The sequence below is a fragment of the Marmota flaviventris genome, chromosome 9 (genome assembly GCF_047511675.1).
Source record: "Marmota flaviventris isolate mMarFla1 chromosome 9, mMarFla1.hap1, whole genome shotgun sequence".
Taxonomy (NCBI): domain Eukaryota; kingdom Metazoa; phylum Chordata; class Mammalia; order Rodentia; family Sciuridae; genus Marmota; species Marmota flaviventris.
The window spans coordinates 98,369,713-98,431,023 of NC_092506.1; the positions used below are offsets into that span (position 1 = coordinate 98,369,713).

The following is a 61,311-nucleotide window of genomic DNA, read 5'->3' on the forward strand; positions in this document are numbered from 1 at the left end:
AACATTTTTACATTATCTCATTTAATCCTCCCAACAACCCCATGGAATAAGCACCATTATTGTCTCCCTTTCAGGTGTGAAAACCATAGCTTGGCGAGGTTGGGTACTTGTTTAAAGTGGCATAGTTGGTAAGTAGGGAGTGGAGAGTAAGGATTCACATTCAAGTGTGCCTGACTGCAGGTCTCAGCCACTTGCCACCTCACAACACACCTCTAACTGCAGGCCAGCAAACTCAAACAGCTATCCATAGACAGTGTGTGCCAGACATTGCACTAGATTTACCTGAAGTCACATGTAAAGTAATACAGGTAGCAAACTGATATATGAGTAAAGGGCATAATAGAGATCTTCCTCTGGAAAATTTGGTAATGTTTGACCCAGCAGGTAACAGAGTTCCATGCTACAAGATGAGCCAGAGTAGCAGACAAAAAGAAAAAGGATATTAAAAGTGGAGGGATCAATGTTAGCAAAGGCATTTTTAAAAAAAAGGTAATTTTAGGGGACTCCAAGAGTTGCTCTACCAGAAAATGCAATTTGCATGAGCATCATAAGGTAGTGGAGGCTGGCCTGGCCATGAGGACCTTGTGGATTAGCCTAGAGATGTCAGCAATCATTGATGGGTTTTAAGTAGAGGGAAGACATATTTTCAGATAGATTGCCATTTGTGTTATATAGAGAATGGATGAGATGGGAGAGAAACTGAAGGCAGGGGAACTCTGTGGGACAATATTGCAAATAGTCCAAGCAAGAGATGATGAAGACTTGAACTGCAACTGCCAGAAGATGGAGACAAAAGTAGGGATACCTGTGCTGTTAAGGAGGCAGCCTCTATGAACTGGGGCACCAGGATGATGTGGAAGATGAAGGAAGCAGAGTATGTGGCATGACCAAGGGGATGGTGCTACCAAAGAGGGGAAACCTGGTATAACAGGGTCCACTTCGTGCTTTGAATCTAACCTTTGCTATTCTGCCATTGTGGCTTATTTTAAAACCAACTTTTTCCCCCTTTCTTTTCTCCCTCTGTAGTGGCACCCCCTTTCTCCACAGAAAATCTTAACTGGGCTTCTCCAGAAATCTTCACCATGGCTAATTTTAGGACTGTCAGCAAAAGAGTCTCTGCAAAAGGGTTCAATGTAGATAAACTTCCTATTTTCGTGTTGCTCTGTCTTACTTGGCCACTAGCCTGGAAGAAATCGCACTCCAGGTGCTGGGCACCCCCTTACTAGCTTTTCACAAACATGTATCCAGTATAGTAGTTTGTAGAAATGTGTTTGCAAATATAAAGTGTGATTAAAAAAAAAAAAAAAGGACAAATCCTTTAAACAAGACCTCTGGCCTTGAGCTGGGGCTTCACAGAGATGTCTACATTTCTAAGATAAGTTACCAATTGGGCTCCATGGTAACAGCTGGCAGGGGGAGGAAAGAAAGGGGAGAAGAAGCTCTCTCCTTCTCAGGTATTGTCCTTGAAGCGTTAACTTGCCCAAAACAGTGAAAGAAAAAGCTGCTTTTATGTGAACTTCTATAAACTGTGAACTTTTGACCCCCTCCCCTTACATGCTGGGTATAAAATTCTGAAACTACCTGAAATTGGGGTTCAGAGGATTGATTGATTACAGCAAAAGCTGTGCCCTCTGAGCCTGGCCGCAGCCAAATGAAACTGTTTCCTGCTGTCTTCGGTGCCTTACCTCGTCTGTCCCTACAATACTTCTTTTCGTCCCTAACCATGAGGGAAGCAAGATTAACCTTCTTCCCTCCCTAGGCTGAGTTATCTGTCCTTTGGCTTACAGACCTCAAAGCTGACACCTCGAGATCCAAGAAATGACTTTATCTCAAAACTACCAAGAAATAATGACTCCTGACAGGACACAGCAGGAGTGTAGCCTTTGTCCATACTTTAAAAGCCCACTGTTCCCACTGACAGTTAAAATCATCGCTTCTGGGACTGGATTCCACTGTGTACTCTCCTTTGCAAAAAAAACAATAAAACTTCTTTTTCCTTTTTCTCAAAATCTTCTCCTAGTTATTGGATCAGCATCAGGGACAAGGACCAAGCTTTCTGTATCACTGGGAGGAATAGGTTTGGGGTGGGGAGAGAGAAAGCTTTCAGTTTTATACACACTGATTAACGTATCTGTGGGACATTCAGGTAAGGATAAAATAGGGAGTTGGAGATAAAGCTTGGACTCAGGAGGGAGATCCATACAAGAGGTAAAAATTTAGCAGCCATTGATAAAAATGGTAATCAATGCAAATTAAAATGAATATGATCACGAAGCAGAAAACTTGGAGGAAGGTCAAGACAGGGGCTTGGGGAACTGCAGTATTTTAAGAGAGGACGTCATAAACCCATCTGCAAAGAAGCCTGAAGAAGAACAGGCAGGAGAGTAGAAATAAGGGAAGCTTATTGGAAGCTGAGGAGACAGGCCTTTTGGGATGTCTAGCTATGCATGGAGGAAGATAATCAAAGTGTTACCAAAGTCCTGGCTACAAAGAAGACAAGATGGAATGGAATTAAATATGTAGGTGCAGAACTGCATCTAATGAGAGTCTTGGAGGGCAAGAGGAGATGAGTGCGGAATATAGGTATGGGGAAGAAAGTTAAGGGGCAAGAGCCAGGTTTAAGCGCTTTACTAAGATTGAAAGCCATCTGTCTACAGGAGACCCAACCTAGGTGGCTCTGTGATTGTCTACATTTGACTGTAGGAACAATGAAGGCAAATGGCTAGTGATCTGTCAAACAAGTGGAGAGGGAGAGATAAAACAAGTCAAGAAATCTTCAAAGATTCTGGCAAGATGGCTGGAAATTGTTCCAGTTACAGAGAACTCCTAGTTGGGTACAGAGGGCAATAAAACCATGAGTGCAGTGATGGATTGGGTTTAAAGAAAGAGGCAGAAAGATGGGAGAGTCTGAGAGGGCAAGGAAACCACAAAAAAACCCTGGAGGGATGGGGCCATGGATAATCAGAACATGATGTCCTGGAGTTTCAAAGCCATTTTAGCTGATGACCAGGTACGTGGTTTGAGTGAGGGCATGAGTAAGATTACTGAACTCAGGAAATCAAGGATTTCAAAAGCCGTGCACAGGTTGGTAGGACACTTGCCTAGCATACATAAGGCCCTGGGTTCCATTCCCCATACTGGAGGGGTAGGGATCAACACAGCAGCATAGAAGTCATACACTAGCCAGTATATAATACTGCCTACTTTAAAAGGCTTAGAAACAACTAAAAAGAGAAGACATGCATATACAAAGCAGGTGTGGCCTCAGGATATAAGATTATGGTTACCTGGGGAATCACAGAGGGCTGTGCTGAGCAGATACTAATTAAAATGGGCATTAGAGAATAATGGGCAATATTTGGCAATGCAAAAATTAGAGGAAGCAAGCTCAAGAAAATAGCATGTTGACTCACTTGTTACAAAAATATTCTGATTAGTCTTCTTGACACCTGGTTCCCCCAAGAAGCTGAAACAGAATAAACAATGTGGCTTTTAATCCTAGCTATTCTGCTTCAAAGTTAGTAATGTTGGTCACATCACAACACTTTTGAGCCTTAGTTTTCTCAACTGGATAACATGGATAAGGATATTGTTTTCAGTTATAGGACTAAATGAGAAAGTGATTTGTAAACAGTATAGATCAAGGATTCCCAGACCTGCCTAAATATTAAAATTTCCTGTAATTATTGCTAAGGGGAAAAAAGCAGAAGAAAAAAAACCCTAGGTTTCTGGAGGGACACAGCCATAACCACAGGAGGAAGCAGGAAAGATGATTCTAGATCTCTCTCCTCCTATCTACTATCAGTGTCCCCACTGAGAGAACCTAACACAAAGCTGGCCAGCAAGTGAGCTAAGTCATTCTTCTGGATCATACTGGAAAGGGAACAAACAGAATAATTACCACTCTCCTCAGAATCTTCCAGTGAGGATTTTGGCCTACCAAAAAAAGCCTAATCTCCCTAGGCAAAGAAGTTCAAGCACCTTCATAATCTACACCATCTTCAGGATTCTTCTTTTGAGACCAGAGGCTGAAATGGGAGTCAATTGGTGTCACTTGTTTTTGTTCCACTGCATCTCCTTGTGACTTTCCACCTACTGGAATCCTCTCCCTAGCCTCATGTCTCCTGGAAGGTCCTACTTGGCCTTGATTCAAGGTCTATCTCAGGTCAGTGTCCTCCAAGATGGCGTCTCTGGCAGCTCCTACTGGGAGAAGCTTTCCTTTCCCTCTACTATGCAGATGGCATTTGTACCACCTATATGCTTCCCCACATACACCCACTCCTGCCATCTATCCCCACCTTTCCCTGGGGCAAAGTCATATGTGACCATGTGTTACCTCCCCTATTGGACTGAAAGCCCTTTGAGGGTATAAACTACCCAATATGCCTTACATTCCTCAGCTCTCAACATGGAATGGGCTCAAGATAACTCCCCTTCTTTTAACTAGCTCATAGACTCCCATGCCTTCTTTGAGATCCAGTTCAAATGCCAACTCCTCTGTCTCCTCCGAGAAGAGCCAATTTGCCTTCCCCTTTCCCTGCCATAGTGCTGTGTACAGTCTACTTGCCCCACAACGAGATAGCATCCTGGTTAGGAGCATTTACTCTCTAAACTGTCTGTGTGGGTACAAACCCTGGTGATCTATAAAGCAAAAGCTATTTGATATTGACAAATTTCAGTGCCAGTTTCTTCACAGTACCTATCATAGGAAATGAATTCATCTATGTAAAGCACTTAGACCACTGCGGAGCATATATATTAAATGTGGAATAAATGTTGGCTATTAATATTATCACGTAACTCTAAGCTCCTTGAAGGCAGGACCCATGTCTTGATCTTTGATTCCCTAGTGTCTAGATAATACTCCTGGTATAAACTGGGTGCTCAATATATGCTTGTTGATTGCATGAATGGCCATTTCATGTTCAGTAAATATTGGGAGGGTGGGTAAGAGGGTGGGTATATGGATGGATAGATGGATAGATGGTCAAATGGTAGCTACTTTGCATGAATAAGTGAATCAGCAGGTATTTAATACATATAGTTCCCTTAGTTTATTGCTTAAAACAAATGAGGGAATGAGGGAATGAATGAATACTAGGTATTTAATAAGAAGGTTGGTTAGTTGCATGGTTGAATTAACAAACAGATTTTCCACAAATAGCAGATGTTCCATAAATGTTGACTGGTTGCATGAGTGAACAAATAGCCCTAAAATGTGAAAGCAGCCTGCAGTCAAAGCTGAGAGGATGCAGCTAGAGCACTGGTCAGAGGGAGAGGAGTGATAGAACCTGTCCCTCAATAACTGCCATAGGAACTGTACCCTTATCCCTACCATTTCTGAAGCCCCCTGTTTTTGAACCTGACACCTGTTTTTGCACACTGCATAGTGCTGCATGGTGATACAGGAACCTGGGGGTGGAGAGAAGGGCTGGAAATTATCTGACCTCACCTTCTTGCCTCCAGAAGAGGACCAGCCTCCAGCATCCTGCACCACCAAGGACTGGCCTCCATGACCTGCCTCAGGTGAGGAGGGAGACCCTCACCTCACAGCACATTAAGAGCAACTCCTGTATTAATCGTGGGAGCAGGAATATAAGCTGAATGCCTCATATCCTTGGCCCCATTCCCTGGCCCTGCAGTTCCCCTGAGTCAGCCCCAGAAACTCACATCTCTAGTTAATGAATTATTTTGCAACATGCCTGGAGATGCATGAACTAGAAATCTTACACATGTTGGAGGATTTGCCATTTCCATTAAATATGCCATTCATTTGGTGGGTAATTAAATGTGCAATAATGGGCTTTAATTTCCATCTTAAATGATTTCCTAGGAGCAGCAGAAAGGGAGATGCAGGGTGTAATTTTCTGGAAGAGTCCCCCCACCCCCCGAAAGCTTTTCAGCACACAGAGGAAGAGGGAAATGAGTAAAATAAAGTTGTTTTTGATACTGCACCACATGTGAGTCATCTGTAATTGCCCCCCCTCCGTGGAGAAAGAGATTGACGCCTGCAACATGAGAGCACCCCACCCCCAAAGCCCTGGAGCAGCCTAGGGAAGGGCATCCCAGGAGTCTGAACTTAAGGAAGAGGAGAGAGGTTGGGCAGGAGCAGGAGGCTGTGGTGTGGTGTGGAGGATCCTGCCACAGATCTGGGGGTCATGAGCCTCCTTCCATGCTTCCTGTCTCTCCATGCTTCCCACACTGTGCTGGGTGTTAGCATACACATGCACGCACACGTGCGCAGACATACAATCATGGGCTTTGCCTTCCAATTCTAGAAGCACCATTCAGAGCCAGCCAGAGCCTGGTGGACAGGAAGCAGGGGAAAAGGAGTGGGGGAGGGATCCATGCCTTCTGGAATGAAAAGGGTCAGGGTGTACTGCCCACCCAGTGAAAGAAGCATGGCTTCAAATTCAAGTTTTATCACTACCCGTGAGAATATGGTTAAGTTACTGAGCTTCTCTGGGTTTCAGTTTCCTCCTCTGTAAAATGAAAACAGTCAAACCCGATTTATAAAATAACAATCAAAGGGCAAACCACATGTACAGCCCTGGTACAGAGTAGTGAGCTCTCAGCATACCTGATTCCCTCTGACCCTTCTCTCCCTTCTCTGGGGTGGAGGGTCAGCCTAGTCCAGGCCAATGTGTAGCTCACTGATCCCTGGAGGAGCTCCTCACCCCTGAGAGATGCCTCCATTCCTGCCCACCTCTGCAGCATCACCTCTCCTACTGGCTTGCCTCCATTTCACCCCACCCCTCATCCCTTCTCTAGATGCTCATGCAATTGCATGAGTCTTCTGGACTTTCTTGAGGCAGAGCTGAGATTTACAGAGAGACTGAAGAGGTTCTGAAGGAACTGGGCTCCCAATGTGCATACACAAGTAGCACCACAAGTTGGGGGGGTGGAAAAAGCAAGGCTGGGGCCACCTCACTTTTGTTGCCTGGTCTGGAGTGAGTTCATAACCTTCCTCTTCAGCACTTGGAGGCATCCAAGCATTAACAGGGCTTCTCCACTTCCATGGCCACTCCCATGGCCATGACTATGGATGCCTCGTTGGAAAGGCTATCACTGATTGGTGCTTCTCAGCCCCCAGGTCTCTTCAAAGGAGCTCTCTGGTTCTGTTCAGCTTGTCAGAACCTCTGTGTGTAGACGAGGGAGCAGAGAGGAGGCTGAGGGAAGCAATAAATCCAGCTCTCTCCCTGCTTCTCTGGCTAGTCTGCATTCTGGGCATCTGGAAAGGAGATAAGTAAATAACTTTGAGAATACATCCTGGGGTATCTTAGGATCTCGGGCTGGGAAATGGACTGTGTAATAGCTAAGCTGGAAGCAGGCCTCGGGTTTAGCTGGGGTGAAGGCAAAATGAAAAGAAATTATCTGACTGACTAACTGCAGAGGCTCCACTCAAATTAAAAGGTATATGGATTAAGGTATGCTGAGAGTAGAACTGGGGTCCTACATGAGGCAAGATCAGACCCAGAGTAAAAGGAACCCAAGGAACATAATGAGTTATAGAGCCTGGGCCCCGTTTGATGGAGAAAAGGGACAGCATATAATTCCCTCAAGCCACTCGGGGTCTCTCCAAAGTTCTTCCATGTGTTTATTCTTTCAAGCAATTATTCTTCACTGACTCAATTAACTCATGCAATATTTTTGGATTGTCAACTCTATATGGAGCACATGATTCATATGATAAACATCTTACAAGTTTTAAAGGCAAGCAGACCTGGCTCATGTCTCTGCTGTCTATATTTTGGCTATAGGATTCTAACAAGTTACTTAAGTCTAGAATAAGACTGTTGAGAAGACCAAATGACAAAATTCCTACAAAGTGCTTAGTGTGATGGCTGGCATTTGGTTTTTCCATTACCTAAAAATTTATCATTGCTGATACTATGACAGCAATGTACTAAGACCTTAAAAATGCTCCAAACATGTGATTATCCCCTTGAACAATCAGTGCATAAAATCTACTTTATATACAATTATGTCCCCCAGGAAGAAAGTATTCTGTCCCTTTTGTTGTCTATGGGCATCCACCATAGGGTTTTGCACATGGTAGAAGCTGTAGGTCTTTGACAAATGGGACTAAATTCTCTAACGTCCAAAGATAAATCATTTCTGCAAGGATTAATATTGGACACTATTGCATTATACAGGGATGCTGGATTAACAAAATGGCTATATAAGCTTAGGCATTGACACGGACCCAAATTTAGCCTACCCATAAAATCTAGGTTTGAACAGTTCCCAGAGGTTGCCTTTGCAGTTCTTTGTTTGGGAAAAAAATTAAATAATAGAGCAAAAAACATTACATGTGGGCTATCAGGTATTGGTGCTATGGTGTTCCTCTCTCATCCTTTATGCAATCCCCTCTGGAAGAATGCTGACCTGCAAAGAAATTCCACAAGGAAAGAGAGAAGTACTGAAGAGTAGGTGGGCAGGTTGGGAGGCTCCTCCTACAGTCCCACGCCACAAAGCAGGAAAGGACTTAGAGATCACCCACATTCTTCCCACCTGTCTCACAAATAACACAAGAGCCAAAGAGACTCTGTGATTTGGTGAAGGCCACCAGCTCATTAGTGACAGGGTTAGGATAAAATATGGTCTCCTGACTCCACTTTACTGATCTTCCCCCTGCACACAGCTGTCACCCTCTCTGAACATGAATTCATCTGCAGCAAGAAGTGACTGCCTTTCTTCCCAACCAGGCCAAAGGGAATTGAATAACATCACCTAGCAAAAGACATTCATATACAACTCCTTGTCAGATAGTGACCACAGGGGCATGGCAGCCCTCAAAACAGATCCTACTAAGCAGTTCTGCTTTCCAGCCTGCTCCACAGCCATCCCTCTCTTCCCTGGCTTTTTTGGTTCAAAGGCAGTGAGGTTGTTAAGCATGTTTACATCCACAATTAAGCCAGTTGTACAGGAGAATTAGTCCTGGAGACTATTAGAACTAACACTTGCTTTTAATCATGAAAACAGAAACATTTCAGTGAGGCACTTTCAGCAGTTATTAAAAAAAAAAAAAAAAAGGAGGAGATTGAGGGAGGGGCAGGAGAGACCTCAGGGACAAAGAACCTCCTCAGATGAAAATGAAAGAGGAATTCATAGACACTCAGCTCCCTTCTCTTCTAGCCTCGCCACCTGCATTCCTGGGAAGACACAGGTCAGCAATGCAGAGCAGCCAAACTGGCTGTGGTCCTTGGGGAGTGAAGTAAAAAAGTTAAGGGATTGGGGAGCTACCTGTAGATGAATAACATTTGAATCTAGTTCCTTCCATCCACCCGCTTAGTGTCTTAGTCCCCCTTTTGGGGCCTCCACTATCTCTGCTTCCCACAGCCCGACATCTCAGCCTCCACTCCCTTCTTCAGAAGCATTTGTCTAAGTCCCCACTGTTCTTTCTGATAACTGTTAGAAACTCTCAAGTGCTAATTAAATTTTCTGTCTAAGGCCTGATACAAGTCCTAATGTGTAACAAGCATTTAAATAAGTTAAGCAACTGGTAACTTGTAAGCATTAGTATTTATGTCCAGGGCAATTTTATAGTTTCATTCTATAATTCTGTCATATCTTTACAAAAAATGTGTAGCACCAGCTGTGGGTAGCAATGGGCATCATTTTTCAGATGAGAAAACTGAAGTTTGAATCAGTGAAAACAAATTGCCCAGAATTACCCCGTCAGTGGTTGGAAAAGCTAAGAATCCAGGTTTTGTGCCCTAGAGTCTCACACTCTTTTGGTGATAAGAGGTGCCTGCCCTGAGATGTGAAGGTCTGTAGAACTCTCCCAGGAGTCAAGACTTACCTTGAGGCTGCGCACATTGTTGAAGTTCATTGTCTAAGTAAGACAAACCAACTTGATGTATTAAACGTTGGAAGCTGTCTTCTCACAGGGCAGGGTGGTGATGTAAGCCCATGGGTGGAAGTGGGGACTATAGCATTAAAGATGGAGGTAGAAAAGGACAAGAAAACAGAACAATAAACAAGGCATAGTGTTTATGTTTAAAACTGCAAAGTGTTTAAATAAAAGTGTTTAAAACTGCAAAGGTTGTCCCAAATAGAGGATCTAGGGGGGAAAATACAAGGCAAAATGCACCAATGGAACTGAGGCCTGGGTTATAGGAAGCAGAGTCTAAGTGCCCAAATTCAGGGAAGAGAAAGAACAGGCTTGATGAAGAAGTCTGAGATGCCTCAAGGAACTAGCCCCTGCATGAGGCCTTGAAGAAAGGTTAGAATTTGGTTAGGTGACGGGACTGGGATTTCTAAATATGAAGCACAAAGCAAGAGAAAAGGAGGTAAAGAAGTTTGGTGTTTTTTTTTTGTGTGTGTTTTGTTTTGGTTTTTTGTTTTGTTTTTGTTTTTTTGAGCAACCATTACATGTCAGGGCCATGCCAGATACTATTATATCCTACTAACGGAGCTCACTCTGCAAAGAGAGAATGAGCACAATGTGGACTACTGTGACAGGAGAAAGGTCAGACTACAGCAGACAGCTCAGGTAGGAGGCTCACATTAGAGCAGACCTTAAATGTCTGACTCAGAAAACTTCCCTGACTTGCTACAGCACTCTTTGGTGACTGCTTTGTAATTTATGGTAGGCCATGAGCTACCTGAAATTGGGAATTGTTTCACACAACATTGCAGTGGTCCTCAAAACTTTAGTACACATCAGAATCACCTGGAGGGTTTGTGAAAACATCAATTATAGGCCCCTACCCCAGAGTTTCTGATTCCATAGGACTTGTGTTAGCCTGAGAATTCACATGTCTAACACATTCTTGATCTCACCAGTGGCCCTAGTGATTTTTGCTTCCTGATACTCACATCTTTGTGAGATTTCCTCCCATTTGAATAGCGTAGACTTGTGTGAACAATGGGATATTTGGAAGTGAAGCTATGTGACTCCTAAGACTTCTAAGAAATTGCAACTTATTCTCTGGGCTTGTTCCTGCTAGGGGAAGCCAGCTGCCATGCTGTGAGTACACTCAAGCAGCCTTGTGGAGAAATCACATGGGAAGAAACTGAAGCCTCCCCCAACAAGCCACACCAACTTGCCGGCCATGTGAACAAACTACCTTGGAAGCAAACCCTCCAGTCCCAGCCAAACATTCATATGACTGCAGCTCCAGCCAATATGTTCATTGCTACTTCATGATACAGCCTAAGCTAAAACCTATAGAAACTACAAGATAATAAACATTATTGTTATTTTAGGCCTCTAAGTTTTGGAGTGACTTGTTATACAACCATAAATAACTAATATACCAAATGATGCTGATGTGACTGGCCCAGGGACCACAATTTGAGAATAACTTCATCTTTTTAACTCTTGTACCTAGCTTGTACCCAGTTTATAGGTGCACTCAACCAACTTTTTGAAATTCATCAATGAGTAAATGAATAGGTACAGAATGAATGAAGGTTAGACTTAAAGCTACAGTATTAGGGAGCCATTGAGTTGTGGAACAACATGACATCAGAAGCCTTTGGAGATACTAGTTGAAAAAGGTTCATAGAATTGAAAATTGCTGAGTGGCCATGCTGGCACAATTGCCAGCTGAGGGGAAATCTCCACTCTAGTTTCTGATGTCTCCCTACAAGGATATTGCAGTCAGAAGAGCCTAGGCCTATGAACTGCCATCTCTACTTCTCCTGATCTACAGAAGGCCTGCCAAGACATCCATCTGCCCCCTGCACCTTGATCCCCCTCGGGGACCTTCCATCTATCTCTTTGCTATTCTTTGATAGCCTTTGTTCTGCCATTCTGTCCAGAATCCCTCCCCTCTCCTCCTTTTCTTTCCTCTAATGGCCTTGCCTTCTTTGACAAGCCTTCTGGGGCTCTTCTCAGGCTCCACTGCTGTTGGCTTCCTATACACCTTCCTCCCCCCGCCCCCCCAGGCCTGGGTTGTTTTATCCCCTCTACATTATTTCCATAAATTACTTCAGAGTACAGTGCTACAAATATTTACCAAGTACCAGCTGCCTACACCAGCCAGCAGTAAGCTGAATATATAAAGAAAAATAAAACTCATTTACATGCAAAAGATCTCTGTTAAAGATTTCGAAGTGACCCTGGGCCAGCATCTCTGTTTCAGCTAAAATCCCTCCATACCACACACCAACCTCCCTTCTTCCTCGTTGCCTTCTCTTTTAAAGCTGATGTGGGCACAGGGTTTGTGACCATAGGCCTAATCTCCATACCACCTCATCCAGTGGCAGAAACTTGTACAAGAAGATTCAACGAGAACATCTGCATTGAAGGGGATCTTTTATCAAAACCACAGCCCAGGAGAAACCCTCTACTCCTCCATATATTTCACTAGTGCATTTGGAACTAGCCCAGAGTCTTGGAGGAAAACTAGCTTCATTTTAATGTTTTGCCAGCTCTCTCTCCCTTGCTCTATTGTGGAACTCAGCTTCTCTGCCAGAGCTTTAAACTTATTTGTCTTCCCTTGCATTTGTGCTTGGAGTGTTTGTGAAGCAAAATCCAGGATTCAGTTGGGATTTCTGAAAAATACAGTGTCTTGTGTGCTACAGGAGGCTGGGTGTATCTGCCCCACACTTCTAAGTGTGACTTGACATGCCGAGCTAGGCACAGTATGGATATTCTTAGCATTGTAATGTTTGATTAGGCATATCTCTCCAGGTTCCTTTCTCCCCTTTGGGTTTCAGTGTCACCTCCAAGATGCCCAAAGTGTCCAAGAGGAGGCCGGTCAGCCTAGAGGAGGTACTGACCCAGCCTCAATGGTCAGCCTCTCCTATGCCTTTCTCATCATAGCTCTGGACTTTCTAGATGGCACAAATAAACTTCTGGAGAAACTCAACCCACACAGGGAAACAGCCTGTGTACTTTCACAAAGGATGTAGACCACACTGCACTCAGGCAGTGCCTACCCCACATCAGGAACATTTCAACCTCATCTACTCAGAGACGGAGTTCCAGCCCCTTCACAGAGGCTCCTTCTTGCCATGAAAGCACCTCACACCTATCAAGCTGAATATGGAACACTTGATCTTTCCTGCAGATCTGCCCTTCCCACAGTCTACCTGTGTTGAGAACAGTGCTTCAATTCCCCGGGTGCTCTAGCTGGAAACTTAGCATCTATTCTTGACACCTTCCTCTCCCTGCTTTATTCTTTCACTAAGCCCAGATATTCTATCTCCAAAATATCTTTCAGCCCACCCACTTCAGTCCTTTACTGTCACAACCCTACCCCAGGCCACTAGCATCTCTCATCTGGATCCTAACATACCTTTGAGCTCTCACACTTGTCTTCTTTCAGCCTATTCTTCATAATAGTCAGAATGAGCCATCAAAAGCCAGATCTGATAGGATCATTCCCTTGCTTAAAACTTTCCAATTATACTCAGGGGGAAAAAATATATATATATATTCCTTTTGTGGCTTATCACCTGTAAGATCCTTCATTATCTGTCCCCCAGTCATCTCTTGGACCTCCTCCCAGACCAAACTGCACTTTCATCCCTCCCTGCCAATCACAGTCCTCAATCATCCCAAGTCCCTTGGCACACTCTGTCCTTTGTGCCTAGAAGAGAACACTGACACAGTGTTCATTCTATGTCTAACTCCAGCTATTCAAGTCTTCACTTAAAATTCACATCTTCAGCACCTTTCCTTAACCACCCTAATCTAAATTCAGTTCCTTTGTTCTATTTATTCTGTCATGCAACTATACTTGTCCCTCACAGTTTGTGATTATATAATTATTTGTGCAATACCATGTTCAATATTTTTTCACAACACTATAAGCTCTAGGAGGGCAGAGTCCACATGTGTTTCTTCACTAATGTGCTCCTACCCTGGATGTTATAAAGAATTAGCCCCTCCCTTCAAGGACTCACAATTTCGTTAGAAAGACACATGCATGAATGGAATTCTAATTAAACATCAAAGGTACCAAGATTTTGAAGTTTGACAAGGTGCTAGGAGTCTGTCAAGTTGACTCAAGTAAGCTCAGCTTAACAGAAATAGGGGGCATCTACAAAATGAACACAAATAATCCAGTATACTGGTCATTTGGTCATGGTACCTGCAACTCCTATAGTTCCTTCTAAGGCTACTGAATATCTACCACCCATCCTTAGGTTTAAACTATGTATTATACTGAGCATCAGCTCTTGCCTAACTATGGTGCCACCTTCAATGCCATCCCTGGCATTCCATCCCCTTTGGGGTGGCCAGATCATGTCCTCTGAGGGCTTTAGAGATGATTCTCCACAACACATGTAGGCCCTTCTACCAACGTCTTCACTTGATTCCAATTGAAGTGGTGACATCCTATTCTTCCTTTCAGTCTTAAGCCATCCCAAATAAGGAACTGTCCTTCTCCCCCCACCTGTGGGTCCCTCATTTATCTTCCCAGCATGTGGTAATGTGTGGAAGACTGGAGTGTAGTCAACATTAAGGAAATCAAGTTCTCAAGTGCCTAAAGAAATCAAAAGAAGATGTGGTTGTAAAATTATTGTTCAATGTTTATGCTATAAAACTCCAAAGAATTTAATATACCAAAATACTAAGGATCATTGACAATTTTTGTGAACTTGAATTTGAGATCATCATCAGCAAAGAAGCTTAGTAACCACCTTGAAGTCATGAGAAGCCAGTACTTGTAGGTAGTATGACACATGACACAGGGTCATGAGTAAAGATGGACCAGTCTTAGCTGCATGGTATTAGAGAACCACAGAGGCAAGAAGAGTATACACATTCCTAAGAGCCATGGCATTGTATGTAATAAGAGCATGTTGCCTTTTCTTCAGTAGGAGATATAAAATTAGCCAGGAACTGTAAATTTGACATTAAAGAACTTAAAGACAGGGCTCCTGGGCCTGAACAGGAAAGTCAATGCCAAGACACTATGAGAAATGTGCACATACCAGATTAGACAATAAATAAATACATAAGTGCCTTTTTTCCACCCATCATTTTAAATCTTCATTGAAAAATCACTATACCTCACCAGGCATGTTGGTACAGGCTTGTAGATAGACAAGTAGGCTGAGGCAGGAGAATTGCAAGTTGGAAGCCAACCTGGACACTTAGTGAGACCCTATCTCAAAATTAAAAATAAGAAGATCTAAGGATGTATCTAAGTGGTAAAGTACACCTTGGTTCAATCCCTAGTACAAAAAAAAATGAAAGAAAGAAAGGGAGGGAAGGAGAAAATAAAGAAAGGGGGAAAAAGATAAGTAAGTAGGCAGGTTACTATACCTCACACAGACCCATGATTTTTTAATGCACTTTTATAACAGCTTTATTGAGACATAATTTATATGTGATGAAATTCATACTTATTTTTAAGTATACAATTCAGTGATTTTTATATATTCAAGGAGATGTGCAACCATAACTATTTATTTATAAAATATTTTCCCCACTCCAAAATGCCATGCGCCCATTAGTGGTCACTCTCAGCCCCTCTCTACTAGACCCCAACAACCACTGATTTACTTTATAACTATGATTTGTCTATTCTGGATATTTCATATAAATGAAATCATATAACAGGTAATCTTTTGTTTCTTTTACTTAGCATAATTTTTCAAGTTTTATTCATCTTATAGCATGCTCTCAGCACATCATTCACTTTTATTGTTAAGTAATATTCAATTATATGGCTATGTATCACATTATATTTATCCATTCATCAGTTGTTGAATGCTGCTATTAATGCTTGGATGATAGTACTTTTCTTTCAGGACTTTGAATACAATTATTCTACTGCCTTATGGACTCCATTGGGTTATAGTAAAAAGCAAGCTGTAAATCTCACTGAGGTACTTTCAGAAATGACAATTTATTTTTCTCTTGTTGCTTTCAAGATTTTCTCTGTCTTTGGTTTTAGACAGTTTTACTATAATGGGCCTAGATGTAGATCTCTTTAAGTTTATCTTACTTAGAGTTTTTTAAGCTTCTTGAATGTGTAAATTAATATTTTTCATCAACTTTTGGGAGTCTTTAGCCATTATGACTTCAAAATGTTCTTTCTACAACTTTCTCTTATTCCTTTCCTTCTGAGGGGGACTCCCATTTTGCATATGCTGGTAACCTGATGATGTCTCACAGGTCTGAGCTCTGAGCTGACTGAAATAAAGAAAAGCTTTGAGAGTTCATCTTTTCCAGGAAGCAGACAGGTCGAATGGTGGATGTCCTCTAGCTTTTTGGAGAGCTCCAAATCCCTTTTGCCCTCTCTAGTGGTCACTAAGCTACTGGTTTTCACCACTAAGTTGTGAACTGCTAATTTCTGAAGTTACTGAATATCTAGGAAGAAAGTAATGGGAATTAAGCAAGTTCAAATGCAATAAAAAAATATGCTTCTCTTGCCAACATGAAGCTATTTCTTGAAGAAATAATTTTTAAATTGTTCTAAGCCTTTGGTTAATTTACAGAATTATGATAAAGTTTATCTTCACAGTTTTTCCATTGTTTTCATTGCTTTTCTGGAGAAGAAGTTTTTCACTCTACTGTTTCAAAAGGGCTTTAAATTTTGTATTTAAACCAGGGCTATGAATATCCCAGTGGTGGCTCTATCTGGAAAAAAAAATTTCAATTATGTACAACTTGAGCCATAGTAAGCCAAAGTTGTAAGAAATCAGAAATATGAATAAGGTGAGTATGAATAAGCAAAGGCTATAGAGTAGAAAAAAAGTAGAGTTGCTGGGCTGGGGATACAAACTCAGTGGTAGCTGCAGTGTGTGCTTAGTATATATCAGGCCTTGATTCAATCCCCAGCATGAAAAAAATAGAGTATTGTAGAGACATAGGTTAATGGTAAAGAGTGGTATAAGCGCAGGTACACAGAGTTTCTGAATCACTTACTATACAAACAGTAGAGGAAAGACACAAATTTCGGTTGTTGATGTCCATTCTGCCACCTTGAAATCAGAACCATGAGCCTCTTTCTACTCTTGTTGAGATCCTTTTGGCTTCTCTGGAGAACCTTAAAATGACCTGAAGTAATTTAAGTGAGTGCTTCTTCCTTCTAACCAAAAGAGGCAAATAAATATCTAGAGAGAAAAGAGATGGGCATTCTAGGTTCAGAAGTCAGCATGTCATAGGCACATGATAAAACAGCCTGGACCATTTCAAATGATGAAAATGAGAGCCAAAATAAGGGAGAATTGGAGAGGAGAAAAGAAACACTCAGTAGTACAGGTATTATGTAGTGACAAAGGAGATTCTGGAAGAGGCTAAAAAGAGTTGCTTAAGTGTTTTCTGTGAAGAGGAGACAGAAGTGCTAGTTTCATATAATGGGCTACCAGGAAGTGCCAATGTTCAATTCTCCCTAAATTGGGCTAGCACTAAGAGAATCCAGATTGACAGGACCTTGTTTCTTTAGAGCAGAAATTGTCAAAGTGTGGTCTCCAGACCAGCAGCATCAGCATCACATGAGAACTTGTGAGAAATATAAATTCTCAGATCCTACAGAATTCAGAAGCTCTTGTGAAGAGACCCAGAAGTCTGTGGTTCTATGTCCCTCTAGCTGAACTTGATGCATGCTAAAGAACCACAGCTCTGTATGTTGAGTGAGTAGACCTCTGCTTGGACCTAGTGGGGAGGCACCCGGGTAGAATTAGGGAGACACCCAGAGCTGGGCAAGGTGAAACATTCTCCCTCTAATGGAGCCCACTTGGATGTGGCTAGTACTAAAGAAGTCTCAGTCCAAGTCACAGGAGTCTCTTGCACATCCACCAGTGGCTAAGTGTGGAGAATAGAGGCAGAAGGAGGGGAGCCTTGAATGAAGTAATGGCAGTGACCTGTGGCCACCTCAGTGGATTGAGGGATACAGAATACTCTAGATCCAGACTCATATTCCTGTCTTTGAAGGCAGGAAACATTAGTTTCCCAGCTGATTGGAACTAAACAAAGTATGCTGATTTCAACCTAAACCCAAGATTATAAATGCAGAAGAAACAGTCTTCCTCTCCAGGATATAAGTCTCTCAGTTATTAATCAGGGCTGGAATATCCAATCCTCCTTATAGTTAAAGGATGAGAATACCTTGATCAATTCCAAGACTGTTCCATTTCTCCTCTAACCAAAATGGTCAGCCTTTGTACAAGATCTGCTCACTCTCCAGCCTTCAGCACCTTTGACCCTGTAGTTCCTTGATCTTTAACAATAGAATCAATAGGAGAGCTTACAAAGAAAGTTTAAGTCCAATCCCTATCCTAGAGCAATTAAATCAGAATTTCTAGAAGTGGGCCCATCATTGGCATTTTTAAAAAGCTACCAGGATTATTCTAATATGTAGCCAAGGAGAAAAATCATGGATAATTAAAGATCATGAATAAATTCCAAATTCCTTCCCTGGTCTCTTATGTTTAAGGGAAGAAAAGTCCCTTTAACTTTAGGCTTGGACCTTTGGTAAGGAGGGCCATGAAGACTCAATTTTTCCCTAGGCTAGCTATTACATAGTAAAAGTCTCTGTATTCATCTGTTTTCTTAACTATTACTATAAAACAAAATACCTGAGGCAGGCTATTTTATAAAGAATTGAGGCCCCAGAGCTCTTTCCCTATAAGGAGCCAATAGAATCCAAAATATCTATGCCTCTTTCTTCCCACTAGAGGGTGGGAACACCAGAGGACAGGCACAGTGCTATTTTAAAATGTACTTGGAATTTGTCTTAGTCAAGTATGGTGAGACACACAGACATTCACAGTTCTGGAGATGCAAAGTTGAGGGGCTGTATCTGGTGATAGTCCTCTTGCTGGCTAAGTCCCCATATGGCAAGAAACAGGAATACACATGTGTTGTGTGTGTATCTACCTGGTCTCTTTCTCTAATCTTATAAGGTCACCAAGATTCAATCATGAGAGCTACACCCTAATGACCTATCCAAACCTGATCACCCCTCTAAAACCCCACCTCTAAACACCATAGTTAAATTGCATTTTTACCCTCGCAATAGTTCACAATGAGGATCAAATTTTAGCACGGAGTTTTGGGAGACACTCAAACTATATCCAAACCATAGCAGTATCCTATAATTAATATAATTACAATTTAATTATATACCTTGTATGAGCCAATCATTCAACAAAGATCCATGGCATGATTATTAGGTGCTAGACATTGGAAATAAAACATACACAAATTCCCACTTTCCAGGGCTTATTCTGTGGTGGGCAAACATACAAAACAAGTGGAATACATACAATGTCAGATGGTGATAAGCATTATGGATAAAAATAAGGCAAAGAAGTGACCATGAATCTCCCGGGATGGGGAGGGTTTGCTCTTTATAGGATGACTGAAGTTGGAGAGGGAGGGAGTAGAACCTGGGAATGTTTAGGGAAAGAACAATCCAGCAGTGGGGGAGAGCCTGACATGGGAAAGTGCCCACCACATGGTAAGCTCTTTGCACACATCATCTTGTTTTATTCTTATATCATAACTCTTCAAGGAAGATATTATCCCCAGCTTATCAGTGGAGTTCAGAAAGAATCAGCAGTTTGTCCAATTGCACAGTAAATGTTTGAGCTGAGATTCCAGGTCCTTCTCTTCACCACCACTCTACTACCCCTGCCAGCACCATATCTTACCCTGACCAGTGAGTCATCACAGAAGAGCAATGTCTAAGGAGAGGCAGGTCTCCCGAGGACCAAGTGCTCATGTTTGCCCCCAAACCCTCACTCCCCTCCCCACTACCAAGCATGGATGCCATCATCCCTGCTTCTCTCCTCCTACTTCCCTCAGACATACAAACATACCACTTATCAAATAGGCCCAGTCCTTCTTCCTGTCCTTTCTGCCTACTCCACTGACCTGCTTTCCACAGGGGATTTTGGACCAGGTAATCCAAAGTTTCATGACCATCAGGCTGACGTAGCGTGGCCCCAGCATGAGTTTCTATTGATGTTTAAGCCCACCCCTCAGGGACTTCCTCAGCACTTAAATATCCCTCAGGGCCCTAAAAGTGGTGTCCTAGGGGCAAAAACTTACATTAGTCTTTGATCTTGCCTGAAGCAATTCCAGGGCAGTCTCTTCCCCATGGGTACCTGGGGGAAGCGGGTGTTATAAGAGGAAGGTCATCTCCAGCTTGAGAGTCTACAATAAATCAGTCAGGGCTGGACCCTAGAGATGGAAACCTTCTTTCACTTCTCTCTTGGGCTTTCCTTTTTCTCTTTCTTTTCACAATTTGAGAGTGGCTTCACAGTAGAGCATTAGATGAACTCTTAGGCATGAAGGAATATTTCTCTCAAGTACTTAACTGATGAAAACCCACAGCACCATCTGTTTGAGCCACAGCCAAGGGTCCCCATTCCTAAGGAGCTGATAAGATCCCACTCCATTGAAAGTGGAAAAAAAAAAATGGAGATTCCTGGGGCAATGCACAGCCCTGTCCCCTCCCGTCATGTCCTCCAGAACACCTGTACTTGTTCAACAAATCCTTACCAAGGGCCAGCTTGCTAGGCTTCAGGAGACAATATCCAATAAAGCAAAGTTTATGCTCTCAGGGGACAGTCAGAATGGAAAGGGAGACAGACAAACAATCTTACCTCAGAGATGACAAATCAGTGTGATGCCCATGTTGTGCCAGAGGGGTGTGTGTCATTCAACTTTCTCTCACTGTGACAAAATATCTGAGATAAACATCTTAAAAGGAGGAAATATTTATTTTGGCTTACTGTTTTGGAGGCTTCAGGCCATGGTGGCTTGGGCTGGTGGCTTTGGGGCCTACTATGAGACAGACCATCATAACAGAAATAATGGAGACATGTGGCCTAAGAAAGCTGCTCACTCACCTCATGGCAGAGAGAGAGAAAGAGCGATCCAGGGGAGGGAGACTAAATATACCTTTTAAAGGCACAGCCCTGGGACTTATTTCCTCCAACCACAATATCCACCACCTCCCCACACTGTCATCAGCTAGAGACCAAACTTTCAACACTTGAGAGTTGGGGGGGACATTTGAGATCCAAACAATAACTGGCCTGTTACAGTGATCCAGTGCTTCTCTCTAGCCTTATCTCTCACAAACTACTGAGTCTTTCTTGTTCTCTTCCCTCTGCCTAGAATGCCCTTGTTACCTGCCTGTTGCAGTCTCTCTTTGCCTGGGAAAATCTTTTTAAGTTCCCCGTAAATACCACCTTCTTGGGGCCAAATTCCCCAGACTCTGCCCCATCCCTTGCAGAATGAATCATTTCTTTCCCTGGTCCCAGAGCTCTTTGCCTGTAAGAAGCCAATAGAACCCAAGTCATTTATGCATCTGTCTTCCTGGCAGAGGGTGGAAACCCCAGAGGGCAGGCACAGTGCTGTTTCAAATGTACTTGGGATTTGTTTTCATCAGGTATGGAAAGACACTCAGACACTCATGAAGAAATATGTTTTTTACTCGTAGTTCCAAAGAAGCAGGAGGCTTGTCCTGGGGATGGGGCAGGGATGGGGAAGCATCAGAGAAAATCAGGGGACAGAAGGAATGAAGGGAAAACATGGCAAGAGACTTTATTGTGGTTTCTGTGGTAAGGGAATCAGTAAGGCCGGGTAAGCAGGCTAAGGATTGACTAGAATGAATTGTTTCACTGGGCTCTGGGGTATTGGGCTGCCCTAGTTGTCTGATCCCTGGCCCTGGGGTGAAAGGGGTGTGGATTATAAAGAATGATTCTAAGGGCCCTGTAAGAGCCCCCCCCCCAAAAAAGGAGGCAATTAGGGGTATGAGCTGTGGACCGACTTGTTTGCCTATGAAAGTCATACTTACAGGCAAGTCCTATCTCTAGGAATTAGTTAAGCCTGGTAAGGGCAGTCGCACCAGGATCAGCAAGGCCTCAAATATCAAAACAATTGTGAACACAATTGAGGTGCCTTCGCGAATTCTAATAGGGAACTAGTTCCAGGACTTCTAAGGATACCAAAACCCACAGGTGCCTGATTTCCTTCTGGATCTAGGTACATCCTCCTACATACTTTAAATCAGCTCCAGATTACTTCTAATACCAAATACTATGCGAATATCCTTTTTACTATATTGCTTAAAGAATAATTGTGAGAAAAAAAGTTTTCACATACTGAGCACATGGAAATTTTTTTTCAAATTTTTTTCATTCACAGTCAGTTGATCTGTGGCTGTGGAGCTCATGGAAATGGAGGGTCAACTGTACAAAAAATAAAAAGCACAATATAATACCAGTACCGACTCATTTATCCCTCTCCCCCTGTTTTCAGCACATCCCTGGCACATAGCAGATGGTCAGTGGATATTCACAGAAAAGACTAAGAGAAGCAGCATCAGAAAAGCAGTTGGGTCTCTAAAGATCCCCAAGGATGTGGATGAAAGTTACTTGCTTTCCATCCCTGACAGGGCTGAGCTGGGCTTACAGTCCTTCCCACAAATCTACAGACTCAACACTTCCTCCAGCCTTTACATCACTACCCACTTTCCAATTCAACTCTTAAAAGAACTGAGATGCCTGGAATTCTGGCTGGAGCTGACATCCTCATCCTTGAGCAGCTTCCATTGTTCCCTGGAGCCAGGCTGGCTGCCCAGGACTTGGATCAAAAATTTATGTCCTGCCCGGAGTGGTATCGCATGCCTGTAATCCCAGAGGCTCAGGAGGCTAAGGCAGGAAGATCACGAGTTCAAAGCCAGCCTCAGCAATTTAGCAAGGCCCAAAGCAACTCAGAGAGACCCTGTCTCTAAATAAAATATAAAAAATGGCTGGAGATGAGGCTCAGTGTTTAAGCACCCCTGGGTTCAATCCCCAATACAAAAAAAAAAAAATTTCCTTTCGCCTCCTCTATGGATCTTTCTCCATTCTTCCCCACAGTTACCACACCCAAAGGAATTTTGAATGGCTTTCCTCTTGCTTAAATAGTGAGATCTTCATCAATTCAAACCCACAGTGTTTGAGGATCACATTCACCCAGGGAGATGAACCACGATGAGAGAAGAAGAGAGTGGAGTTAAACTGGTTAGTTTAACACTGGTTATTCTTCCACCACCAAAAACATTTGACTGCACCTTTGCTCTCATCTTCTATTCACAACTCTGCAAAGGGGAAGAGGAGGATATTATTCCTGTCTTATTCATGTTGGAAACTGAGGTCAAATAACTTACCTAAGGTAAGGGCAAGAATTAAGAGTCTCTAACTGCCATGGGAAATAAGCCTCCATCCTGCTGAGAGACATTGCTCTTGGGCTTTTGGGCAACTTCTTGCCTTCTGTTAGAAGGCAGAAGTAGTGAAGAGCATAGATTTTGGAATGAGGAAAAAGTGGATATGAATCCCACCCTTCCCTTCACTAGCAACGTGACTATGTTGCTGAAGCTCTTTGAGCCCTAGTTCCCTCATTTACACAAAGGAAAACAGACCAGCCCACCCAAGATTTTTTTTTTTTTTTATTTTAAAAATTACATTTCTTTAAAAGTTAATTTATTGTTTTTTTTTTTAATTTTTTATTGTAAGTTGTTCAAAACATTACAAATTTCTTGACATATCATATTCCACACTTTGATTCAAGTGGGTTATGAACTCCCACCTTCACCCCATACACAGATTGCAGAATCACATCAGTTATACATCCATTGATTTACAAATTGCCATACTAGTGTCTGTTGTGCTCCACTGCCTTTCCCATCCTCCACCCTCCCCCCTCCCCACCTCTCCCCTCCCCTCCCCTCCTCTCTCTCTACCTCCTCCACTTATAACCCTGAGGGTCTCCTTCCATTACCATGCAATTTTCCTTCTCTCTCCCTTTCCCTCCCACCTCTCATCCCTGTTAAATGTTAATCTTCTTCTCCTGTTCTTCGTCCCTACACTGTTCTTAGTTACTCTCCTTATATCAAAGAAGACATTTGGCATTTGTTTTTTAGGGATTGGCTAGCTTCACTTAGCACAATCTGCTCTAATGCCATCCATTTCCCTGTAAATTCTATGATTTTGTCATTTTTTAATGCAGAGTAATACTCCATTGTGTATAAATGCCACATTTTTTTTATCCATTCGTCTATTGAAGGGCATCTAGGTTGGTTCCACAGTCTTGCTATTGTGAATTGTGCTGCTATGAACATCAATGTAGCAGTGTCCCTGTAGCATGCTCTTTTTAGGTCTTTAGGGAATAGACCAAGAAGGGGAATAGCTGGGTCAAATGGTGGCTCCATTCCCAGCTTTCCAAGAAATCTCCATACTGCTTTCCAAATTGGCTGCACCAATCTGCAGTCCCACCAGCAATGTACAAGTGTACCCTTTTCCCCACATCCTCGCCAGCACTTGTTGTTTGACTTCATAATGGCTGCCAATCTTACTGGAGTGAGATGGTATCTTAGGGTGGTTTTGATTTGCATTTCTCTGACAGCTAGAGATGTTGAACATTTTTTCATGTACTTGTTGATTGACTGTATGTCCTCCTCTGAGAAGTGTCTGTTCAGGTCCTTGGCCCATTTGTTGATTGGGTTGTTTGTTTTCTTATTGTCTAATTTTTTGAGTTCTTTGTATACTCTGGATATTAGGGCTCTATCTGAAGTGTGAGGAGTAAAGATTTGTTCCCAGGGTGTAGGCTCCCTATTTACCTCTCTTATTGTTTCTTTTGCTGAGAAAAAACTTTTTAGTTTGAGTAAGTCCCATTTGTTGATTCTAGTTATTAACTTTTGTGCTATGGGTGTCCTATTGAGGAATTTGGAGCCCGACCCCACCGACTGTAGATCGTAGCCAACTTTTTCTTCTATCAGACGGCGCGTCTCTGATTTGATATCAAGCTCCTTGATCCATTTTGAATTCACTTTTGTGCATGGCGAGAGAACTGCCAAAACAGGCGGGTGGACCAATGGTACAGAATAGAGGACACAGAAACCAATCCACAAAACTACAACTATCTTATATTTGATAAAGGGGCTAAAAGCATGCAATGGAGGAAGGATAGCATCTTCAACAAATGGTGCTGGGAAAACTGGAAATCCATATGCAACAAAATGAAACTGAATCCCTTTCACCCAAGATTTTTGTAAAGACTCAGTGAACCAACCTACATAACACACCCGGCTTGGTGCCTGACACAAAGGAGCTGCCCAAAAATTGTTAGTTTCTCCTTGCTTTCCTATGTGATGGTGATGGATGAGCCACATGGATACAAACTACATGTGGATTCACAGAGATTTGTGCAGACCAGGCAGGAACCCCCAGGAGCTGAGAGCTTGAAGTTTGTGGGTTACGAGTAAAGGGTATGAGATTCTGGCATAATGCTCAAATTAAACCTCAGGTCTAAGCATGGGATGGCTCAGCACCCTTGAGGGTCATTTCCAAATGACCTTCATTTGGAAATCATGACTTTGAACGACTTTGAACATGTATTAGTGCTAGGGAGTGGAGGAGAGTTATGCTGAACTTCACTGTGCGATCCCTCGAGGTTGGGCATCTTCCCTGAGCCTCCTGACTCCCTTCATAAGGCCTTTCTTCTTCACTCTCTAAGAACTCATTAAATCCTTTCTTGATGCCATTTAAATTCTGTGGCTTGAACAACAGAGGTAATAGCCGGGTCCATAAAATTGCTCACAATGGGAGATTCCTTTTGTTATTCATGAAATAAATTCTTTCCAACTTCAAAGGATGGGTGGCCACTATGAGACAAACATGTCAGCCTTCACCCCAACCATGACCTAATTCTATAATGTGTTGCTCCTGCCAATCAGAACATCCCTGAAGGAAACATCTTCACCTACTCGGTCTGCTCAGCTTAGTGTTGTTCTTGAGGAAATCCAGCTGGCCTCTTAGGAACTTCTCTTAATAAACTGGTTTTGCAATGGCTACCCCTACCCTACTATCAATTTGACTGCTTTGCCAATTCCCTTGCATTCCAGTCTCCTCATACGTTTCAATTTCCTACCTTCTGTTGAGGCTTAAGGACTGTTTCTCTTTACTTGGAAGAATCAATACCAGATAAGAGTGAGTTTGAGGAAGATTTAGAAGATAGGATCACACACAGCATCCCATCACCCTCTCTGTTGCAGATCTGTCCTCATCCCATCTTCTTAGTACCTTGGATTTTACAATTAAAAAATAAAAACAGAGACTGCCTGGCTCAAAGGGACCTGATAGCATCATCCAGACTACAGATGGCTCCAGCTCAGTTCCAACAAGTACACTTCAAAAAAATCATGTGTGTTAAATACACTCTCCCCATTTGCACTGCAGATTGCTCAATTTCTACTGAAATCCCCTCCCAAACCGTATCATAAGAATCCACAAGGGCAAATGTAGTATTCATTCTTAAGTAAAAAATACCTTACTTTGGGGGTTTAAAGCACAATAGAGCACAGTCATTAGGAATTGGAGCTGTAGAGTCAAACTGCTGTATTCAAATTCCAACTCTGCCATTTATTAGCTGTGTAACTCAGGCAAGATGTTTAATCTCTTTGTGACTCAGTTTTCTCATCTGTAAGATGAAAATAATACTACCAAACATTTCACAGGGCTGTTGTAAAGATTAAAAGTGTCAGTGCATATAAAATATAAAACAACACCCAGCACACAGTTAGAGCTCAATAAAAGGAATTATTGCCATTCTCTTCTTGGCTAGTGCCTTAGTCTGTTTTATATTGCAGTGACAAAATATCTGAGACTAGGTGATTTATGAAGAATAAATGTTTATTTGACTCAGGGTTCTGGAGCCTGGAAAATCCTAGAGCATGGTGGTGGCATCTGCTCAGCATCAGTAGAGGGCCTCATGCTGCAAGGTATGGTAGAGGACATCATATGGCAAGATAAGGTGAGCATACTAACTCAGGTCTCACTTTCTCTTTTAAAGACACTAATGCCATCATGGGGGCCCCACCCCACCCAAGCATGATTACCTCCCAAAGACCACCTTCAAAGTCCTAGTCACATATGAATTTGGGATTAAATTTCCAACACAATAACTCTTGGAGAACACAAACTACAGCAGTAGGTTTTTGTATGTGTGGAGGCTCCCTGGGAGGACATAGGCAGGGGTTTCCAGATGGATATGGGGTCCTTAAGTATCCTGATATCAGGAACGATTTGTGTGGGCTCTCCAATGTTCGTGTCACAGATCAATTATTGAGATTATACAAATCACTCATGCTATCCCTAGGAAAGATAAGTCCCATGTAGCCACCTCTCCCACTCCCACCACTCTTAAGAGAAGCTCCTCTCAATGCCCACGCTGCCGAAGTCTGCCATGATGAAGGCCAGCTGCTGTCCCCCAGGGAATGACTGACAAATAAGTAACATCATCCCCTTCATTCTTGATTGCCTTTAGTTTCATAAGTGGTTTGGTATTCCTCAAATATGTGACTTAATTTCATTTAAAAATACATTTTGACCATCTAAAACATAATGAAAGTATTTTACAAACCCACTTTTGATTCATTAAGACCACCAGTCCATTAACTTGGACTGCCAAATTAACTTATTTTTAAGCAGGTCTCTGAAAGCAGTTTTCCTTTTCTAATTCAAAGAGCCCTGAAACTAAAAGTCAAGCTGTGAAAAACCTAGTGCTATTTGCAACTACTTAACCATATAGGAATCTCTTGGTGCTCTGTGATCAACCAAAATCTAGAAATAGACTGAGTAGCAAAGCTGATACAACTCTGTAATTAGATACTAATATCAACTCTGTAAGTTGATATTAGTCCCTAATAGCAACTTCTTATATTCATCTAAACAACATCATTCACATTGATACAAAGTTCAACAATATACAAGGAAGGGAGGCAATAGAAAACAGAGGGAAAGAAGAAGAGGAGAAAAGGGAAGGAAACAGGAGGACTGAATGGTCATGACCCCCCATACCAGACCTGAGCACCTCCCACAAGTATGGATGCTGCCCTTTCAGATAAAGCTATGTCCCCAGGCTGCCTGTGACTCTGCCACTCCTTGCTTTTTCACAATAATAGACTTTTGATTTCATTTCAGGTCCACAACACCAACACTTACGAGGCATCACTACTCTTATTTTACAGATAAGACCTAAAGACATCAAGTGATGGACCAGGGTTAAAATCCAGGATTCCAATGAGGGTCGGATCTATCCCCTGCCCCTTGGCCCAACTTTACCTACCATTGAGTGTTTTGTGTATGTGTGTGCAAGTGTACACAATTGGTGGTGGGGGGGGGGAGGCGGGGTAGGGGAGTTTCTGTGATACAGGAGGATCTTAGCTATTAAAATGATTCCACCAAAGCTTGCCCTATCATGAATCAGAGGCAGTGTTTTGTCTTAGAATTTTTATTCTGTGCAGATATGTTGGTAAGAAAACACTTTTGAGATTACAATCAAAATGCTATTTGCCTCTATTGGTTTTCTTAAAACATTACATGCTGATAATAAGTGGAAAATTTCCACATTTACCATGTCAATTCTTCGTTGTCAAAAAGAAAATGGTTGTATCTATAAATGGTTGTAAAGTAATTGTAGTGAATTATTTCAAAATAGTCCATTTCTGTGCTTTTACAGCAAATAATACATATAACCACTCTTCAGTGTCTGTTTCCAGTTGGATGGTGAGATACTGAAGGTGGTGCTATTTTATTCAGCTCCTGTGCTCAAGGCTTAGGTGGGGTATGGCACCAAGGAGACAGACATTTAATAAATGGGCTTTGCTTGGATAAACAAGACAGCTGGCAGATTTTTCAATACAAATTGGAAGCCACACCATTGTCTATTTGCCTAGCTTTACACTATCTCCAAACACTTCTTGCTATTTTATTTGACCTAGTCTTTGCTGTGGTTTGAATGTTCTCCCCAAAACCATGTGTTGGAAACTTAATCCCCAGAGCAACAGTATTGGGAGGTGTTTAGGTCATGAGTGCTCCAACCTTGGGAATGGATTAATGCCAATGGGAAAGGACTTAAGACTGCAAGTTCTATTCTGCCCTTCCACATTCTGCCATGGGATGATGCAGCAAGAAGGGACTCACCATATTCTACCCTTCTACCTTGGATTTTTCAGTGTCCAGGACCATGAGCCAGATAAATTTATTTGCTTTATAAATTACCCAATCTCAGTTATTCTGATATAGCTATAGAAAATAGACCAAGGCAACCTTCCCACCTGCAAATTAAGTAGGACATATATTACTGGTCCTATTATATAAAGGAAAAAAGAGAAACAGCGAAGTCTAGGGACAAATCTAGGGATGGTTAACAAGCAATGGAGTCTAGATTGGAACCCAGGCTTTCGTGTGGAAAGTGCCCTTCTCTTCTCCTCACCCAGCCTCTCACAAATGCCCCCACATCTATGGAGCAACTAATACCTGACTGACACGCTCCACATCCAGCCTGGATCCCTGGGTAGCTCTCATATTTACTGCACATTTTTATGAGCATCCCTTATGACAACTTAGCTTAATCCAGGTCTCTTCAAAATACATATGAACTCATGTCCAAGCTCCTCCCCCACAGCTTTTCCTTGACCCCTATACATCAGTTTTTCCTAATTAGCTTTGACTCACCTCAATTTTTATTGAAGTCTGCTCTATGAGAATTCTGGAATGCAATCTATTTGTATGCTAGAGTTTTTCTCAGTGTTTATCTCATTTAAATTCCAGGAAGCCATGGGAGTGAGGATCATAATGACTCATTTTGAGTATTTTTCCACTTAAAATAAGCCCAGGGACCACAGTGGGGCCTGGACTGATGTAAAGATAGAGCCCCCTGAAATGTGATCAGAGGATGCTTTAAGGTACTCTAGGGGCTGGGCTCACAGGAGACAGATCTCTTTCTGTCTTCTTTTCTGTCTTGCCTAATGGGCAGAATTAAAGATCAGACCCTATTAAGACCAAACAAGGGAAATATCCTCCTTGCTGTGAACTACTTGCTTCACAAGGCTCTTTCCTTCAGGGCCAAGATGAGGGCATGTCAGGAGCTGGCCTGCCCTTTTGCCCCTGAGGTGCCTTATTTGTCTCACCCTGGTCCCACTCTACTGTCCTGATCCTTTTTTGGCTAGATCCTCCCTAAAGGAAGAAGTTCACAGGGCTGAGGCCATGTGCCCACCCAGAGCATATGTCCCCTCTTCTAGACCATAAAATTCAATGGCCCTGAACCTGCTCCCAGAGGCTACACAAGCCTCTTCCCACTTACTGCAGACCCACCTGGGAAATACACCCCTAAGCAGAAGAGGGTGTCCACACAGCTGCACAGAAGGCCCTTTATAAGAGATGCTGGATCATGGATGGGAAGAAAATGTGACCACAATCCAACACTCCCCATCCACTATGCTCCTGGGCAGAAATTTAAGGATTCAAGAATTTGAAATTTGAATCTGGCCTTTCATATCCTTATAAAGATATATTTGTTATGGTAAGGGGTCAGAATATTTTTAATTTAAAAATATTTTAGCTGTTCAGACATGTGGTCTGTGGGCTTCCATGCACACTTTTGCCCCAGGCCTTACAAATGCTAAACATCTTGAGAGAAGAGGACTTAAAAGTCAGAAGCCCTGTGGGAAAACGACTCCCCTACACACACACACACACACACACACACACACCCCTGCCGTTGTAGGTCGGCGTTTCTTATATATGACCATTGCAATCAATTCCTCAAGTTGATGCCTGCCAACTAAAGAACTGAGGCATTGCATGTGTGTGTGAGTGGTGGGGTGTGGTAAGCCATTGTTATAGATCGTGGCCGCCATTAGAAGATGGCGCCGGCTTCCACTGTGGCCTGTGGTAAACAACTCCTTTTATGGAGAGTTGGCGCGCAATCCCTGACCGCCCTATGAGAAAGATCCACGTGGCAGCTTAAGATTGGTATGCAGGAGGCTTTATTAGGCTATGCTTGGGCGCTCGGCGGGGGGGTCGCTAGAAGATGATACTTGAATCAAGGCCTGAATAAACTGCTGAAAGAAGAATCCTGTGTCGTGTTTTCCCTTGCCGGCGAGGGGTCGCGACAATGGGGGATGAGAGCAGCTGTAGCATGGTCACCCCTGAAGGCTGAGGATATCTTTGGTGAGGAAGTATAGTACTCCACATGGGAATTTCCCTGACATTGTCCATGAAGCGGGTGGCTAAAGGGGTGGGGGCCCTGCACATGGAAACTGGAATCAGATCTTCCTCTTTCATGGAGAGAAATTCTGTACAGCATTACCTCAGCCTCTTCAAACTTTTCCCCCACCCTTCTCTTCCTTTAGGCTCTTCAGGTTCCCCACAAACCCACACACATGCACACACGCACAGGTGCACACACACATACACACACAACATGGATTGAATTTTTTCCCAGGGCCTTCCCAGGCCCTCAGGCTTCCCGCTCTTCTGCTACCTCCCACCATTAGTTTGAATTGCCTCTGTACAGCCATTTTTATGGCCTTTGGAGAAGTGCAATGTCACCAAAATATGGATTGTGTACACTTGGACATACAAGAGGAGGTAATAATAGACCCTGTTTAAGGTTACATTCAGCTACAAAGTTCTAAGTCACAGTCCCAATCCAGGCCCAACCAGGCCCAGACCAGACCAGGCCAAAATAAAAGTCATTCCTGGATGTGCCCATTATGAAGACCATGAATGATAAGTTCACCCCAGAGCCCTATCTTTTGGGGCCCTATTAGCAGCACACTGTCAGCCCAACTCCAGCCACTAGGTGAAGAGACTTGCAGACCCCAGCTCTCTGCTAATGATTCTGCTAGCCCAAAGCCCTGTGCACTGTTCCACCTCATACATGGGGAAGGTTGGGCGGGGGGCAGAGTGCATTCTGGCCTCTGGTGGTTGGAGAATTGGCCTAAATACACCCCTCCCAGTCTCACCTTAAGTGCTGCCCTGGGGTCCCTGAAGGAGACCTTGAACAAATCATACTTTCCTTCCCACCTGTTCTAGCCTGTCCTCTTTGGATCCACTATACAAATACAGGGCTCACTGCCAAGATGTGGGAAGAGTAAATCTTTGCTCATTCTTTTATTCATGCCCTTACCTCAGCAGACAGTGCTGAGGAAAAACAAACCCCACAAAATCCCTGTGGGCTCTAGCAGTCTGGCAGTCTCTTCTTTGCTCCTCTCTGATTACCTCTGAAAAGCAGAGGCTAGGAGAAGAGGCCCATTCCAGCTCCCATGGGAGCCTTCCTCCTCCTCTTCAAGGGTTCAATTACTCTCATATAGTACCTGTTACATGCTGGGCCTGGGACCAGATTCTAGGGACCAGAATTCAGTGATACCTGGGGCAACTGGGAAATCAATATTCATGGATTCCTGGAGTGGCATTATCCCTACCTCACCTTCCTAGCCTCCCCTCAACTGTCAGAGAGCTTCTGGGCCCAGGAGGGCCAGGCTGTGTGCTTAAAATATTAAGTGAGGCAAAACAGGGCCACCTTGGCTATAGACTCAGGAGCCACTATGGGGAAGAAGCAGCAGCCAGGTTATCTGAGGGCTCTGTGGAAAAAGGGACTCTCTCCATAAGGGTCCCAAGGCCAAGGCAGTACCCACAGATGTTGCTGTCTTTCCAAAACAGTCCAGAACTCAGAAACTTCCAGGACTTTCCTCTTCTGATCCCAGGAGGGCTCCCTCCTGTATATGAATAATACTGAAGGAGGTTGGAAGGAGTCTGCGGCGGGGGTGGGGGGGGCTGTGGTTTGCCAAACTCCTTTTATACAGAAGAGAGACAATGGGCTCAGGATGACCCACTGTCCTGTTTTGCCCAGGAATGAAGGGTTTCCTTGGTACTGATTTTAGTACCCAAAGTACCTAGTCCATGGGTACTAAAATCAGCATAGTTCTGGGCAAACTAGGAAGATGGGTCACCCTGAGGAAATGTGAGGAATGATTCTCCTTCCCTGACACCAGCTAACTGCTAATGGTTCCACTAGCCCAAAACTGTCCTTATTGTTCTACCTTGTACATGGGGAAGACTGGAGAGGGGAGGGAGCTCTCATGGCCAGGCTAGGAACTATCAGGGGAAATGGGAGCAAAGTGTTTGTGGTCTTTGTGAGAAGCTATCTTTGGGGAACTGAGACCCATGTGACCCCACACAAAGCCTGGAGTGTCAAGAAGTGATCAGGGAAGAACCTGAGTAAACTGCCAGATCAAGGGGCTTGAGCTGTTCCTTGAACCCTTTGCACAGGGTACAAATGCTGGGCAGGAGATGGGGAAAGATGTCTTTAAAATCTTCTGCCAGGTGTCTGTTACTCCCAGGGATCCAGAAGGCAGACATGGGGGAAAGAAGCCTGTAGTACTGTGAAGTCATAAGCAAGCTGGTTTCTTTAAGACTATCCTGGAAATAGGGTCCTCTCAAAGGGTATCCAAACTGGAAGTGATGGGGCAAATATCTCAGAAGGCAAAGGAGTTTTGAATTGAAGTTAATCTGACAGGGCAAGTCCCATGAAGACTTCCCTGCTTAGATCCCTAATTTGACAAGTAAAAGACTCAAATCCTGGGAGGCTGAATCATTAGCTCAGTTTGGGTGAATACAGGTATGGGTTGAATATAAAGTGTCTCCCCCAAATGCTCACGTGTTAATGTAAGAATGTTCAGAACTGAAATAATTCGATTCTGAGAACTAATCTAATCAATGGATTAGGTTAATGATTTGATGGATTAATAATTTGAATGGATTAACAATTTGATGGATTAGGTGAATAATTTGATAGATTAATAATTTAAAAGAACAACTGTACTGGGTGGAAACTGAAAGCCACAAGAAGTAGGTCACTGAGGGCATGCTCTTAGAGTTTATCTTTCTTATCTCTTCTTTCTTTCTCTCTCTCTCTCTCTCTCTCTCTCTCTCTCTCTCTCTCTCTCTCTCTCTCTCTCTCTCTCTCTCTTCCTAGATGCCAAGAGAAGACCGGCTTTCTTCCACCATGCCCTTCTGCCATGATGTTCTGCATCTTCTTGGGCCCAGAACAATGGAGCCTGCCAACTTGTGGATTGAACCTATGAAACCAGGAGCCCAAAATTAAACTTCTCCTCCTCTCAGTTGTTCTTGTCCAGTATTTTGGTCACAGCAATGAAAAGCTGACTAACGCAAATACATTCCAATGTGAATTGAGACCTAGATGCAACTCCATCAGAAACTAGATGCTATGGCCAGAGATTCCCTGGAAGAGAGAAAGTTTAAACTCATCCCTGGACAGGTCTCTGCCTTATCGGAGGTCCATGTGCTATTCTGAGAGAGGCATCTTAGTGGAGGAACTTCTTTCTCCATTCTTATCCATCTTGGTCCACTCCAGCACCAACTCCAGCTTAAAAATCTTCCAGAGATCCCCCTGATGATTTCCATCCTGCTGAAATCCTAGGCAGGTGACAGCATGCCCCACCTCTCCATTTCCCAGCCTTGGGGTGTGTGGGAAAGATCAGCCTCACCCCTCAGGAGTGGGAAGTTACTCCCTCCCTACTTCCCTAGGAGCCTTCATGGAGGTGGAGGAACTTAAGGCACAAAGAAACCATAACAACATGAGGTGCCAGTCAGTTTAGAAGGAAGCCGAGTCCTGAAAATGTCTCTGACAAGGAGGTAGAGAGGGATGCTGAGAGGCTGGAAGGGGGCAGGTAAAGGTGGGCTCTCCTTTTGGTAGCCAAGAAGGTCCTTAAGTGCATGACCAGGAGACAGCAGAGGAGAAATCCAAAATAAAACAACAGAGGGCCTGAGAAAAACACCTCCTGACAGCTTCTGCACCAGTTTCTAGCATTTGCAGTTTGTCCTATTGTGATACCTTCAAAAAGAAAATGAAGGAAAGAGCCCAAGAAATGTCCCCAGGGAATAGCAGGGCTACCCACTTCTTCCCAGCCATGCTTCTAGGAAAAGCAAGATCCACAGAAAGTATCCTGAGGAGAGAAAGTCTGCACTCCATGGCATCCCCACAGCATGGAAAAGTAGAAGAGAGAAGGGCTCCTTCCCTGACTGGTGACCAGGAATCACCTTCTTGGGAAATCTCAGGAGGCTCCACATTACTGCCCAGGCTGGTGGGGTGCTGAATCCTTGGGGAGGAAGGCACATACTCTCCACACAAAGAAATGCCCTGTTCATTCAACAATAGGCCCTTGGAGCTTCCTGAGCAATTACTGCCTCCCCATTCAGCTTCATGCCTGGGCAGTCACTAATAATTTATTGCAACTAAGTCTCATAGCTCCAGTAAGACAGCTTCTCTACTTCTGAATTCCCCACAGAGCTTACTGAACACAGCTGGGAACCTAGTCTGTCCTCATTAATACTTCTCTGGACCTGAATCTTCCCGTCCTTCCTTGCCACCAATTCCACCCTTACATTCCAGCAACTGGCCCACAGGAACAGAGCCAACCCAGGCCATTCCCTTCTCTTCACTTCCTAGGAGCTGGTCTAGCAGATGCTAACAAAGGGAAATGAGAGCTTCAGGGTTTAGAGATCTGATTGGCAGCTTGGCAAAATCCACTGGGAACTTCTATAAGCAAAGGATCACTACTAGCAAATGCCAATTAGGGTACTCTTTCCAGTTCTCCTATGGAAGACAGTCATTTATAAGGTTTAAGTCAGGTGTTGAATCTCCAAGAGAAGTGCGAGTTTCCAAGAATGTTTCCTGAGGAAGGTCTCTGGAAGGAGCCTTTTAAATTCTTGAGATTCACCTAATCTATACAAGGTAGTCATGGCAATAAATTATGGTAGGCAGGTAGCTGGGCCAGGTGATCTGATCAAACACCTTCCAGTTCCACACTTCAGTGAATTTTGAATGATCTCACTCATCCATGTGCAAGACAGTGACATGGTTTTGGAGCAAGAAGACCCACAGTTCACATCCTAGCTCTGATTCTTCCTAGCTGGGTGATCTCGGGGCTTGTGGGGGTGGGTCACTTAATCTCTGAACAAATTTTCTTGATTGTAAAATGGGGACAATAATAATAATATCTTCACATAAATATTAGGAGATTTCACACATGAATAGGTTATAAAAACTACAAAGTATTATTCAAATGATCCAGATTATTGAAAGGTTCTGATTATTATAATAATGGTAATAATAAATCCCTTTCTTTTAAATAAGCAAATACTTATGTTATGGTTGGCATCAGAAGAACTGAGAAGATCATAGTTGATGGATTTGCTATTGGCTCCTCTCTGCCCTGGAGACCTGCAGCTCTCTTACTGCCTTCTGGTGGGGACCTAAAGGAGCCCAGTAGTAAATGCTGACTTCAAGCTCCAGGCTGGAGGTATTTTGCCACCCACAGAACGCTCCTCTGTTGCTTTTATAATTTGACAGCTGACTCCCAGCAACGTCTTCCCCAGGTAATAAACCTGACAGTAAATGGAGGCTCCTGTATTTTAGTGTACATCATGTAAAGGGAGCAGACCCTCCAGGAAGGAAGAATCACTTGTACTACCCTCAGAAAATATGCTGATAAACTCACAAAGTCCCGTTATTGCTAAACGCTAATTGCATTTCCTTGGGTAAGCACGATAAAAAATTCATTGCAGTTTTTGGAAACAAGATGCCAATTGCATTTTAATTGCTAAAGAGGAAAGTGTACAGGAGAAGTTTTGCCAGGAAAATGCTAACTGGGCATAAACTCAGAAAGAGATCTCCCCAAGCCAAAAGGCTGAATTCTGAAACAAGAGCTAAGGAAGAGAGATGGAACCTGAAGGGAAGCCAAACCTTCCCTAAGAGAGCACCAACTTAAGTATTATCAGACTCAAAGCTGCAGAGACCCTGGACAGTTGGAATTTTTCACTATAGAGCATGATGTAGATTTAACAAATTTAAAGAATTTAAAAATTAGGGGGCTGGGACTGGGGCTCAGCGGTAGTGCACTTGCCTGGCATGTGTGAGGCACTGGGTTTGATTCTCAGCACCACATATAAATAAAGGTCTATCAACAACTAAAAAATAAAACTAAAAAATTTTTTTAAAAATTAGGCACCTGCCAAAATTCTGGAGTAGATGAACAGAAGTCAATACCAAAGCTTCAGAAACTATGTATGAGCCCAGCATAGTGGCACGCATTTGTAATATCAGTGACTCAGGAAGCTAAGACAGGAGGTACAAGTTCAAGGCCAGCCTGGACAACTTAGTGAAACCCTGTCTCAAAATTTAAAATAAAAAGGACTGGGAATGTAGCTCCATGGTAAAGTGCCCCTGGATACAACCCAGTACAAAGAGAGAGGGTGGGCGGTAGGGGGAAGGGGAGAAAAAAAGAAGGAGAAGGAGAAGGAGAAGGAGGAGGAAGAGGAAGAAGAGGAAGAGGAGGAGGAAAGAAGGAAGTAAAGAAAATATATGAGAGCAAAACTGTATTTCTATCCCATAATTTACAAATCAGGGGGCTGGGGAAAATCCAGACCAAGGGCCAAACATAACTTCAATTTAATAACATAACTCTTTGAACCAGTTCACAGACTATCATTTTAAAACCATACGCTATTTTCCAATTCCAACCTCCTTGTTTTACAGTGTCTCTGCCCCATGCAGGACCTGCCAGAGCTAGATAAGAACAGGTGAGACAACAGAGGAGGGGGGAGGATCCTGACTCCCATGGGCTTATAACTGGGCTATCCAGCTTTGATCCTCTCTTCCCAGGAGCTCCTGAGCTAGGCACTCCTCTAGGGAGGCACTTAGCCCACCTGAGGGCACAGGGAGAAGGCAGGACTAGGAGAACCCCTGAGAATCCTCCCCAAATATGCAAACAGGAGCTGAAGAGAGGACAGGGCAAAAGGACAGGCCCCCAGCTGCTTCCAGTAGCTTCTTCTATCTCTCACCGTAACCTCCTCAGCCCCCAGCTCCCCACATCATTCCCAATCCAACTCCAGCCTCTCTCCTGTCTTGGAGCTGCTTTGATGAGAAAGAGGGACTAGAAATCAGGGTCTGAGGGGAGAGGCCGGGTGGCCCAGCTGCTGGCCTGTGGGTGGTGATGGTCATGTGTACAGTGGTAGGAGATTCACTCCTGCATCCATCCATGGAGGCTGCTTCTTCTCCAGCTAGTGAACCTGCCAAAGAGCACAGGAGACATGACACCAATGTGCGTGAAGTTGCAGCAAACAATGGGACTTAGCACAGAGAGTCCTGAACCAAAAGAGGAATAGGCTGGATTCCCAGCATGCTCCACTACACACTAGCCAAGTGACTTTTATCTTAGTAAATCACTTAACAATTCAGAACCTTGATTTCCACTTCTATCAGAGGAGACTAAAAATACCTGGGGCTCTAGAAATTTTGGAAGATTTGAATGAGAGGATGGATCCATACATCCCCTGACACTCTAAAATATATTATCTACCACCTGCTTCTATGCCTAACCTCAGAGAAAGATGATTTCCATTATCACACCCTTGCCATTGTACTTAACACAAATACTATGCTTTGAAATACACTATTGAATATGGCCCCCTCACTGAATAGATGAAGCCTAGTGTCTCGCAAGAGTTTAATTAGGTTAATTAGAAATTCAGCTAAGTCTTGAGTTTCTCCATAGTATAAGCAATGCAGTCACTTATAACTGATTTAGGGACTAGGGATGAATAACAATAACTTATAACTACATTAATAATACTCTGGATCACTTACCCTAAGCCTAGCACTATACAGGCATTGACAGGTCTCATCCCACTTAATCATCAGAGTAGCATATAACATAGCCAGGATGGCTATGACCAAGACACTGAGGTTCACCAAGGGTAGGAACTTGCCAAAGGTCACCCAGGAAAGGGCAGACCTAGGTTGCAAACTCAAGTCTATTCTTACCCAGTTAATGCTTAAATTAATAGAAATCCAATGGATTCCATGTTATAAATATCACTACTTCTTCCTTACATTCTGGAGAACATTCCCTAGTCCCCTCTCCTTCCCTCAGCAGGGCCAAGGCTTATGGGGTGAGATTCACAGTGTCCAGGGGCAGGTCCTTTAGAAGCCTCACACCCCATCACTGCCCCCACACTCACTTGCACAGTTTCGTGGATCCAGTCCAGGAACTCAGCCACCTTGGCGTAGACACCTGGGTGATTGGGCTCTGCACAACCACGTCCCCAGCTGACCACACCCACGAGGTGCCACTTGCCCCCATCTGGGCAAACTAAGGGTCCTCCGCTGTCTCCCTGAGGTATCCAGGCATGGAGACACAGAGAAACAGACAGTCAGACCTTCCTGGTGGAGGAGAACCAGATCCCCATGAAGAATGGGGGTCTCCTTCCCAGGCCTCCCTGCTTCCTGCTAGGATACCTGCTGGCCTCCCCCTCCATAATCCCTTAGCATGAGCATTCCTCCTAGAGTCTGTCTCATGCTACCAACATAGGCAGACCAGGGACCAAGCTGCAGCAGGTCCCTGTCCCCTCCCTCCACCACAGGCCACACCTGGCATGCGTCAGCCCTCCCGTCCAGGTAGCCAGCACACATCATGCGAGGGGTGAGGGCCCCACTGTATATGCAGGAGCTGTTGCAGAGCTGGGTGCTGAGCAGGGGCACCACTGTATCCTGCAGGGTGTCTGAGCTGTAGGCTGCGGGAGACACCAAGAAAAGCTGTAGGATACCAAGCAAGGCCAGAAGACAGAGCAGCAAGAGGGAAAGAGTTAGTAGTCCCAGAGGCATGGAGATTCAAAAAGGGGAGCCAAGGACAGGAGTTGTGGACCACAACAGGGTGCTGGGGTTTAGAAGATTTAGGGTCTGGAAATGAGGAGAGGAGGAGGAGAACTCACACATATACCAAATGCCGAGGCCATGGCACTCCTGGGACAAGGGGATGGGGGTAAAAGGTTCTGGGCTTAGGGAAAACATCAGTGCTTGTTCTCCCCAGAAAAGCCCAGCCAGGGAAGACTGGATCCCCCAGGACTGGCCACTGGTGGTGCCAGGGGAAATGAGGGCTGGAACTGCCATGTGGCCAGGGAAAATGGTGTGCCTCCCCTTGGAGAACGATGCCTCATCCCACCCCTTTTGCACTGAGGGCCCTTGGAATTGACTCACTATGGCTGGGGTCGGTGTGGCCCCAGCCAGACACCCAGCACTGCGAGCCACTTGGAAAATGCTGTTCCTCAGCTGGCAAGCACACAGCGCCCACAGTGTCTGTGGAGAGGCACAAGGTCCTGGTCCCGATTCAGGCTCGGCTTCCCTCCAGCAGAGGCTGAGCAAAGATCCTCCTTATCCCCCTTCTCAACAGTCCTGGTGCCTTGCCTCCACCAGGCTTCATGTAGGGCTGTCCAGGCTGGGCACAGTCCCACCCTGGGAAGGACTCTTTTTAAGAAACAATGTGTAAACTGCGTTGTGCATGGCGCCCTCTAGAGGTAGGCAATGCACTTGCTTTCTACCTCCACCTGGGGACTGAGGGAGAATGGAAACACCTTCTGGCCCTGGGTACAAAATTTTTAGCAAGAACCCAGTTTTGGCTTTCCCTAGGGTATCTGATCCCTAGAGAAGTATTTCCAAAAGTATATGACACATCCTATAGGTGGAGCCAAACATGATTTTAGATAGAATATAGACATGCCATTTCATAAACACTCACTCATTTGGGGAGAGAACTATTTCCTTTTCAATTCTCTTTCAGTACCTCTTATTGAATCAAGGAGAAAGACTCTGTCTGGTGCTAGTTTGTACTTCTCTCAATGTTGTCAATCTCCCACTGAACAGAGGAGAGCAGGCCCTGGCCCAACAACCCCTACAGAGGACTCCAGCAACCTAGAACTTACTTATCAGTTTGTTTTCACAGTACATATTTTTATAGTTACTACCTATTTACTATAGTTACATAGGTTCTCCAATCAGGTAGTTTTCTCTTTAAAATATATTTATGTAAGTTAATTTAGAAACATTAACTATTTGAGCAATAGTACACATATGTGATAAGATTTGTGAAATGCGTATAGCAACCACTGTTGTTTGAGAAATCCAAGTGGATAGTGATGGGAAAGAGGAGTGCTGAGTGCATAAGTTTGTGTGTGCACAAGTAAGCGTGGGCATGTGAGTGCACACAAACAGATGGGGTAAGCATGTCTGTGCATGAGAAAGTGTGAATGCACAGGTGTGTCTGTGCATGTAACCCAGTGCACACATGTGTGTTTTTCTGTAAGTGTGTGTTTGTAGCAGAGTGTCCACATGCAGGTGCATGTTCAGGGGAACAGCAGCTGGAACAACTGCAGCCTGGGCTCACTCTTCTATGGCAGGTGCTTTGTCAAGAGGAGTCCTGGCTTTGAAGGCAGAAGTTTGTCACACGACCTTAAAAAAGTTACTTCCTTCCCTGAGCATCAATGTCTTTGTCTGTATATACATTTCATCTACTTGCCAGGTTTGTTACAAAGACTGAGAGAAAGGATATTTGGAGAAGTAAATTTCTTTAACTCCAACATTTCACAAAATGGTTGGGACTTTGGACCAGTCTGGGAACAGGGGTAGAGCAGTCTATTGTTGAATGAGGCACCTGTGAAACCCTGCTTGGGACATCAAAGCAAATTCAATCAGCATGACCTTCTATGAAGAGGGCCTGAATTTTTGTCCCCGAAAGAGCCTGTTCAAGAATTGGAACAACTTCAAATATTGCAAAAGTCACTATGATCCAAAGTGAATGGTGTACTTTTTAGTTTACAGTGCTAGGAGGATACCCTAGAAATCAGCTAGCCTCTCCTGCCACCCAGTCCCTGTTCCTCTCTCACTACATTCCTAGCCTGGTAGTCCCAGGGCCGGGGTCTCTCACCTGAGAAGTTGAGTGGTATCCGAAGACGCAGAAGGGCAACATCATAGTCATGACTTTGAGCACTGTAGAGGGGGTGGGAGATGATTTTCTCCACCATAGCCCCCTGGTGTGGCTTAATGGTGCTATGGCTGACCAGTCCTGCATGAACCCGCCAGCTGGACAGGCGGAACAACCTGAAACTGCACAAAGAGACCATGCTGAGCCCATGGAAGGAAGAGTTAGAGAAGGTAGACATAAGTAAGGTAGTGAGTGGAGGAAGTTGGCCAGAGAGGTCATTAGAGGGGACCACTGTCACAAACCTCCAAGTTCCTGGGACCCAAGGATCATGCCTCTTATTATCACCCTAGCAGCTGGCAAGACACTGGACATGCAGTAGGTGCCTAACAGGTGCTTAATGACTGATGGACAGAGAAACAAGATACTACAGGTCATCTGCAACCACCAATTGCTCCCTCTCTCCTGTATAATCACCCTTCAGGCTTAATGTTGGAAGGCCTTGTAAGATATGAAAACTCCAACCTATGTCAAAAAACTTCCCTCAGACCTGTCACACTGTGTGTGACCTGAGGGAGGTTCTTCCCTCCCTAGCAACATTTTCCCCATAAAATTAAGTTTATACTCTCTGACTTGCCTGCCACCAAGAGAAGAGACTCAAAGAACTCATCCATTCATCATTCATTTGTTCATCCCTCCAACTAATATTGATTAAGCATCTATTATATTCCAGGGAATGTTCTAGTCACTGAGGACACAGCAGTGGAGAAATCTACAAAGGGATTTTTAGACCAAGAGTCTTTTTAGATTCTTAGACCAATGAGACCAAGAGTCCCTGCTCTCCTGGAGCTTCCAATCTAAAAGGTGGAGAAAGACATTCAATTAGTAATTACATGAAAAACGATTTAATTACAGTGGTAATAAACATTAAGAAGCAGAGTGCAATGAATGCAAAAGCATCTTAGAAACTTAAAAACTGTGTGAATATAAAGAACCAGTCTTTGACTACTGTTGTTTGTGCAGAGCTGAATTTGACACTGACAGGGAGAATACCACCCTTGCCCACTTAGAATGGACACCTGGAGGCAGCAATTGTACAGGACACTTTATACAGGACAAACAGAAAAGGTAACTGAGATCCTCACCTCCCCATCAGCCCCCAAGACTTGCCTGTGTATGCAGTGCGCAGCAGTCACCACCCAGTGGGGCGCCAGTACAGAACCCCCACATGTGTGTCGGGAGCCAAGGGTCACACTGGCCTGCCATGGCCAGCGCCCAAGAGCTACAGCATGCCCACCAACTATCCGGGAAGCCAGAGGCCTTGTGCCGCACTCTGCCAACAGAGAAGGGTAAGCCAGAAAGAGAAAGCCAAGTGCCTGAGAGCCAGTGTGAACAGCTCATTTATTATTCCTGGTCCTAAGTAGGGGGAATAGGAAGATAGGAATGTTGATTACCCATCTGTGGGCTTTCTGACAGAAGGGATGGTGTTTGTGGGATCTATGGAGCCCTTATGTTGATTCCACAGTAGAGGTCAAAGTATGGATAAATGTGTAGAAGTCCAATGGATATGTGGATAGATGGGTGGGACGAGAGGTGAAAGGACCCAGACTGTTTCCCGTTTGGACCCTAATTCACTACCCACCCTTAGTCTCCTGAAACTACTAACAAATTTCTCAGCAGCCAATAACAATTCCACCTTTCAGGTTCTTCAGAAGAAAGGGGCAGTGAATGCCAGAGGCCAAGATAGAGTGGAGTAGTGAAATAGAAACATGATTAGCCAGCACGGTACCTGGTTGGGGACATAACAGAGAACTAAAGGGGCTTTGTTTGGGCAGACTTCACCTGTGAGAAGGAGCCCAGCATATGGATGAGCACATGGGCAAGGACCACTCAGACCCAACTGAGCCTCTCTACAAGGCTCTTCCATACTCCATACTCAGCAGAGCAGGGAAACTCCTTTCTCTCACCCATTTTCCTAGGTCCAGGACATGACTCACCAGAGCATTTGAGGGAAACAACTTGACCAGAAGTACAGTTGTCCCTGCAAAAAGGCAGCAGCAAGAAGTTGGACAGGGCCAACCCGAGGCCACACATGCCCCAGGCATGGAGGGGGGGTGGTAAACAGTTCTTAGGGCTGTCATGTAGAAGGCCTGAAGAACACCACCCTTCTCTTCCTGCCTCCACCCAAACACCTTGTAAGCAGTTCTCAGGACAACAGCACACAGTAGGCCAGGTCTTCCAGAGGGTAACAGAAAGCTTTCAAGGTCCTTAAGGATCCATCTGGTCAGGGCCCAAATTTACAAATGTGGTTATTTATAGATGAGAAAATCCAGCTGTTTCCACTAAAAGGCCCTGAATAAACATATATTCAGTGGGTAAATGAATGGATATTGAGTGGATGAGTGAATAGAGCCTTTTTCCCTGTGCTCCTTTCCAGGTTCACTGTTTTCTGTCCCAGGTCTGCATATTTGTATTTTTGCTCTCCTCTTTCCTGCTTCTCTCTTTGGGGTGGGGGGGGAGTGTGTGTGTGTGGTGGGGGGGTACCAGGGACTGAACTCAGGGGCACTCAACCACTGAGCCATATCACCAGCCCTATTTTGTATTTTATCTCACTGAGTTGCTTAGGGCCTTGCTAAGTTGCTGAGGCTGGCTTTGAACTCTCGATCCTCCTGTCTCAGCTCCCAAGTGGGATTACAGGTGTACACCATCACACCCAGCATCTGTCTCTCTTAGGATAAGCCTCAATTCCTTTTTGACCCAGTGCTCATCTCTTTCCTTACTCATCTCTTTCCTCCTGCAGCCCAAGGCCTAGTCTTCTTAGATTCTAATTTTCCAAACCTACAGCCACCCATCTGCTCTCCTAGAGGAATCAGTCCCATTCCCACATCCACTTGACCATTCAGGAATCTAAGACAAAGACTTGGTCGGGCCTTCTACCTCCAGTATATTCCTGGGGATGACCCCTTGGGAAGGAGCTAGGCAGAAGGGGCCCCAAAGCACAAAGATGAGAAGCAGGGCAAGGATGAGAAGGCTTCAGAGCAGTGAAAGGGAACCCACCCCTCCAGCCCAGGAAATTTCTGGGCAGCTTGAGGAAGCCCAGGCAGGGACAAAGTCCTCTCAGCTTGTGCCAAATCACACCAACCCATCCTGAGGGTTTGGGGAAGAGCCTGCTCCATTCCCAAGCCTCTTTTCTTGGACATACTTGAGGCCCCAAGCAGCTCTTAACTAGAACCACTTGACTATCTTTCTCCAAAAGATTCCAGAGTTATATAAATATAAAGTGGCAGCATTGAGAGATCACTCAGCTTAGAGAGAGGCCTGGTTTCAAGACTTGGCCTAGCTATTTATCGGTTATGAGACCTTGGACAAGACTTTTTAACCTCACTGAGACTCAGTAAAAGGGGATAAGAGCAACATTCCAAGTCCTGAGATAACAACAACCAGCCCTTCATTTCTTGTGAGAGACAAATAACATATGGCCACTGTAATGAGCAGGGCCCATGTGAACTGGGTTTGTAATTTCTGACTGGAAAACATTCCTCTGCTCTCCTCCTTATACTGCCAATGACCTCACCACCGTCTCCCCTGAAAGAAGATTTTTCTGGACTGCCCACCAGGAAGTAAAGGGCCCCACTCACCTAACCTCAGAAGCCCTACCTGAGCTGCCACACCTCCTTCAGAAGGCCCTCCAGACTAGGAGAGAGCCGAGCAAACTTCTGGGAGCTGTTGAGCATGGTGTCAGACAGGTTGACTCCCTTATGGTGAATGAGTCTTGGCAGAACAGAATGGGAGGAAATGAGCTTTAAACTGCAGTGGGAAAGATACTGGTTAATCACAACTAGAATGTGCACAAGACACTCAACTAGTGTAATGACTAAGACAATGATTTCTTCTGAGAGTTATTTTTGTTAAAAAGCTGTGAGGCTAAAAGAAAACAGAAGAAAAGCAGCAGTACTCAAAGGAGAGAAATAGCTGGGGCACCATCATGCCCAGAGGCTAGAAGATGATCAGAAAGACCACTTGCTATTTGCTGAGTGCTTTGATGGTGACAGGAAAATGGAGGTGTCCAACTCCAGGTAGCCCTCCACCTCCCCAGGCTCCAAATCCTGCTCTTGTTACCTGAGATGCCCAAGGCTCTGGCAGATCCTCATACCCAGGGCAGGGTTCCAGCCCTCATGGCAGACCAAGAGCCAGGCTGGACGTGCTCTCACCTTCACTTCCAGCAAGAAGTCCCCACTATTTATTCTGAAAGACACTGAAACCACAGCATGAAAACAATATCCCAGGGATAGGGATAGGACAGGAAGAAGAGGACCTGGAGCTCTGTGGGACCAGAAGAAGCCTCAGTGGTCATCCAAGTCACCCCATGTCAGTCTCCCTGTTCCCCCATGTGTCAAGCCAATCCTAAAAATAATATAACCCTATTTGTTGAGATTTTTCCATTTTGTGTTTAACTGTGTGCTTTGGAAGGTGCTCCATGCATCACTCATCAAGGCAGCTGTATGCAATGACTATTACCACCCTCCAATTCTGCAAAGGGAAATAAGGCACAGAGGTAAAGCAACTTGTCCAAAATCACAGAATGAGCAAGAGATGGACACAGGACTTAAGTCCAGGTCTTCAGATTTCAAACCTCATGACAATAATAGTTATCATTTATTGAGTGTCTGCTTTTATCAAGCTGTTAAGGACTGAAATGTGCCCCGCCCCACCCCCCACCCCTGATTCCTGCCTCACTCCCAATGTGACTGTAATTGGAGATAGGGCCTTGAATAATGTAATTAAAATTAAATGAGGTCACCAGGGTGGTGTCTGATCTGATGGGGCTGGTATCCTCTTAAGAACAGAAAGAGACAGCAAGCATATGGTTGCTTACTTTCTCTCTCTGTGTCCTAGCAAATAGAAGAAAGGTCCCCAGAGGACACAGTAAGAAGGCAGCCATCTACTACTAAAAAACAAATTTTTAACACCTTGCATTTGAACTTCTAGCCTCCAGAATTATAAGAAAACTTTTTTTAAAATTTTTTATTTTAATTTATTATATATGACAACAGAATGCAATACAATTTGTATTACACATATACAGCATAATTTTTCATATCTCTGGTTGTATACAAAGTATATTCACACCATTCATGTCTTCATACATGTACTTAGGGTAATAATGTCCATCTCATTCCACCTTCTTTTCTACCCCCATGTCCTCTCCCTTCCCTCTCACCCCTTTGGCCTATCTTGAGCATAACACTAAGAAAATTAATTGTGGTTTAAGCCACCCAGTCCATGGCACTTTGTTATGGCAACCTAAGCAGACTGCACAGGCTCTGAACTAAGCTCTTTTTATATATTAGCTTGTAGCTTTATGCATATTTTTAGATATAAATATGTGTGTGTGTGTGTGTAAGTACGTACCGGGGATTGAACCTAGTTGTGCCTAACCATGGATCACATCCCCAACCTTTTTTTTTATTCTGATTCAGGGTCTGCTAGGTAGACCTATCACCACCCTCACATTAGAGGAGGGAGAGGCAAATGATAGCAGTGAACTGACAGCCCTTCATTTGGGTCCTCCTGCTCCTGGGAGGGGGGATCCTAGAGATGTAAAGGACCCTGGGCTGAGAGGAGAGGGGATATCTTTTACACTCGTGAGTGTGGCCCACCTGCTTTGGGAATTGAAGGGAGCAGAACTTCCTCATTGCTGGCCACTGAGCAGTTCAACATCATCTCCTCATCCTGCAAGGTCCCAGAAATGGGCTGAGAGGCAGCTGGCCACAGATACAGTACTTTAGAGAAGAACAAAAAGAGAGTCACAGAGAAGAGCTGAGGCAAAGGAACAAATTTCCAAGAGAGGGGGTCAAGGCACAGGACAAGACACTCTTGCTGCAGAGGCAGACCTGGACCTGGGGACTCCTTCTCCACCACCTGCCTTTAGGTGCCCCCTACCCAATCTTCAGAGGAGAGGCACAATGCTCTGTCTCTGTCTCTCTGTCTTTCTCTTTGTCTTTCTCTGTCTGTCTCTTTCTTTCTCATGGAAAAGACTTCTAGAAAAAGCCTGATTAGGGCTGCCCTGAATCATCCTCAGGTAACTCAGGACACTACTTCTCACAGTAAGACTAAACATTCTTCTCTACATGGAGCCTAAATCCATTCTGTTGCATTCACCCCTTCTCTTCTTACTGTCTATACAGAGCAGTTGAGAAAGGTGCTCATCTCAGCTGCTTGCTTATAATGCCTGCTCAACACTTGCTTCTCCCTTCCACTTTCCCCCAGATCCTGTCTTTGTCCCTTCAAGACCACAGAAGGGACCCAGCACTGACCCAGGAGCCATGAGCCGACACCTGCACCAGCCAGCAGTCCCAGGGCTCCCAGCACCACACAGCCACGTCGCACAGAGCACCAGCGCCCCACCTTGGAGACTGTGGAGGAGGACAGAGGGCTCTCTGGGTTCTCAGCTCCTGCCAGCCAACCTTACTCCACACACCAAACTCCAGCAGGAGCCCACCCCGGCTCCCTGAACCTGGAATGGGTAAGTGCAATGCCCTGATCCCTGAAACCCCAGGTCCCACTCAATTCCCCAATGGGAAATAGAAAGCAAAAGCAAATAGGGGATAAAGAGTGGACACTCTCTCACCATCAATCATATAGGGTTGACCCAAGGAGAAGAAAGATAATATAAGAGGATTACCCTTCACTGTCATTCCCCAGTCAGGCCTACTGGGCTGTGGCTGGTCTCCCGGCTCTGCTCTGGAGATCGCAGGTGCTGGGCCCTCCTCTGCACACTGAACCTCCATAGGTACTTGATCATCCAGCATCAGGCTCTGGGGAAATAGTTGTCAGATCCCAGGATCCCGACATCAAAGTCTGCAGAGAAAAGCCTCAGCCCACTCCAAGTGTACACTCTAATCTTGACCGTGCTCCTGCTGCTGCCTACAAACTTTTATCCCCTTGGGGTCTCCCTATGTGTTCCCTGCAGGACCTCTTGGCACTCCTTGAGGCCTTAACTTCACCCATCTTACTCTCACGTAGCCTGAGTATCAGAGTGAAGACTTGAATTCAGACTTAGTCACTCCAAAGCCCACACTCCTGATTAACCTCTCCCTGGTCTTATCTCCCATGAGCATCAAGGCTGATGGTCCCTCAATATCCCAGTCCAGGCTTCAAGATCCTACCTTCCTTCATTCTTTCTATCTCAGAGGGAAAGAAGTCTCTCCTACCTATACCCACCCTTCCCTTCATTCATTCAGAAAATATTATTTAGCCCAAGTGCACAGGTCACTATGGGGGATACTGTAGGGAGTTCAGGATAAGTAAGCATGAACCACTTCACCACTGCCTCAAAATATCTGCAATACTGTCCCAAAGATGTCATAAAAACAAAGTGGAATGTGTTAAGTGACCCAAGAAAACTTCAACTAAACTACCACTGACACTGATGAAATCAAGAGGGGCTTCCTAGAAAAAGAGGCCCTCATGGATGAACAGGACTTGAACTATATAGGCATTAGGTAGTCCAGGCAAAGAGGACTGAGTATGCCAAGATACACAAGAAAGCATAGTGCAGAATAAGTCATATGTGTGTCTGAGACTCTTGAGCCATGAAGAAGAGAAACAAAACATAAAATCTTAGGGGAAAAAAAACAGTTCAAAGTAAGGTCTATAACCTATTATGTGAACTGGGAAAACTCAGGCTATGTCACCAAATAAATGAGATTCAATTTTCTCATTTATAGAATGTAATACTTGCTATTGAGTAATCTCCTTTCTCTAGTATCTTATCTCCCTCTGTTATTCTCTATACTACAGAGCCAGAGTAACCTGCAAAATTACTCTAAAAAGCAAAGCAAGCACGGAGATACCCATCTTTAAAGTACCACTGAATCTTTGCAGCCTTGGGACCAATCCAAACTCCATAGGTCCATCTATGATCTTACCCTTCCTTATTTCCCCCACTAAGTCCCTCCACAGCCCAGCTCAGGGACATGCTGATAAATATGCCATTCCCAAGCACCTTGAGGCACTCTCACACCACAGAGACTTTGCACCTGCTGTCCCCTTCCCCAGGAAGCTGACTCCTACTAACCCTTCAGGACTCAACGTAGTAGGGAGTTTTCCTCAACTCCTACAGCACCTATTGTGGCCCTGTATGCTGCTTCTTTCTCTTTCCTTCCTCATTCGGCTATGTATCTCAGGGCCTGTGTATAAGAGGACTTCTTGGTCCCCTTTTGGCACAAAAGGAGAACTTAGATAAAGTACATAGGAGGAAACAAGGAAGAAAGAAAGGAAGGGAAAACAAGAAAATGTGATTGAAATGGCTTTATAAATTATAAAGCACAATGCAAATGTGAACTATATTAATATGAATAAGGAATACATATAAGCTTCGGATCCTTCCTCCAGGAACTTATCAGTAGAGTAGATAAGACCTCTTATAGTGGGAGTGACACATCTGCCCTGCAGATCTGTCTCTGTCAACACACAGTTTGTTTCCATTGGTTGTTTCCACTGTTTCACAGCCTGAAACATGACTGCAAAACATCATTGGCCTAGATGTGATTTTCATGTGTTGAATGAAATGCACTTTTCTCACTAAAACCCTCTTTACTCCTGCCTTTATGGTTCATTGAACTGGCTTTCCTGGTCCTCTGACTATGGTACAGAAGGCCTTTGTCAGACTCACCCAGGACAGCTAACTCCAAATGGTCTGAAAACAATTTCCTGGAACCCACGAGCATCCACACCAGCTCAGCTCACACATGGGCCAGCAGTCCAACACCTTCCTATGAAGTGAGGTACCAGCCCACCTCCCTGTCCCTACACCAATCACAGCCAGGACCTGTAAGACTGGATCTCCCACCAGAAGCAGTAGCTTCTCCAGGAGAAACACTGGCCATGATTTGCACCCTACCACACACACACTCCTTCTGTGCTTAGAGATGACACTCACAGGGCCCAGGTAATGAGGTTGAAGGACAGCAGGCTTGGAAAAGGCAGCCGAGAAGGCAATAGTGTGGGCATATGAGGTTTTAGATTCTTCTATGGAGCTTCTTTTGAGCTGATGTCCCTCAGAGCAGAGAGGTAGGGCCTGCTCTAGAAAGAATTTCAGGGCCTGCCCAGCCTTTCCTCCTGTTTCAGTATCCAGGGAGCTAGGCTTTAAACCCAATCTATGAACAAACTAGCCTCACCTTAGGTATTGCCCTACCTCAAATTCCACCTACCCAAGCTTATGTGGTGGCCTTAAAACATGGTCTTTCATAGTACAGGACCTCTTAGTCCTCTTTGGAAGTGGGAGTTCAATGTAATAATGATTTGCTAAATATCACCTATGTGCAAAGCACTTCACTAGGCCTATGGAGGACAAGAAAAGAGAATAAAATGCAGTTCCTAGGGAGAAAACAGGGGGTTATCCCTAAAGGGCCCTTGCTAGGACTCAGCCCCTGTACCAGAGCTGCCCAAGCAGGCTCTTTTCACCAGCCTAGAGTCCCAAAGGCAGGAAAAAGAAAGAAAAAGACCAGGGCAGGGGATGGCACAGAGACATAGTCTTACCATGTGGGTCACTGGCACTGATATAAGCCTTCAGGGTCTGCTAGGCAGGGTTCTGCTCCTGTCCTTGTGTCAGCATTGATTAAATAGCCCAGCCTGCTTGGTTGGAGGATGAAGTCTCCCTGGTTTACACATGGCCCTTCCCTTTGTCCCCCCTACACACACACACACACACACACAGATACGCACCAGAGAGACAATAAGCTCTGCTCAGGACCCATGAATAGATCCCTTGTTGTAGGGAAGGGGGCCAAGGGCTGGGCTGGGCTGGGCAGCCCCAGCCCCTCCCATCTGCTAACTGGAAGCTCAGAAACAGAAAAAGGTTATGGGGAGGAGGGGAGGCCAACTATTGTTGCTTAGCAACCAGGTCCCTTGTGCCAAAAAGTGTGCCCCATGCATGCTAACACAATTCCCCCTTCCTGCTGACAGGACTGTCCTGCTGAGAGCGACTGATATTAGCATTCGTTGAAATGTTTCTGAGCCCTCTGGATTACATCTCACTTCTGTGTGGTTTGGTTTTTCTAGCAGTCTGGGGATGTCACCTTACATCAGTGCCATTGACCCACATGTGCTATCTCTGCTCCAACTTCTCTCTCCCCCTCTTTTGGCTGGTGGAAAGTGCCTCCTCTAGCAGCTCTGTTGCGGGGGCTGAACTAGCAGGGCCCCTAGCAGGGCCCTGCATGGACAACCTCCTGTTTTCTCCCCTAGGAACTTCCTCTTAACTCTCTTCTCTTGTAACACGTAGGTTGGAGTTGTTGCAATGAAGATGAGGGATCTTTCTCCTCAGGGCTATACCTCTTACCTTAACACTAGGAAGAGGAGCCTCTCCACCCTATCTGCCCTAGGAGCCAGTTATTATAAGAATCCTCAGTGCTACCTTGTTTCAAAATATAAGATATCCCAGCTGAGCCCAGGCTGGTCTGAACACACCTGGAAACCACATCCCATTAGACAAGGAAGTGGGACAGTCCCAGGGAAGGGAAAGGCTGGTGTGGCTTCCTCTCCTCCAATCTTCCTCTCATAGAGCCCTCATATGGAATGGCTAAGAATATGGGCTTCTGAGTCAAGCTTTCATCGTTTCATCTCCCATTTCCCTTAATGACCTCACCTATAAAATTAGGGTAATAGTACCTAACAACATTGATAGAATTATATGATATTGAATATAACGCTCTTATCTTGGTGTCTAGTATTATTATTAACACTGTTGAAACTCATCCACACAGGCTTTATTTTCCCTTTTTGCTCTCTCTGTTCCCCATACACTTAGTATGTCCTCTGAGCTTATGGCCAGCACACAGAGCTCTTTGCACACAATACAACAAGAGAGGGAGGTCAGCTGAACTATAGATGTAGGAGAGGAATGGTGGCCATTGCTGAAAATCCCCTGGTTAGGTTCTGAGGTCACCTAGGGCAATGCTCTTCAGTCTACAAACTGTGTCAGGAAGGAGCCTGGCATGAGGGATGAATAGTCACAGGCGTGGAGCTAGCATGCTAAAAGGAGAGACAGGAACAGATATAAATAACTGCTATTTGTGAAAAGTGAAATTACCGAGGCCTGAACACAGAGGTATAGGAGAATAGAGGAATAGCTGAATCTTTTGCCCAGAGGGCTTCACAATGGAGGAGACATTTGAACTGAGTTTTGAGAAATGAGAAAACAATCACAGAAAAGGGCATTTCAAACATATCTCAGGTGATGTCAATGAAAATGACAGAGTAAAGACCTCTGAAAATTCTCTCCTCCATTAAAGCAGTGAAAAAAACTAGCAAAGAAATTGTCAGAATCAATTTTTTCAAGACTCTGGAAACTAACCAAAAGCTCACAGCAACCTGGGAAGTGTTTATTAAAAAAAAAAAAAAAAGGCAACATAATCTCGGTAAGAACAGTCAGCTTTGTGCATTTTAATTTGTTCTAATTCCATCCCCCTCACTTCAATTCTGCATTAGCCTTGAAAACCAACATCCCACAATTATGATAGAAAATAGCAGTCTGGTAGCCACAAAAATGGGTAGAAAAGGCTTAGATATCCTTCAAAACCTCATTCCAGAGAGTTCTCACAATTTGACCTATCCAGTGGTTCCCTGGAAGATCCCATTTGCAAGACTGTCTTTATTTAAGCTGACTTGGTGTTTGCCCTACTTGAAAAGCTGTTTTACCTAAGGGCACCTGTTGAAAACAATTGGCGACAACTATTGGATTTCATAGCTGACATGGGAAGTGGATAATAGTTGAGCCAAACAGTAGTCAACCTAAAATACTCAAAAGAAAAATCTGATGAAGGAGATGCCAATAAGCAGCTTTCAATAGCTCCAATAAATATCTGGGAATCTAGAAAGCCCATATGTTGTGTTAGTCAGCTTTTCATCACTGTGAACAAGACACCTGATAAGAAAGCTTACAGGAGCAAAAGTTTGATTTGGTTGGTGGTTTCAGAGATTTAATACAAGGTGGGCCAACTCCATTGCTTTGGGCCCAAGGTAAGGCAGCATGTTATGGCAGAAGGGCATGTTGCAGGGAAGCTGCTCAGGACATGGTGGCCCAGGAAGCAGAGAGGGAGAGGAAGGGATTTCAGGGAAGATGAACCCTCACAGTACTTCCCCCAGTGACCCACCTCCTCCAGCCATGCCCCATATTCCTATAGTTATCACCCAGTTAACTCAAACAAAGATGGACTAATTAGGTTATAGTTCTCAAAATATAATTATTTTACCTCCAAAATTCTTGCATTAACACAGGAACTTTGGGGGGACATTACATATCTAGATCATAACATTCCACCCCTGGCCCCCAAGAGCTTGTGTCCATCTCACAATTCAAAATGCACTTAGTTCATCTCCAAGAGTCCCATAGGGTTAATGGTTCCAGCATTGCTCAAAAGTCACAGTCCAAAGTCTCATCTGAGACTCAAAGTAAACTCTTGATTATAATCCCCTCTAAAATTAAAAAACAGATTACATATATCCAATATACAGTGGCATAGAGTAAACATTCCCATTCCAAAAGGAGAAATAGAGTCATAGAAAGAAGGGATGTGACCAAAGCAAGACCAAAACCCAGCATGGCACACAGGTCCTATAACTCCATGTACAACAGCCAGGATACATGGCAAGAGACATGTGCTTTCCAAAGGGCTTGGGCAGTCCCACCCCTTTGACCTTGCCAGTTGCAGTGCCTGTGGTTTTCTTTTAGCCTGGCTTTCTTCCCAGCCAATGGCTTTTCTCAGTGGACAGTCCACATTAGTGGCATTTCTTAATTTCAGAGGTCTTCATTCCAGCCTTGGCTTTACCTTCACAACTTCATGTATCACTCTCTCAGAGGAAACCCACAGGGATTCCAACCCTGCTACACTTTACTGGGCCTCCCAGGCCTTCCTTTGAAATCTCAGTGGAAGCATCTATAACCCCTTCAACTCCATCATCCAGCATTCCTACAGAACCAGTGCTACATGGATGATGCCAAAGTCACAGAGTTGCTGTACCCCTTGGAATTGTGGCTGCAGCAGTCTCTGAGTACCTGCACAGTTGAGCACAGTGAAACAAATTCCTAGCCCCTACAGGAAGGGTGTCCCCAGGCTTTCTTCTCAAAAGCATTTTCCCTTTCATAGCCATATCTTTGCAATGGGTGTGGTCTTGGAAGTTCCTGAGATGCCCTCAAGCCATCTTTCTTATTGTCTCTGTGTAAAGTACTTAGCATCACTTCAGTGGCTATGATCTCCTTAACAACCATGGCCCTAGTATTACTATTTGTCCTATTCTGGACAAACTGAAAGTTTTTAAAATCCTTCAGATCTTCTTTCTCTCCCAATTCTCACAGTAAATCTGGCTAAAAGACAACAAAATCAATACCAGTGACTGAATACTATGCTGCCTTAAAATGTTTACCACCAGATTAATGAGCCAATAACTTTAAAATTCAGCCTCCCTGAAAATCTCAGGACATGGCAAAATGAAGACAAGTTCTTTGCCAGAATGTAACACAAATGTCCTCTAGTGCTAAGAGCCACAGCCAAGTAATATGATGCATGGCATTTTGGGTTGAAAGGTGATGCCAGCAAGCCATTGAGATGATATGATTATGGTAAGATTTGCATTCATATGGATATTGGACTCCTGCTGTTCACCTCGGCCTGCTACGGGACTCCTGGAGAGTTCCCATTGGTTGGGGAAGTGCGGTAGGAGGAAATTCCGGAGGAGGGACTTCCTGTTGGGACCCGGGAGAAGCCGCGTGGGTCGGTCAGCAATCTTCCCGGGAGCGTTCGGGGCATTGGCGGCAGTTTCAAAAATAAAGTTTGTTCCTGCTTGAATGGCTCGTGATTTTGTGCCCAGCCAGACTGCGGCACTCTAGTCCAATTCCTAATAGAATCTTTATTTCCTTCTATAACCTCATGAGCACAGTCCACATTCCTATCAGTATTCCATTCTTCTGAGCTCCAAGAATCACCCACTAAGTTCTGCTTACAATATTCTCAGGCTTTTCCCGCCTGCCTCTCCAAACTTTTCCATTGACCCCATTTCTTGATACCAATTTCTATGTTAGTCAGCTTTTCGTTGCTATGGCGAAAATATTTGACAAAAATAACTTAGAGGAGGAAAGTTTACTCTGGCTCAGTTTCAAAGGTTTAGTCCATGGTGGGCCAACTCCACTGTTCTAGGTTCAAGATGAGACAAGACCTCATAGTGCTAAAGATCTTCTCTGTTCATGGCAGCTGGAAAGCCAAAAGAACAAGGAAAAGAGGCTGCAGAGAATGAACCCTTAAAGGGCACTGAGGCTGGACCCACATTGACCCACCTCCTCCAGTCATGCCCACCTGCCTATAGTTACCACTATGTCCATTCAAATTTGGGTGGACTGATTAGGTTATAGCCTCACAATCCAATAATTTCCCTTCTGAACACTCCCACATTAACACAAGAAGTTTGGAGGAACAACTCATACTCAAACCATAACATTTGCATAGGATTTTACACATGCCCAGTGGTGTGTACATGTGCAAGAAAGACGTAAGGTCCTAAATTATCACCTCTGTCTCACCTGGAGATGAGTAGGAAGGCTAAAGTGAAGTAGTAAACTTCCTGTGTGAACGCTGAAGGCATGCACCAACATACATACAGAGCCTCTCTACAAAGCCTGGGAGACTTATTAGTTCCAAGCGTGAGGACATTCTCTGTTCAGTCAGTGCCTGCATTAAGTTGAGACTTCAGGAACCATACAGGACAAAGAATACAGATTTCACAGAATTCGTTTTGAAAGTCACTAAATAAATGAGCAACAGCAGTAACAACAAATCCCAGGGAAAGGGAAGAATCTGACTTTCAGAGTTGCTATATTACATTATTTAACACCCAGTTTTCAACAAGAAATTATAAGATACACAAACGAAGAAGAAAATAAGGCTCATACATGGGGAAGAGAGAATCAATCAATAGAATCTCTACCTGATGAAGCCCAAATATTGGGAAACCCTGCATATTCTTAAGAGAGCCTGCCCCCTTCTTTTTAATTTTGTATTTGTTCTAATCAGTTATGCATGACAGCAGAATGCTGTTGGATTCATCATACACAAATGGAGCACAATTTTTCCCTTCTCTGGTTGTACATGAAATAGGGTCACGCCATTCATGCAATCATATTTGCACCTAGGGTAATGATGTCTGTCTCATTATACCATCTTTCCCATCCCCATGCTGCCTCCTGCCCCCACTTTGGCCAATCCAAAGTTCCTCCAGTCATCCCATATCACCCCCCCCCATTATGGATTAACATCCACTTATCAGAGAAAACATTCAGTTTTTGGTTCTTGGGAATTGGTTTACTTCACTTAGCATGATATTCTCTAACTCCATCCATTTACCTGCAAATGCCATAATTTTATTCTCTTTTATTGCTGCATGATATTCCACTGTGTATATATACCATAGTTTTTTTGTCCATTCATCTATTGAAGGGCATTTAGGTTTGTTCCACAGTTTGGCTATTGTGAACTGTGCTGCTATAGACATTGATGTCCTGCATCACTGTAGTATGCTATTTTTAAGTCCTTTGGATATAGACCAAGGAGTGGGAAAGCTGGGTCAAATGATGGTTCCATTCCAAGTTTTTTAAGAATTTCCATACTGCTTTCCATATTGGCTGCATCAATTTGCAGTCCCACCAGCAATCTATGAGTGTGAGAGCCTGCCCCCTTTCTAAGGTGACCTGGATGGTGCCCAAGTAGAACATATTAGAAAATTTTCTGTTTAGCATCAAAAACCTTTCTACTTAGAAAAAGGAAAAGAAAGGTTATGGGTAACAGGGTGAGGAAGTTGGAAATCTCATGAACATTGAAGGGAGATCAGTAGATTAGAGGAAAGAGACCAGAGAAGGGAAAAGAGAAATACTGGGTAATATTGGCCAAATTATATTGTTACATTGTGTACATGTACAAATATAACAATGAACCCCATCATTATGTATAATTATAATACACCAATAAAAAATACAAAAATAAAAGAAAAGCAAGAAGGTCTCTGTTCCCAAATAGGTGTCCATCACAGTCTCAGTTTATAATTTTCTTATGTAATGCCTCGCACACAAAATAGTCACAGTTTCTACCCGGTCATTGTTAGTGACACCATTACCTGTACGGGTCCTCTAGGGACCTTGAGGTGAGAGCTCTTAGTATGTACTCTGGGTACAATCTGTAAATAAGAAAAGGAGGTGAGTTACATTTGCCACTATTAAATTATTGCCACTATTACATCTGCCACTATTAAATAATAACAAATAAATGTATGTATAACATAATAAAATGTATTATAAAACTAAGTTCTTGCCAATTAGAACTGAAGAAAAAATAGCTAGGCAGCTAGAGGATGCAAGCTATTATTGTCTTAGAAGCATTCTATGGTGTTGTTATAAGATGAAATGTGCCTTTCCAAATTCATATATTGAAGTCCTAACATCCAGTATATTAGAATATAGCTGTTTGGGAAGATAAAATTCTTTTTTTTTAAATACATTTTTTAATTGTAGTTGGACACAATACCTTTATTTTATTTATTTATTTTTATGTGGTGCTGAGGATCAAACCCAGCATCTCCAACATGCTAGGCGAGCGCTCTACCACTGAGCCACAACCCCAGCCAGAGATAAAATTCTTTTAAGAGTTCATTTAGTTAAAATAAAGACTTTAAGGTGAGGCCTAATCCAATATAGTGGATGTCCTTATAAGAAGAGAAAATTTGAACCAGGGAGAAGGCCATATGTAAACAAAGGAGATGTCCCAGAATGAAATCAACCCTGCTAATACCATAATCGCGACTTCCAGCCTTCAGAACAGTGAGAAAATAAAGTTCAGTTGTTTTTAAGTCAGGAAAATAAGTTTTGGGGGAAGAAAAACAAAAAACAAAAAAATCTCTCTGCTCCAAACTGATGCTGTGATGCTTGATGCAGCTCACCTCTGTACCTGACTGAAGGTGATCAGGACTGTCCTGCTTGGCCTCACCTTGCCATCCTCCTGTTCATCCAGAGTTGGCCCAGGCCCCTGACCATGTGAATCTGCTGACTCTTGGGCATAGCAGCTTAGTTCTTGTCCTGTTCAGTCCTCTTCTGCCCCTTTCAGCTAGATTATCCCTCAAGAAGGCTGGCTTAAGAGGAAGAGCTCAGGCCACTTTTATACTTGGCAGCCAGTATTCTCCCAAACCCAGCCCCTGATTTTGGCCACCGACTGCCATCAGGCTAGCTATGGCATAATCATTCCAGGAGTAGCTTTACAAAACTCCTTGAATTCTGATAAGGATAACTCAAAGCCATTGTTATATAGATTCTAATCTCTATTAATCTGAACAATGAAAGTGGAAAGAGGTCACTGAAGACTACAAAATAATGATTAAAACAAGGTACTGCCAACTTTCTACTCTCAAGAATTAGATTAAGACTTGGCAGAAATGAATACATTACAGTCTCTGCTTTCAAGAGTTTATAAACCAGTTGTGGAGACAAATATGCATACCAGTGGGAATGACCTGAGAGGGGAGGTTGGAGAAATGGACCATGTGGGTTGAGGTAGAGCCGAGTTCTACAATGTCAATGCAGTGACAACATTGAAACCCTGCTGCTGGGAGCAGTTCATAGTAAAAGTTCCTATGCTTAAATCTAGGGGTTGGCACTCTCTTCTTCCTCATTGTTCTAACCAAAGTTGAGTAGGGACTACCTAAGTGTGAAGGATGATAACCTCCTCAGAAGGGCTCTGAAGTGCCTAGAAGAAGAGCTCACTCAAACTTTCTCCCCTGTCCATCCTTTCTCTTCCCCAAAACATTCATTGGCAAAAACTTTAGCTTTTCTTGGGGTCTAGTTCATAGCTCTATTGTAGCAGGGCAGTGGGATATATTGCAGACAGGCTAAAGAAAGTGCCCAGAGACAACATAGGAGAGACATATGGTTTGCTGAGGAAAACTTACAAGAGATCAGTGACAGAGCTGGGGTTGTAGCTCAGTGGTAGAGTCCTTGCCTGGCAGGTGTGAGGCACTGGGTTCAATCCTTAGCACCACATAAAAATAAGTAAATTAATTAATTAAAGGTATTGTGTCCATCTACAACTAAAAATATTTTTAAAAAGAGAGAGAGGGGAGCTGGGGATGTGGCTCAAGTGGTAGCAGGCTTGCCTAGCATGCATGAGGCACTGGGTTCAATTCTCGGCACCACATAAAAATAAAATAAAGATATTGTGTCCACCTAATACTGAAAAATAAATGTTAAAAAAATAAAGAGAGAGAGATACTGAGATCAGTGACTGCTCCAAGAATACTAAGAGTTCAGTGGTGACAGGCTGATTGCACTTCTGTCCCTCATGGTGCCTGCCAAGCAGCACCGCCTCTCCCTCACATGTTTGTCCAGTGATGGACAGCTCAACAAGTGACATGTATCCTTTCCACAGTGCCCTCAGTTCCGTACCATCCCAACTCAGAGAGGTTTTATAAGTTAGGCTGCTGAAACAGTGACATCATCAGCATTAGCTTGCTTAATTTACTTGTCTGACAGCATCCCAAGGAGCAAGTAACTGTCCTGTGTACATGCAAGAAAGTAGCTTTCCACAGATGACACTAACTTGCCCTCATTTGCAGTGTGCATAAAAGAAAGCCAATGTCCTGCTGGGTGCGGTGGCACACACCTGTAATCCCAGTGACTCAGGAGACTGAGGTAGGAGGATCATGAATTCAAAGCCAGCCTCAGCAATTTAGCAAGGCCCAAGAAACTTAGCAAGACCCTGTCTATAAACTACTTTAAAAGGCTGAGGATGTGGCTCAGTAATTAAGCACACCTGGTTCAATTCCTGGTACCAAAGAAAAGAAAGAAAACCAGTGCATTCCAAGATTATATATTTTTGGCCCAGAATTGTTCATTGTTCCCTTAACTTGGCTAGGTTTTGGGGAACAGAAGGAGTAGGGAGGGTGTTCAGGAATATGTTTGTTTGCTTATTATCTCCCTTTTCTTTATCGATAATACACCTTAACAACTAGAAATTATTAGTATCTTGGTGTCATATTTATCTGCTTCTATGTCCTCACCTTCCATCCAGTAACTCAAATTGGATAGCTCTCAAATTTACCCCCTCTTAGAGTCTGTCACCACCCTCCCTGTCCATTAGCATCATCCCCACTATTACTATAACTACCCAACTGATCTCCTACCACTAGTCCATTACATTCTAATCAATCTGTACCATCATCCCTTTCAAGAAAATCCAGAATTTCAACCATCAATATGAAAGAATAAAATAAATGAAAGCAAACCCTTTCTTTTTTGGCACCTTGCTGACAAAGTAACAGCTCCAAGAGCAAACTTAAATACATTTAAAAATCTCCATGATTCTCCCCATAGTTTCCACAACAAAAGCATTCTCCATCTTCTCATTCATTCATACAGAAAGAGTTTATTAGTCTCTACCAGATACTGTTCTAGATTCACTAATGTAAATAAACAAGACAGGCAGAACCTCTGCCCTCAAAGAGTCACAGACAGCTTGGTGTAGCCAAAAATTCAACTACATTTTCTGATGATAGGTGAAGAACATGGTGGTGTTAGCATGGCACAGAAGTTCTTTCCAAGTTTATCCAACATACTTCTCTAGATTCATTTTTTTCCCTCCCCTTTAGCCCCCTTCCTTATTCAGCCACTTTTATACCTAGAACAGTCCCAGAATAAACCATAGTACCTTTGCTCACACTGTTCCCTATTCTTGAAATGCCTTTCCCTCTT

General features: G+C 43.9%; 1 protein-coding gene across 1 annotated transcript; it reads right to left on the reverse strand.

Annotated features, from left to right (window-relative positions):
* Positions 1-37,498: 37,498 nt before the first annotated feature.
* On the reverse strand, positions 37,499-59,777 carry Tmprss5 (transmembrane serine protease 5). Its single transcript, XM_027930744.2, has 14 exons — positions 59,514-59,777; positions 57,693-57,752; positions 48,247-48,349; positions 47,849-47,947; positions 47,192-47,314; positions 45,651-45,786; positions 45,189-45,302; positions 43,529-43,572; positions 42,702-42,864; positions 41,538-41,716; positions 39,815-39,913; positions 39,209-39,351; positions 38,800-38,952; positions 37,499-37,848 (listed from the first exon to the last, which is right to left on the reverse strand). The coding sequence occupies exons 3-14, from the start codon at positions 48,341-48,343 to the stop codon at positions 37,840-37,842; spliced, it is 1,359 nt and encodes a 452-aa protein (XP_027786545.1). The 5' UTR covers positions 48,344-48,349; positions 57,693-57,752; positions 59,514-59,777; the 3' UTR covers positions 37,499-37,839.
* Between the last annotated feature and the right edge of the window lie 1,534 nt (positions 59,778-61,311).

Coding starts and splice junctions, on each gene's coding strand:
- Tmprss5 (XM_027930744.2), bottom strand. CDS start 48,343: ATGCTGGATGATCAAGTACCTATGGAGGTTCAGTGTGCAGAGGAGGGC. Junction 47,315..47,848: donor TGTCGGCTCATGGCTCCTGG/GTCAGTGCTGGG, acceptor TCTTCTCTAAAG/TACTGTATCTGTGGCCAGCT. Junction 39,914..41,537: donor GATACCACTCAACTTCTCAG/GTGAGAGACCCC, acceptor GCCTCTCCACAG/ACACTGTGGGCGCTGTGTGC.